Below are 71,258 nucleotides of genomic sequence, written 5' to 3'. Positions count from 1 at the left end.
GGAAGATGAGACTGTCCACTTCAGTAAAGATTTACAGTCTTAGAAACCCGACAGAGCAGTTCTAGTCCGCTTCCCGAGTCTGCATCGACACGACGGCAGTGAGGTCAGTTGAGCAAGTTGAAAAAGAAGCCAGGTTTTGCTGTAGTTACGTGCTCAGCTTCTGCTAACTGCAGGGACCGAAGTTTCAACCCATCAGTGGCCCCATAGGAGAAAGACATCATGATCCGCTCCCATGACACGCTAGCTTTGGGAGCTGTAGGGGCAGTTCTGCCCTGGCCGACAGGGCTGCTTGGCGTTGGGATTAACTCTGCAGCACACAGCCACTAACAGGGCCAGTACGTTGGGACCGGTTTGCTCTGCAGAACTAAAGTTGGTTTCCTCATTTCCAAAACCCTGTGGGGAAAGGGCCAGCCCCACAACTAATTGCTGGCTCAATAGGTGCAATTGTACAGTTAAGATATATATATAGATATATATAATAAAGTCATGGAGAATGAGAGAGATAGGAGAGAGAGTCAAATAAAGAAGTCAGACACATTTCATGGTAGCGTGCTCACCTCCTGAACGGCCATGATCTTAACAGCCAGGTCCGAGAACAGGGAACAGCGTGGGCCGAGGGCAGGAGAGTGAGCAGAAGAGAGCCAGAGAGAGTGCCGTTTATTGCTAACCAAGGCTTATATCTCTTGAGGGGTGTGATTTCAGGTAACCACACATGTTACAGGAAGAGGCTGTACAATAGGCAATACAAGCAAGCGGAGGGAGATATAAGCATAGCAGGAAGGGGATGAGCTAGGGGTGTATACATGGAAGGGGAGGGACTAAGGGTACACATGTGACAAGGTGGGCAGACCCTAGACTCATGATGGTGGTCAAACCTTGGTCACACTTAAGTGGGCTTGACCTCCCTGGGCTCTCCTTCAGGGAAACAATCTACTGTCCTTATCAGAAGTGAGTGGGCCGTACTTATTGTGGGATCAACAGTGGTGTCTGCTTGCTCTGGATGGCTGATAACCCTCAGGGAGAATAACCCCTGATCTACTTTTCGTTGACCTCCAAGAGTATAGTCATTTACCACGTGTAGCAATCAGCTAAATTTGGGGGAGACAACTTGGGAGAAATCTTTGTTTCCCACAAAACCCAACCTTTCTCCTTGGGCAGTTTCTTGGCCCTCATTCTTCTGAGGCTAAAACATGACATTTTGACTTCCAGTCACACCTCACTGTGTTGCTGTCAGGTGCTGTGAGCCTTTCCAACCGATGCATGGAGACCCGTGCACAAGGGAACAGAACACTGCTCTGCCCACCCCCTCCCTATCGTTGCTCTGCAGTCACGCACATATGAGGTGATTGAAAATGCCATCTAGCGTGTCCTCAGAATGACATCTTTGCTTTCTGACACTTTAATGAGGTCCTGTGGAGCAACATGTGCCCAATGCAGAAAGTCTTTGACTTCTGGTTTCTTCCACGAGTTTTGACTAGGGATCCAAGGAAGATGAGATCCGGACAACTTACATCTTTTCTCTTTCATCATCATGTTGCTGGTGGGTCCAGTTGTGAAGATTTTTGTTTTTTTATATTGCGGTGTACTCAGTGCCAAAGGTGGTCATACTATATCTCCATCAGTTAAGTTCTTCAAGTCCTCTGTGGTGTCAGCACACAAGTTGTGGCATCTTCATATTGCTGGTTAGAGGCTTCTTTCAATCCTGAGTTTGCATTCTTCATACAACTCTAGTTAGTAACGATTCTGCCCATTTTTATTGGACACTTTCCACTTATACCAGGATCTGAGCTGGGTCTTCCATGCACATTGGCTGATGGACTCATCACTCTAACTCTAGTGAGTAGGCGTCACCCTCTACTTCCCCAGAACGGAATTTCAGAGCTGGCACAAGTGAGTCACTCCGTGAACGGTGGCTTTTGTTTTCATCTTCATGATGACTTTATGAACAGCTCCCATATGAAGTGGTCTGGAAAATGTCAGGCTTCAACTTGGATCTTAGAAAATCGGGTCAGTTTGGGTAGCTGGAACTAGGGAGGTGGCAAATAATCACTCAGGGAAAGAGGTGATAAGGTATAAGTGTAAGAGGCAATTAAGAGTAAACTACCTTGACTGAATTGGAGAAATTGTATAGCATGTATTCAGAGCTATGCCTGAAAAGATAGCTTGGAATCTAATTTTGGAGTTTGGGCATGGATGGGATGGCAGTAGAGGCTCACCAACGGTGGGAAGCTGTTCTGCAGTATTCAGGAAGGATTGGGGGAAGATAAAGGTATGACATGGCTGGTTTACAAGCTAGTGTGTGTGTTCGCAAAGACAAGACAAAAAGATTGGAAGGGGGAAGTGAATCCTTCAGTATGAAAGGGCCACTGGCGAGAAGACCCAGGGGGTGGTCTGCAGGAGCGGTGACCTATTGAATGTGTCCCTTCTAGCCAAGATCTCTAATTCCCACCCAACGACCTTCGTCTGCACGCATCTGCTAAGAAAGTTGGGGAAGATACTAATGGGACTCACCGGCCCAGCGAACCACCTGAATCCAGATGACAGCCGCCGAACCAGGAGCCGGCACACGGAACAGGTCCTCCTTTTGAGAAGGCCACACCCCATGGACAGAGCATCAGACTGTGACCTGATGGACAGGTTTGGCTCCACCCCTTGCTAGGAGTGTCTAACTGCCATAAAGTCATCTACCGCAGCCCCTCCTGGTGAGTTTGAACCGCCAGCCCCCTGATTAGTAGTTGAGTACTTACTTACCCAGAAATAGCAAATAGAGAGCAAGTGGTTGTGGTTATTGAGTCAGTCCCAACATACAGCAGCCCTGTGTGACAGGGAGGAACTGCCTCGTACAATTTCCTGGACTACAATTCTTAGGGAGAGCAAAGTACCCAGGTTTTTTCTCCTGAGGAGTAGCTGGTAGATTGGAACTGCCAACCTTTCAGTTAACAGCCTAGCTACTGCACCACTGTGCTACCAGGGATCCAGTGCTTAAGGAAGGTATAAGGCAAAGAGGAAATGATTTCATGACCTGTTTTGCAGCAGGTTTGCTGCCAGGACGCTAGTGTTGGTGCACACTAAGGCAAAACGGGAATGGGAAAGCCCCACGTCAACATCCTCTGCATTGGACTTGGACACAGGTTTGGGCAAGCCCACCACTACTGAGCTACATATTTGGGATCGGCGACAGAATTCCTGGGATACCTGCGGAGGACGCTGCTGAGATGGGAAAGGGTTCCTTCACGGCGCTGCGTCTTGGACGAACAGAAAGCTGAGCGGGAGTGTGGTATCTCCCCCGGGAACTTTGAGTCCAGGAGGTACGAACTACATGGTCATGACTGAAGCCCGGCACGCAGAACCTTTATCAGAAGCATGATGCCGGGACCACCACCACAGGCTGGCTGTGTGGTCCGGATTGTTGCAGCCGGTCTTGGTATATTTGAAACTGGCATCTCTGATATAAAGAGCCTCTGTCGGCTAAGCTCCCTTCTAAATTTCAACTTATAAGGTGAGTTGTTCAAACCCACTAGCTGGCCTGGCCAGATAGATGAGCCTGTCTGTTCTCCTAAAGGAGTAAAGTCTTGGAAATCCTATAGGCGATCACTGTGAGTCAGAATTGACTGTGGCAGCGGGTTTGGGGGTGTCTCCAAGAATGGACGGGTACATGAGTATGCCCTCTAGGCTTATGAACTGGTTGTGAAATGCCTCAAATGCATTCCACCCAGCCACACCACAGCCAGAAGAGAGATGAGATGGTGAAGGCAGCCTCCGCTGACATTGAGAAAATCGACCACACCCCCGACGGCGTCGCATTTGTGCCAATTTCTCCTTGGAATGCAGGCAAGTGCTGGAGCCAAGTGCGTAACGCGCTTTGGCTCGAGGGATGAAAAGTCACTCGGGAGGAGGGAAATGCCAACAGTATAACGGTGCTTGAAGATCTGCATTGCGCTCTGCCATCCATGTGGTCAATTGACTGACAAGCCCTTGCCCTGCGTCTGCCTCTCTAGATTATCCGCGACACTGGGGCTGACCCTGTCCCAAGGACAGAGCAGAGACTGGTGCTCTAAGCCTGGGCCCAGTGGCCTCCTTGGCTTCTGCCAGCTTTACCCCTGAAGTCAACTCTCCTGAAATGCACCCTGGTGCTCCGAGTGAAGCTCTGCCCGGAGACAGTGTGTGCTCAGTGTCAAGAACATCTCTGTCCAAGATGTTTGTCGAGGCAACGTGTGGTCATTATAGACTCTGGTACCAACTTGAGGCGATTAAGGGTGAAGGGGTAGCGTTTAGCCTGTCAATCAGGGCGCTGCCTGATGACCTCATTTGGAGGCTCTATGGAGATAAACAGCTCTCTGGAGGTGGGGCACAGACACACTCCCTGCAAGACATTCCTGTTGACAAGCCACATGGAGACACACTGATGGAGCCAGAGACAGGAGGCGGACGAACCACAGGGAGATCCAGACCAGCACTGAGATTCTTCCATCGCCACTGGATCCACAAGATTTTGGCCTGTGATCTTCCTGCATTTTGGCATTATTGCATGGCTCTGTGAGTCTAAAGAGGAATTTATGGACTGGTATCAGACATATGGGTGAATATTGGACTTAGGGACTTGATCTGGGATGTTTCTCAATATACAATTGCTCTTTTATGAAAAGCTTTCTTATACACATATGAGTAGCTATGAATTTGCTTCTCAAGTCAAACCCAGACTAACACACAAAGTGTCTGGTGACAGCAATAATGACCCACTGATGGAAGCAGCCAGCTTCGCTGCTCAGGACATCACCCTATACCCGAACCTTCTAGGCTCAACATTACAATGCACCCGTGTTGGATTGCCATGCAGCTCATATTGCTTGACATTTTTCAGACTGACTGAAAAAAAAAAAAAGAGAAGATTGACTGCCAGCTTGGGAAGAAGCTCCAAGATAGGCCCAAATTCTTGAAGTCTGGGGATGCTGCTATCTCTGACATGGTTCCTGGCAAGCTCATGTGTGTCGAGAATTACTCTCACTGGCGTCCTCTGGGCTGTGTTGTTGGGAGGCAGACAGCTACTGAGGGGGTCACCAAGGCAATGGACAAAACAGCTGGTGGACCTGGCACCTGCCTGGCCAGGAGGCTTAGTGTTTATTACACAGGACATCTGTCACCCAGTCACAGTCATCAGTGATGGAGAGCAGTCTGAGTTTACCCGTCTCAACCAGCCATGAAAAGTAACAGACTGGATGATGGTAAGACTACCTCAAGAACCTCCTGCAGAAAAAGACTGTTCTGTGGGCCATTTGGTTCTTGTTTTGGGTGGCAGTTTAAAGTTAATTTTTTTTGAATGAGTACTTTTAAAATGGAAACAACTTGACTGAAAATGTGTCATAGAATTTTGAGACCCATGCAAGCAAAGTTTAATGAGAGAAAAAAAAAATTCTCTTAACAAATCATCCAAGAACTAGCTATCTACCTTCTAATATTTGTTTAGTGGTTGCTAGGATGCATGAAACAATATTTTATAATTCTTATCAAGAAGAAAACCATATGTCCAAAGGGCATTTATTGTGCAGTGTTCCCTGGACCTGAAGTTGTGGACAGATGGAGGGGAAAATGGGCTTTGTCCTAACAATTAAGCAGTGTTTTAAAGTTTAAAAGTATTTGTTTTATTTTACAATGTATTCAGGTTCTAATTTTCAAGTTGCTTTCTGATAAACGAATGGAAACATTTACTCACATCTATCTTTCTCCAATACCAGTTCCTCCCCCAATTTCTTTTTAATAAGGATCTCTGATAGCACAATGGGTAAAGCCTTTAGCAGCTGACTGGAAGGTCGAAGGTTCAAACCCACCACCTGCTCCACAGGGGAAAGATATGTCCTGAGAAACGTAAGGATGTAGAAGTAGATTTTTAGTTCCTCTCTGATTGGACTCGGATGCCTGGACAAGCAGTAGAATGCATTACAGGAAATAAGCCTACGCTTGTGTCATTGTTTGTTGTTGTTGTTAAGTGCCCTTGAGTTGATTCCAACTCACAGCGACCCCATGTACATCTGAAGGAAAGCACTGCTGGGCCCGGTGCCATCCTCACAGTTGTTCCTAGGGTTGAGCCCATCAGGGTAAACATTGTGTCAATGCATCTTGTTGCAGGTCTCCTTTCTCACTGCCCCCTACGCTACCATGTCGGAGGCCCTTCTCCATGGACTGGTTGCTCCTGACAACATGTCCAAAGAAGGTGAGGTGACGTCTCTCATCCTCGCCTCGAAGGGGCATCCTGGGTGCCCTTCTGCCAAGAAGGATCTGGGGGTTCTCTACGCAGTCGAGGGCCCTTCCGGTATTCTTCGCCAGCACCGTCATTCGGAGGCATCGCTCTTCCCACCTCCTTGTCCAGGAATCTCAGGCAACCCAACCTAAGCTGGGCAACTGAATCTTTTCGATGGGAAAGCATAAAAGCTTACCCAGGCAGCTAAGGCTGCGGAGACTGGGTGCAGAGCGGCGAGGGAGACTCCCTGTGCTGCACTGCCTTTTTTTCAACATATAGCTAAATTAATTTAAAAATAACATGTCGATATCTTTTTAAAAGCTTACCCTACCTTTGCTCTGGAGGTAGACACTATACCTTCCAAACGTGTCTGTCACACAAACATTTTTGAAAAGAGAGTTCTGTACAAAAGCAGTCAGTGCCTGGGCTGACAAGCCATGTAGAAATGCAAGTAACAGTCCTCCAACTATACTTACCCCTTTCTACACTGTCGTCTTTTTTTATTTTCTGGTGAATTTTCCCACAAAGAAGCCAGGTCACTGACCACCCTTGTCAGCCTACCTGACAGAGGCTGAGGCCAGGTCTCATGAAGGCCATAATCGACAGGAACCCAAGCAGCATGAGACCATACTGCCATATTAACCCTAACCACACCTCTGCCCACCCCAGGGTCTCCCAATCAACCTGTTGAGCAAACCCCGTAAGCCACCAGGGTCTAACTTCAGAAAAATCAGAGCTCTCTCAAGTGTGTGCATTGATATTTTCCCATGGTCCAAGCCATTCATGGAGATCAAAACAGGGCATCTTAGTAATTGCACAGACTCACCCTTGCCTTCAAGGAGGAGCCCCAAGCAATTCTGTCATCTCTAACAACCCTGGGCAGCAAATTGAGACGGACTTGAATGCCATCCAGGGCCAAGGGCTAAAGTCAGGGACAAATTTAATGCCGTCTTTTCTAATTGCAGGACTTCCTTTCCTTTTTTAAAATTTAAATTGGGTGACTTTCAGTGTAGCACAACTGACCACAGATTGTGCAGACGTCATGAGTCAGCCCCTGGGGAGGCTCTGCTGCAAGTCAACGGATGTCTCCTTTTGGAGAGAGCTCCACGGTGGTCTGAAGGCCACATACGCTGTTGTTGATATTCCTGCAGACACTTGAAAAGCCTCTTACAACCACTCTTACAAGTCAGCATGCTCTGGGGACGGAGTAAAGATAGTACCTGGATTACATACAAGGAACACCCATGATGTCCCTAAACAGAAGGTTGGTTACCAGTATTGCTTCCCTGCCCCCTACGGTAGCTATGCCATGCCATGGGCACAGCTTGACAGTACTTCTGATATGGGCTCCTGGCTGGCTGGTCAACTTTGAATAATTAAGCCCAGTCCTTGTGTGTTGGAGGTCCGTCGGAGGTCAGTTAGCATAACCTTTCCTGTTTGTCCATGCCACCTGCCAGGTGGCGTTTACCTCTCCCACATGATGATTGGGCAACGTCTATGGAAATAGGGCTGGGGAAGACTTGTGGACAGAGATGCTGACAGATATTTGGCATGCCGAGTGCAGGAGGCGGGGCCATTCCTGCTGTTTCAGAGAGACTTCTTGGTGAAATGAAGAGGAATAGGGATCCAACTATGGCCAGGGTCACCTGGCAGGAGATGGCAGACCCAGCACCATCGTGTTGGCATCAGTTTAGAGAGCCAGGCCAGGATGTTTCCCTCATAAGGAAGGCTCCCTGGGTGACTCTGATAGGCAAAGATCAAGAAAGTCCTTCCTTCCCACACTCCTGCTGAGGTCTAAGTGTTACTTCCTGAGGTTCTTCCTCTACTGTCACCAAATCTATGTGTCCTCTTCCAGTGCCACTTTACCTCCCCCTCATCCAATCATGTCCTCCTCACAACTTTCATCTAAGGTAGGATGACAATTCCTACCCAGCTTCTTTATCTAAGAGCAGCCTCCTAGAGGAAGCCGTGTTTTTCAGATCTCAGTCTTTCGTCTCTCATTTGACCTGTATAAGGGGACTTGTGAGACTTGTAGATGAGCCCTAGTGGTTACTCATTGGGCCGCAAACTGCAAGGTCAGCAGTTTGAAACCACCATTCGCCCTGTGGGAGACAGACAGGGCTTTCTACTCCCATTAAGAGCGACAGTCTCCGAAACCCTCAGAGGCAGTTCTGCCCTGTCCAGTAGGGTTTCCGTGACTTGGCATCAACTCAGGGACAGTGAGTTTGGTTTGGCTTGGGTAAAGGGACTTGCGGGCACCTCTGTAGGGGATTTGATGAGTTGTGTGCTCAACCAAGAGGCTCACGACCTCTGGTTCAGTTGTTAGATCGGGGGTGGGAAGTTCTGCCTATCCAGGACAGTGCTGGTGGTAGGTATTACAGTGGGCCAGACCTAGGCAGACTGCCAGAGTGGTGACCAAGTGCCTCTGCCCAGGGCAGAGTTCGCAATAGCCAACAACCCACACACGATTTGGGTAGCTGTCCTGGAAGTATTACTAATAGATGGTCTGCAACCGTCTTTCCTCTTCTTTCTTATCAAGAGCAATAAAATGGAGGGTCGTTTATTGCTCAGGTCATACAGTTTGGCCTAACCCCAAATCCCAAAGACTATACAGTTTGGCTAGCTACTTAATTCCATGGGCTTCTTCAAATTCCATTAATTGGCACGTGAGGTCCCTATCACTCCTCTTCCAGAAAGTTGTGTTTCTGATCTGTCTCCTCCTTGACACTAACAGTGGTGAGACTGTGAAGGGTCTGAGATTTTACTCCAGCCCGGCTTATAACAAATTTCATAGGTGCTGGCAGGAGATATTAGGATTCGGGGTGGTGTACCTTGGTTCCTGCTTCGCAATGCTGAAAGAATTCACGTGGCAGAAGCACGTTTGTAATCCAAGTGACTTTTAAGAGGGAAAGGGAAGTTTCAGGTATTCAGAGGAAATCCCTGGGGGCAAGAGCTGGAAACTCCCAAGAGTTCCCTAAGAGGGAGGACTGAAAGGGAGCCTGACAGAAGAGTAAAAGAGAAAGAGTGGAGTTAGAGAGGAGAAAAAAGAGCCAGAGGCATAAAAGAGACTTGGCCTTCCTGTGGCAGGCTCTTATCTCCTCCGGTTGGGGAGGTGTGGTTGAAGGCATTGGCTGACCTCATTGGCTGAGTTTAAGCACATCTGGGTGATGTTATTTATGTGGCTGGGCCTACTCTGTGCACCCAGGTGGACCTAGGGAGCTTGTGTCTGAGCATGCTCAGTTTGGATCTTTCCATAGGTGTCTACTGAATGTGCCTGATTTCTTTCCAACCCCCTTGTTTTGGCCCAGTGCAGAAAGTGGGGAGACAACCTCCCTTAGTCCCTATTCTGCCTACCTAACAAAGACACCGAGACAGACATTATTTACCACACAACAAGAGAGACGCAACATGATTACAACAAGTCCCCTTGTTTTCTCTTCCCACCAGGAAGGCGTGGATGGGCACAGGTGATGGCTCAGACCAGAGGTTCTCAACCTGTGGGTCGCAACCCCTTTGGGGGTTGAACAACCCTTTCACAGGGGTTGCCTGATTCATAACAGTAGCAAAATTACAGTTATGAAATAGCAACGAAATAATTTTATGGTGGGGGGCGTGGCCACAACTTGAGGAACTGTATTAAAGGATCGTGACATTAGGAAGTTGAGAACCACTGGCTAGACACACCTAGCTCTTTCACAGCACAGACTAAGCGTGACTTCCCATTATTCTAGTGGAGACCCTGCCTCTATCTGCCGATGCTGTTTGCTATTGGAAACATGGTCTAGACGAGAACAAAGGCAGTCTGTGCTTCTATTCTGAAGATAGGCAGAAATGGGAAAGTACCATGAAAAATGGTTTTCCCTTGGGAGTCACAGAAATGAACCTCTAAAAGAATTCAAAGACATCCAATCCTGACATCGGTCTGCTTGATAGCTCTTGGCAAGTTTGGCTGGCCACCCAGTCAATTCCCCTATGGACTAGTAAGCATTTTGAAGGGCATTTGTAATTTTAGAAAATTCAGGAATTAGGGGACTAGTGAGAACCTGCTTAAAATTTATTAAGCATTATAAGTTTTTATTAAACTGACAGGTATATTAGATCTACGAAATTCTAACTTTCTGGGCTGCAATTTTAAGGCTTTAAGTGGAAATGGGACGAGAAATGGATTTACTACATAGAAATTATTCTTTTGGACGGAACAGTAACTGAAATCCTTCCCACTGTGTCATTGAGGGTCAGATTGAACTAGTAGTAATTAATAAAGAGAACAGAATCTTTAAACAAAAGATGGTCATTTCTATTAGTTTCAACAAGAACAACAATTTATTGCCACTGAGTCAATGCTGGCTCATAGCGACCATTAGTTTAGGGACCGAAAATTCAGGGACTAGAAGCTCGGAGAAGATATCATCACGTCTCTGGCCTTTCCGTTGGCTATGAAATCGAGTCTGCTGTTATCTATTCAACACTTACTGCACACAAGGCAAATTCAAGACGCCCCAGTAATGGTGGTCTTAGTACGGTTGCTTCCAAGTAACAAATGAAATTACCTAAAGGCTCTGGGAGGGCCAGGAGGTCTCAGAATGGCACACTTTGTGTCATTTAAAGAGCATAAAAGGATTGTATCTAAGAAAGGTGGCAACAATGGGCTCAAACACACTGTGTTAGTCGGGGTAGACTAGAGAAACAAATCCAGGGAGACTCATATGTGTATAAGAAAGAGCTTTATTCAGAAGCAACAAAGCCCACATGGAAGAACACACCAGCCTGTGTGATCACGTGGTCCTGAAGGGATCAGTTATCAGGCATCAAAGAACAAAAAATCATATCATTGGTTGCACACCTCCATGATAGTATCGCCGAGGACAAACGGGTGCATAATAAGCAAATGTGGCGAAGAAAACTGATGGTGCCCGGCTAGCAAAAGAGATAGTGTCTGGGGTCTTAAAGACTTGAAGGTGAACAAGCGGCCATCTAGCTCAGAAGCAACAAAGCCCACATGGAAGAAGCGCACCAGCCTGTGCGATCACGAGGTGCCAAAGGGATCAGGTATAAGGCATCATCATAAAAAAAAAATCTTACCATAGTGAATGAAGGGGGAAGTGCAGAATGGAGACCCAAGGCCCATTTGTTGGCCACTGGAGATCCTCTCACAGAGGGGACTAGGGGAGGAGATGAGTCAGTCAGGGTGTGATGTAGCACCAATGAAAAATACAGCTTTCCCCCAGATCCTGGATGCTTCCTCCCCCCAGCTACCATGATCCGAATTCTGCCTTGCAAGTCTGGATAGAGCAGAGGATGTACACTGGTGCAGATAGGAGCTGGAGGCACAGGGAATCCAGGGCGGATGATACCTTCAGGACCAGGGGTGTGAGGGGCGATACTGGGAGAGTAGAGGGTAAGTGGGTTGGAAAGGGGGAACTGATTACAAGGATCTACATGTGACCTCCTCCCTGGGGGACGGACAACAGGAAAGGGGGTGAAGGGAGACACCGGATAGGGAAAGATATGACAAAATAACAATCTATAAATTATCGAGGGCTCATGAGGGAGGGGGTAGCGGGGAGGGAGGGGGAAAAAAAGAGGACCTGATGCAAAGGGCTTAAGTGGAGAGCAAATGCTTTGAAAATGATGAGGGCAAAGAATGTACAGATGTGCTTTATACAATTGATGTATGTATATGTATGGATTGTGATAAAAGTTGTATGAGCCCCTAATCCCCTAATAAAATGTTTTTTTTAAAGAAAGAGCTTTATATAAAGAGTAATTCTACCTTAAAAAAAAAACACAGCCCAGTACAGATCAAGTCCATAAGTCCAATTTTAACCCATATGTCTGATACCAACCTATAAAGTCCTCTTCGGACTCATGAAAGACATGCAATGACACTGAATACAGGAAGATCACAGGCCAGTGGGTGGGAAGTCTAGTGGATCCAGTGGTGGTGTAAGCATCTCAGCGCTGACAGGGGTCTCCACGTGGCTCCTCCTGCTCAGGGCACTAGCCTAACTCCATGTGTCTTGTCAAGGAGTGAAGACAGGAGTTCCCAGAATCCTCAGGAGAAGGTCATGCCTACACGGAAGCCTCATTGGCCATGACCTGATTGACCGGCTAGACTCCACCCCTTCACTCTTAATCCTCAAAAATGTCAAACGATTACATAACTACCACACACACTCACAATTGTGAGGATGCTGCAGACACAGGCGGTGTTTCTGTTGTACAGCCGTCTCTCTGAGTCGGAACAGACTCAGCACCCAGCCACAACAAGCACACCAAAGAAAGGCAGTCTGGGGCTTTGTGCTGCCCAGGGGGAGAGCACGGCCGGAGACCAGCGGCCTGGGTTCAGGACTCAGATTTGCATTTACTCGCTGGCTCAGTGACATCGCCCTGCTTCAGTTTCCTCGTATGTAAAATGGAGATCATTGCAGTCTCACAGGGTTGTGTGAGGATGAAATGGGTGAATCTTTGTCAGACAAGTAGAGCAGAGCTGGCACCGAGCTACGTGCTACAGAGATTGCAGCTGTGATTGCTGTTCTATTGTATTACAGGGGTCATCACAGGCTGCGAGGACAAGGAAGCGTTAGGGGCGACCCTGGCCTTGAGCCTGGAATGCAGTGGAGATGCCTCCTATCTGACAGTCCTGATGAGCCACCAGGAGGATGGAGGTCAGGAGGGAATGCTCTAGGGAAGGGCAGATGCACACTCCCCACTGTTGCCTGGAGCCTGTCCTTGGGGTCACATGCAGATGAATAGAAGTCTTCTCAAAGGGTGCCCCACGTGGCTTTGCCAGGATAATAAAGAGCCTGGTAGCCCTGGTGGTGTGGTGGCATGTGCAATGAGCAGCTAGCTCTAAGGTCAGCTGTTTGAAACCACAGGGCACTACAAAGGAGAAAGAAGAGACTGCCTATTCCTGAAAAGATTCAGTCTTGGGAAGATAAAGGGAGAGTTATACTCTATCCTATAGAGTCATTATGAGTTAGGATCGACTCAGTGGCGGTGAGATTTTGGTAGTGCAGTAGCTAACCAGCTCATTGGCTAACCAAAGGTAGACAGTTCGAAGCCAACAGCTGCTTTGTGGGAGAAATATGTGGCAGTCTTGCTTCTGCCACATTACCTTGTGTGTTACATGTTACAGGAAGAGATGAAAAACACGTTCTAAAAAGGACAAACAAACCAGTCTGAAAAGAAGTACAGCCAAAGTGTTCCACAGAGGCACAGCTGGTGATACTAAGGATAGACTTTGGCCGTGTCGTCATGAGAGACCAGTCCCTGGAGAAGGATATGTTTACTAGAGTAGAGGGGCATGAACGAGAGGAAGGCCCTCCGAGAGATGGATTGACATAGGGGTTGCTACATGGGCTCAATCATGGGAACAATTGTGAGGATGCACAGGATAGTGTGTTGTTGCTGTGCGTTGAAACTGCATGGATGGCACCTGACAATTCATTAAATATTTAGGGTTTATAGACATAAGAGTTGTGTACGTTCTCCCCAAGCAAGGGCTCATGACCTGTAAAAGTCTGTGACTGGGCTGACCTAGGAAGTCATGATGAGGCTGAGCCAGAAGCTCAGCTAGTGAGTGAGCCTAACTGATGGCCTGACATTCACATCTCAGAGTGGCAATGTCACTGTCACTTAGTCCATGATTCCACATAATTTCCTCAACACTAGAGGCATATAGCCTTGACTCCATTGTACCAATTGAAAAAGAGAGGCTCCAGCGTGCGATGCGGGTCCTCTGAAAACACCGTGGTTCTAATCTGGGACTTCTTAGCCTCAGCACTGCTGACGTTTTGGATTGGCTATTTCTTTGTCATGGGGACCGTTCTGTGCATTGAAGCTGTTGAACAGTGTCCCTGGTCTCTAGCCACTAGATGCTGGGAGCACCCAACTCCTAGTTCGCTGTGACCAGTAAAAGTATCTGCAGACATTGCTAAATGTTCTCCAGGAACAAAATCATCCCTGCCCAAGTACCATGGGTTTAATGCGTTCTATTTCTTAAAGAGTCCTGGTGATGCTGTGGGTTAGATATTAGCCTGTTAACCTCAGTGCTGGTGGTTCCAACCCACGAGCCACTCTGCAGAAGAAAGATGAGGCTTCCTGTTTCTGCAAAGATTTGCAGTCTGGGAAACCCCGCGGAGCAGTTCACTCTGTCCCAGTACACTCTGTTGGAATTGACTCCAGGGCTGTGGGTTGTGCTGTGGTTTACTCACGAGACCTGAACATTCCCCAATGCAAGCACACGGCTACGGATCTGATTCAGACTCAGAGTGACCCCATAGGACAGAGAACAACCACCTCTGTGGATTTCCAAGGCTGTCACGCTTGGTGGCCGCAGAAAGCTTCATCTTTCCCCCATGGAGCGATTGGCATATTTGAACTGCTGGCTCACTCTACCACCAAGATGCACTAGCCTCTGAAAATTCAAGATACTAACCTGCCATTTCTTTATTTTTCTAAAAAATCATTTTTTAGAGGCTCATACAACTCTTATCACAATCCATATATATATCTATTGTGTCAAGCACATTTGTATATTTATTGCCATCATCATTCTCAAAGAATTTTCTTTCTACTTGTGCCCTTGGTATTAGCGTCTTGTTTTTCCCCTCCCCCTCCCTCCTTAACCTTTGATTATTTATAAATTATTGTTTTTTCATGTCTTATACTGACCGATATTAACCTTCACCCACTTTTCTGTTGTCCGTCCCCTTGGGAGCGGGCTATATTTGGATCATAGTGATCGGTTTCCCCTTTCTCCCCCACCTTCCCCTTCCCCTCCTGGTATTACTACTCTCATTATTGGTTCTGAGGGGTTTATCTGTCCTGGCTTCCTTATGTTTCCAGCTCTTATCTGTACCCATGTACATGCTCGGGTCTAGCCATATTTTTAAGGTAGAATTGGGGTCATGATAGTGTGGGGAAGGGAGAGGAAGCATTAAAGAACTAGAAGAAAGTTCTATGCTTCATCAGTGCTACACTGCACCCTGACTGACTTGTCTCCTCCCCATGACCTTTCTGTAAGGAGATGTCCAAATGCCTACAGATGGGCTTTGTGTCTCCACTTTGCACTCCCCCTTATTTACATTGTTATGATTTTTTGTTCTGGGTTTTTGATGCCTGATACCTGATCGCTTTAACACCTCATGATCACACAGGCTGTTGTGCTTCTTCCATGTGGACTTTGTTGATTCTGAGCTAGATGGCCGCTTGTTTGTCTTTAAGCCTTTAAGGCCTCAGACACCATCTCTTTTGGTATCTGGGCATCATCAGCTTTCTTCACCACATTTGCTTATGCACCCTCTTTGTCTTCAGCAATACTGTCAGGAAGGTGAGCATCATGGAATGCCAGGTCATTAGAACAAAGTGTTCTTGTGTTGAGGGAGTACTTGAGTAGAGGCCCAATGTCCATCTGTTGTCTTAATACTAAACCTATAAACATATGTACATAGATTTCCCTATCATCATATATCAATATATTTACATATTTGCATGCCCGTATTTATATCTCTATAAATGTCCTTTGCCTCCTAGTTCTTTTCTCTATTTCCTTTTAGTTTCCTCTTTTCCCACTATCATGTTCAGCCTTCATTTGGGTTTCAATATTTCCTCTTGGTTACATTGCCCTTGATCAAGCCCTACCAGACCTCCTATACCCTCCTTGCCATCGATTTTAGATCACTTGTTGTTCCCTTTTTCCTGGGTTTGTTAACACCCATTTCCTTTCCTCCCTGCCTCTCCCTTTCCTGTGTCCCCCAGGGAACCGTTGGTCCCCTTGTTTTCTCCTATGGATAGTTTATCCTGCCTATCTCATCTAGATAGACCTGCAGAGATAATAATATGTACAAAAATAAGACAGAGCAAAAAGAACAACAACAAAAGAAAACACAACAACAATATCAAAAAAACCAATAACAACAAAAAAAGAGAAGCCTATCATTAGTTGAAAGTCTGATTTTTGACCTTTAGGATTGTTTTCCAGTTGGGTCTGATGGGGCGCATGCCCTGGCCCCAAAGTCTATTTTTGGCATTCCCTTGGGACTTCCTGGCTCTGTTCCCCTTGCTGTTCTGTTGCAAGCCTTTAGTGTTTTGCCTTGGAGTGGTGGCGTCAGATAGGTGCAATTCCCACACTGTATCTCTAGTGTTGTCCTCTGTTGGGCTATGGGTCAGTAAGGGATGTTGTGTTTCATAGTGGGCTGACCATATGGTCCTCTCTCTGCATTGGCTGCTCTGAGCAGGGATATCACCCTCAAGGCTTGGTGGGCCAGGATGTGCTCCACTCTCTCTTCCTCACCCGTCATTTGCTGCTGTGTGCTCTAATCAGATGTGCCCGTCTCCCTAAGTTGTAGCTTCAGTTTTGTCCTTTGAAGTGAATTCTTCTGAGGTCAGGGGTCCACGTAGTTGGGATTGGGGCTGGTCCTCAGAACCTCTCTACTGGTTCCCTGCTTCATGCTAGTATGTTGCATTTACATCTTGGTGCACTGGGTCAAAGACTGGTCCCTCTTTCCCTGTGGAGATATAAACAACACCCTCCCCTTGGGTGGGTTAGTGCCCTGGTCCCCTGCTACCCATGCCATGTCTTTTTCCCCACCTCCTTTTTAGTTGGCTACCATATGTATCCCTTGATTTGGTCTGGTCCCTGCCATAATACATGGTCCTCACCCCAGGAATGTATGTATACAGTAACTTTTCCCCTAAGCGCCATTTGCATTTTTAAGCTTACCCATGGAGGATGCAGGTTGGGAGGGTGATCTCGGGCGGCAGCCAGTCAGCTCACTGGGTGCTTAGGACTACTGGCTTGGGTTCCAGTGTGTTTGGCTTACTTCGCTTAGCATAATTTCCTCCAGTTTCCCATGCAGCGAAGTGCTTCATGCACTAACCTGCCATTTCGACAGCTCACTTTCAACAGAATGTTTAGTTTTTCAACTACGTATTTAATATATTCTGTTGATGATGTAAAAAGATACAAATAATGATATAATGAAATATTTACATATGTCCCACCTTTTCTTTTATTTCCATCACAGTATGGATCAAATGAATAACCATTTTATTTTTCAATAAACATTTTAAAGACTCCTCATCCATTCTGTCAAATTGCTGTCCAAATATTCTGCATGAAAATTTACATGCTCATTTGCAAGGAAGTGTATCTATTTTATCATACCCTCCCCATCACTGACGATTGCATTTTTTATCTTCACTAGTATAATGGTGTGGCAGCTATATAATCTGACAACTTGTAAAGGGGTGGAGTCCAGTCTGTCAATCCGGTCACAGCAATGAGGCCTCTGTGTGGGCATGGCCTTCTCCTGAGGAGTCTGGGAACTTCCTCCCTGGAGGAGGAATACATACTTGCTACGAAGCATTCCTGTTTACAAGCCACATGGAGCTACACTGATGGAGCCAGAGACCTGGAGTTGGAGGAACCATTTGGAGACCCTCACCAACACGGAGATGCTTCCACTGCCACTGGATCCACAAGACTTTCCACCCACTGACCCATGATTTTCCTGCATTTGGCATCATTGCATGTGTTTCCTGAGTCTGAAGAGGAATTTATAAACTGGTGTTGGACATATGAGCTAATATCAGATGCATGGACTTGATCTGGGTGAGGCTGGGATGTTTTCTTAATATACAAGTGCTCTTTATCTAAAGTTCTGTATGCACATATATAAGTGTCTCTGGATTTGCTTCTCTAGTCAACCCAGACTCACCCAGATGGTTGCCATGAGTCAGAACTGACTGGATGGCAGTGAGTCTGGTTTGGTTAGTATAATGATGGTTTATATTTTTGCACAAATCTTTTTGCATATGTCTTAGCCAATGGTATTTTCTAATTGTTTCTGTTCTTTGCTCATCTGTCTGCCAGAGGCTTAATATTTTTTTATTATCAATTTCCCTATATATATCATACACATACCTAATGTAACATATGCATTAGATATATTATAACTGGGATATCATTCATTTCTACATAAAAAATAGCTCAGAGAAAACATTTGAGTTTAGACTTTATTACATATTTGGTCAAAGGGCCAAGGATTTTTCCCTTAAGCTGATGGAAGCAGTCTCAAGTGGAATTCTAAACAAGGTCTTTGTCATTTGCTCATTTCTTCCTCTTTCCCCTCCCCACTTCCCTATAGCTCTTCTCCTTTCAAACGTCGATTCCTTTCCAGCAGAGCTAGCTTAGTGATCTATCCTTTTACTCAAGCTCTTACTTCATCTCTCACTCCAGTGGTGTAACGAGGTATTTTCCTAAGCAAGAACACATCTATCTTACGGGGAACACAGCGTCAACTTTCAACATACCTTTAATATTATTAAAAAAAGCAAAACAATGTAGAAAAAGAATGTTTGGAAACTGATTGTGGTACCAATTGTACAGTTCTACTTAATGTGATTGAAATATGGAATTAAATGATTTATGTGTTAAATCCCAGCTTTAAAAAAGGCCAAATAAACAACCTCCTGGGTCTTAAAGGCTTGAAGTTAAACAAGTGACCCTCCAGCTGAGAAGCAACAAAACCCACATGGAAGAAGCACACCAGCCTGTGTGATCAAAGACCCAGAACAAAAAATCATCAATGTGAATGAGAGGGAATGCAGAGTGGAGACCCAACACCCATCTGTAGACAATTGGCCATCCTCTTACAGAAGGGTCACAGGAAGAGATGAGCCAATCAGGGTGCAGTATAGCACCGATGAAATGAAACATACAACTTCCTCTAGTTCTTTAATGTTTCCTCCCCCCACAGACTATCATGACCTCAATTCTACCTTACAAATCCGGCTAGACCAGAGCATGTACACTGGTACAGTTAAGAGTTCACAACACAGGGAATCCAGGACAGACAAACCCCTCAGGACCAATAATGAGAATAGAGATACCAGGAGGGGAAGGGGAAAGTTGTGGGGGGGGGAAGGGGGAACCGATCACAATGATTTACATATAATCCCATCCCAGGGGGCATGGACAATAGAAAAGTGGGTGAAGGGAGACAGTGGTTGGTGTAAGACATGAAAAAAAAAAAAACCACATAAATTATCTAGGGTTCATAGGGGAGGAGGTGTGGGGGAGAGGGAAATGAGCTGATACCAAGGGCTCAAGTAGAAAGAAAATGTTTTGAAAATGATGATGGCAACATATGTACAAATGTACTTGACACAATGGATGGATGTATGGATTGTGATAAGAGCTGTACAAGCCCCCAATAAAATGATTAAAGAAACAAAAACCCCAAACCACTTCCTGCCACTGAGTGACATCAGGGCGCCTTCATATCATAGGAGGGTGAAAAAAAGGTTATGAGTCTTTTTTCCCTATTTGTGTCAAATATTTCCTCTTCTTTGTTTAATTGTATTTTTCCCCTCAAAGAAGTTATAAGAAAAACAAATCTGCCCCAAGCTTGCTGTCAATGCTTTCAGCTCGGAAGGATTTTCAGATGGTGTGTTAATCTGGGTAGACTAGAGAAAAAAATACATGGACACACATATGTATATAAGAAAGAGTTTTATATACAAGAGGAATTGAACACTGAGAAAACATCGCAACCCAGTCCAGTCCAAGGCCATAAGTCTGATATTAGCCCATATGTCCGATACCAATCTATAAAATCCTCTTCAGACTCATGAAACACATGCAATGAAGCCAAATGCAGGATGATCACAAGCCAGGGGTGTAAAGTCTTTGGGCCCAGTGGAGTTGTAAGCATCTCAGTGCTGGCAGGGGTCTCTCTGTGGCTCCTCCAGCTTCTGAGGTCTGGTTCTGTCCATGTGGCTTGTCTTCTGCAATGTCTCCCAAGGAGTGGCCGAGAGAGAGGGAGAGAAAGAGAGAGCGAGAGAGAGAGGTCTTCTACCTGCCAGGAGGAAGTCCCAAATTTCCCAGAATTCTCAGGAGAAGGCCATGCCCACAGAAGTCTCATTGGCTATCTCCAGATTGACAGCCTAGACTCCATCCCTACACTCTTAATCCTTAAATTGACACCAGATTAGGTGACAAGACCACCCCTTGTCAATTTAACACTTTCACATAACTCTTTAGCCATGTATAATTTTCAAATAATAAAGTCATATCTATGCCTAATCAGATAAAACCAATGTGCCACATTCATTTAAACATAACTTTCTATAAGTTACATAACATTCTATAAGTAAACAAAACAAAAAATATCCTATGCCTAACAATTGCAGTTAAGTAATACCTACACCTTGATCCTGTAATCCTATGAATATATTCCCCCACCTATGAAAGTTTGTAAGCCAACCACTTCATGCCCTATTTCCCCATTTTGGGTATCCAATTTCTATATTGCTCCTAAAACAATCATATTCTTTGACGTGAAGAATCTTCATTCCAGTTGGAACCTTGTAAAATCCGCATCCATAAGCAAAGTCAAGTCAGGACAAGCCATCCATAAAGTCAACAGCAATATGCACCAGTTCCCAGGCTCAGAAATCTCTTCATCTGGTCAGGTTCTGGTCAACTCAATGTGGGCTGCCTCTCTCAGTCACCAGGGTGTCCAATGGTCGTCTTCCCTTTAGACCATGGCCCCATCACAAATACTCAACAACCCTAGCCCCCTTGGGCTAGTTCATGAACTTCAGACCAGTCACCCTGCTCTTGTCTTCTCCTCTAGTTCCTGTGAACCAAGTCCACGGGTGTCAGTGGCCAGACTCACCCCATCTCTTTATTTTGTTATTAATTATTTTTTCAAATTAAAGCAATAACTTCCCTTTATTTTGGCATTTGGAGTTGGGTCAGAAGCTGTACAATTCCATCTACGACACGGTTTGTTGGTGAGTGACAGCTCCTCAGTGGGTGGAGAGAGTGATGTCTGAGGGGTCGCTCAGGGACAAACCAGGAAGAAATGGCGCAGGCTGCATTTCCAGTCTGACGCTTCCCTACTTGGACTGACACTCATGTCGTGCCTTCTCAGGGGCGTGGGGTGGGGCGGAGGGCCTGGGAATGGAGCAACTGAGCATCACCTCTTCCTGTTGTTGCTGTCTCCTCAGCAGGCCAGGAAAGCCATCCTGTTTCTGCGGTAGGCGCTTGTGAATGGGGAGAGGGGGCCAACCTTGTGGCCATAGCGCCGAATGGCCTCTCTGATGTGGCAGGGCTGGATGGCATCGCTGGGGGTCTCCACACCGCAGGCTGTGGTACTCTTCTTCCTTTTCCTTTGTTTGCTCTGAGTGGAGTCTTGTCCAGCACTCCCGGTGCCCAGGGGTCTGGATGTCGTTTTCCCTGGCTGCTGGGATCCACTTGGAGCTGCCGGGGTGGCAGGAGGAGTGTTCTCAGGGGAATCAGGATTGGACTTCGTGTAGGAACTCCTGGCAGAGCTGTGATACTGAATGAAAGTTGCAGAATTGGTCTGGCTGAAAGGGTCCCCTGCCTCGGTTACCATGTCCTGCCGAACAAGAAGAGCCAGATCCACCAACTGTGCCACGGTTTCATATGCCAAGTACGCTAACATTTCCATCGCCACAGCATTGGGTTTTATCTCCAGGCTGCTGCAGTCCAACCAGTCTCGGAATTTGCAGGCCTTTTTGGAGAAACTTAATTGCCGACTTTCACAAAATTCTGCATAGTGCACTGAATCCATCATTCTGGTTTGTCTTTCTGCTCTCTCCATTCTCTCTTGTTTGACTTCGTCGATCTCATCACCTTCAAGCACTGCCAACAGTTCTCCTGTCTGGTCAATGGAACTGAGAAACTCGTGAGCAATTTTTTGCCTTTTATTTGAATTACTGCTGCCACTCAGTTTGTCTTCCAGTAGCTCAGCCTCATCTAAGCCTTTCACAAGCTTTGACTTGTAGTCTCGGAAGAACATGTATTTTAGCAGTCTTCGGAGTTTGTTCTTATCCTTGCGCATCAGAAACAGAAGGTCTTCAGCAGAGATCACCTTCGCTCCTCTCAGCTGGGAAATGTCTGCAGCTTGCTGTAACAGATTAATTAGCTGAGTGTGCACCACATCTTCCACCAAAACTGCTGTTTCATGAAGAGGCCTCCTGGCATCTCCTAAAGAAAACATCATGCTCTGTAATTCAACTGCATAGCTTATGGACTTCCCAGTACTTCTTCCAGTACTTGATGTCCCAGTGGGCACTGGGCTAGCTGCAATATTCATCTCTGCTTTAAGAACACCTGGAGCGTGGCTGCGGGTCCCATGTGGACAACGTGCCGGCAGAGAAGGTGCAGTGGCTGCGGTGGCCCAGGAGATGCTTCGAAAGGGGCCAACCCGGCTCCTTATTGTTGCATTTCTCCCACTTCCACTCAACAAGTAGATCCAGGTCGTCACCTAGCAAGCATCTCAGCCTGCCCACAGGCTCCCTTTAATATTCAGACCCAGAGAAGAGTTTTCTTCATGGGTCCAGATTTTTTCCAACTTTTGACAAAGACCACTAGAGTTCAAACTTCAAATCCAAAGGATTCCTTTGTTTTTATCTTCAATCTGGCAAGCTTGCCCCTAGGCAGGTCTTTTAGAATGCAAATATCAGCTCTGCTCCAAAGTTCTGGGTGGGGCTTATCTTCTCAGAGACTTCTTTCCAGGCGTGGCCTAAACCCAAGAAAGATCAAATTACTGCCTTGAGGCAAGTGGGCTTACAAGCTCTATTTTCATACTTTCCCAAATCATTTCTAGACGTATGTATATATATATATATATAATATGCATAAGAAATCAGTATAAACAACATAGAATCAGATACTAAACTCAATTCTTAAAACAGCCAAGCCTTATTTTTCTTTTCTAAATCCTTATCTAAGCTATCCTATTTATACGAAAATATGAGAAGAGGGCTCTGAAGGCATTAAAACAGATCTATGCTTTCTGTCAACCATTTTCCTTAAGCAGCATGGTTTCTGAGAAATTCAAATGGTGATTTCTACCACTGAGCTCAAAATATACATTAACAACATCCATTTTTACCATTTCACACAGGAACAACCAAACAAAGTAATCAAAGCTTTAACTTCCCATATTGTTTCCAGAAAACAACCCAGTAAACTGCAAGGATATATCTGACTTCTGGCTAGCCAAAGAAGAAACACTACCACGAGGCAAGTTTCTCCAGTACCCCATTCCCAAGGTACCATAATGTGTTAGTCCAGGTTGACTGGAGAAACAAATTCATAGACACACATAGGTGTATGAGAAAGAGTTTTATATAAAGAGGAATTGAACATTGAGAAACCATCCCAACCCAGTCCAGTATAAGACCATAGTCTAATATTAGCCCATATGTCCAATACCAATCTATAAAGTCCTCTTCAGACTCACAAAACACATGCAATGAAGTCAAATGCAGGCGATCACAAGCCAGTGGGTAGAAAGTCTTTGGGTCCAGTGGAGTTGTAAGCATCTCAGTGCTTCTCCAGCTTCTGAGGTCTGGTTGCGTCCATGTGGCTTGTCTTCTGCAGTGTCTCCCAGGGAGTGAGCAGAGTGTGTGTGTGTCTCCTGCTTCCAAGGAGGAAGTACCAGGTTTCCCAGAATTCTCAGCAGAAGGCCATGCCCACAGAAGTCTCATTGGCTGTCTCCAGATTGACAGCCTAGACTCCACCCCTACACTCTTAATCCTTAAATTGACACCAGATTAGGTGACTCCCACAGATGGCCAACATTTAGATAGTTGGAGATAGTTTGATGGTCATTAAATTTTGAATATTGAATCTCTAAGAAATCCTGTGGAGACTTTTTATGAACTGCAGCAGCAGAACAGGGATAGGCGAGGTCAGAACATCTGGGCCTAATAGTCTTACAATGAAAACCATCTACAGACTGGTCCTGGGGTGCCAAAGGCATACTTCATTTAATCCTCACAGTGCCTGAATAAGAGAGTGAGGATTACCTCCATTACACAGGGGAAGGGGAAGTTTAGAGACACCTACGATCACACAGCCAGTAAATAGTGGCTCTAGAATTTTAAACCAGGCCTGCCTACTTCCTTAGGCTCAACAGCGCCAAGACATGTTTCTTCCTTTTCCTCAAATCCGAAATGACTACATTAGAAAATTTCAAAGGTCTTTATCATTTCTAAAAGTTTATGTTCTAAATTAGAGTAATTCAATTTTCTTACATTAAAAAAAAATTCTGAATGAAGTGACAGTTTACAGAGCAGACTGACCATCTGCTTTACTTTCAATCATTCACACACATTTTAACTCCTCCTTTGCAAACTCCTCAATGTAGCGTCACTTATTCCACTCTCTTCCTGATCCCTGTTTCCCTCTCCCCTCCTCTGCAAACTCTCGGAGCTTTGTCCTTGGATAAATGCTACCCTTTTTATCTTAAATGGCTGATTGTTCTAACAGGAGCGATGACTAGGTGCTATAGTCTCAGGGACTCCTGCTCTTCCTGATCAGTAAGCCTGGTCTGATTTATGATTTTGAGCTGTTTCACATTCCTCTCGCACTCTCTCCAGGGCCGTCTAATGGGATTCTTTTCAGAGCAGTTGGCAGTGGTAGTCGGGCATCATCTACTTCGTCTGGCATCAGCGTTGTGGAAATTGATGTTTATCTGGAGGATTACTCCATTCTCTCATTGCTTCCATATGCCTTTCAGTTTTTACCACTCTTCTTTCTTTTAGATGTTGTGTTAGGGTGGACTAGAGAAACAAATTCATAGACCCTCATATGAGTATAAGAAAAAGCTTTATATACAAGAGCAATTGAACATTGAAAAGACATCCCAGCCCCGTCCAGATCAAGTCCATAAGTCCTATATTAGCCCATATGTCTGATATCAGTCTATAAGTTCCTTGTCAGACTCTCACAACACATGTAATTACGCCAAATGCAGGAAGATCACAGGCCGGTGGGTCGGTCGTCTTGTGGATCCAGTGGCAGTGGAAGAATCTTAGTGCTGGCAGATGTCTCCACGTTGTTCCTTCAGCTCCAGAGCTCTTGCTGCATCAGCATAGCTCCATCAGGCTCCTGTCAGTAATGTCTCCAAGGGAGTGACCTAGTGTCTCGCCTCCAGCGAGCATTATCTCCTTTGCGGCTCCAAATGAGGTCATTAAGCTGCAACCTGACTGACAGGCTAAACTCCACCCCTTCATTCTTAAGTCTAAAATTGACAACAGATTATGTAACTACCACAGATGTGGAGAAACCAATAGTCACACCTTAGATAGCTTCCCATTGCTAGGCACTGAAGTAGGATGTAGGATGCAGACCTTGTCTTGTGAATAGGTGTGTCAGTTGACCTTGATATCCCCCGAGACTGTGGTCCTGATGCCCAGGCCCAATGGCTCATTCCCTGAAAGTGTTTAGTTCAGTCTAAGAAAATTTCATAATGTTGCCCTTACATTCATGAATATATTTGCAGCAAAGATAACTACACATATACAAATATCCTCTGTCAAACCTATAGATATTCATGGCAATACTCCCCCCCCTCCCTCCCACACCTGTTAAGCCTTCATGTCTATCCAAACATCTCATCACAGATCACTACTGTTGCAAGATAATGCACACAATAGTATTAGCCTCTGCTGCCTTTCGTTCTTATAAAGGTCCCAGTGTCTTCCACTGCCATGATCATTTATTGCCAACATTCCTCTTATTGTGTACTGCCTGCCCTTTTACGCAAGTTGTAGGAGCCCTGGTGGTGTAGTGGTTATGTGTTGGGCTTGATCCACATGGTTGGCAGTTTGAAACCACCAGCAGCTCCTCGGGAGAAAGATTGGGCTTTCTACTCCCGTAAAGTTACAGTCTCAGAGACCCACAGGGATCATTATGTCTCACCATAGACTTGATGGTAGCGAGTCTGGTCTTGGTTTGGATTTCCCAAGTTAAACCTTGTCTACTCTCTAGTCCGAGAATATTCTTACCCCTTCTTTTGTCCCACCCCTGGTCACCATTAGAGAGTCTTTAGTATAAAAACATTAAAAAAACTTTTTATAATAGTCTTATACAATATTTGCCCTTTTATAATTGACCAATTTCACTCAGCATAATGTCCTCCTGGTTCGTCCATGTCAGAAGGTGTTTTGCAGATTTGTAATCCGTGTAACATTTTGTGGCATTCCACTGTGTGGATGTCCCAAAGTTTATATATCCACCCTTGCACTAGTGACCGTTTGGGTTGTTTCCATGTTTTTTTGCTGTTTTGAGTGGGGGCAGGATGAACATGGGTGTGCATGTGTGTTACAGCATATGTCTCCAGGATGCATACCAAGAAGAGGAACTGCTGGGACATATGCTACTTCTATCCTGAGCGTTTTGAGGACGCGTCACACCACTTTCCCAGGTCTTTCACCTGTGATGGTACCACCAGAAGTGCATGTGGGTTCCAACCGCTCTGCAGTTGTCTTCTGTTTGTTTTTAACTTTGCTGTTAATGATGAGATGAGAGAGCTCACTGTTGTTTTGGTTTGTATCTCTGTAATGGCTAAATATTGTGAACATTTTTTTCACGTTTGTTGGCCGCCTGAATGTCTTACTTGGTGAAAGTGTCGGTTCCTGTCCTCGGCCCACTTTTTCGTATGTTGTTTTCTTGTTGAAATGTTGAGGATTTCTTAAATGGGAGAGATTAGTCTCTTGTCTGATGTTATTGGATGTTTTGCTCCAATCTGTGGCTTCTTTTGGCTTTAGTTGAAATCAATTTTTTGGAGGCCTCAGTCATGTAGTTTGTATTCTGGTTTGTGTTTTTCATCTTGTTTCATTGTAAATTTGTGCCATGTATTAGGCCTTAAGTTTGTTCCTGGTTTTTTTTTTTTCATGGATGATTTTCATAGTTCTAGGCTTCATATTTAGGTCTTTGATCCATCTTGAGTTTGTTTTTATAGTTTGAGATCTAGCTCCTGTTAATTAATTCTTCTGTTAATGGATCTCCAGTGTTGCAGGACATTTGTTAGACTATCTCTTCCCTAGTAATGATTTATGGCCCTTTTTTGAAAGTCAGTTGGCCTCAGGTGTATGGATTTACTTCTGAGTTTTCAGTTTTGTTCATTGGTCTATGCACGAATCTTTTGTTGTAGCAGCACCACACTGTTTCCACTACTGTAACTTTGTAGTAGGTTTTGAGATTGGGCAGTGAGAGGCCTCCCACTTGTTCCTTTTTAGCAGTGCTTTGCTTATCTGGGGTTCTCTTTCCTTTTCATGTAAAGTTGGTGATTCGTTTTCCATCTTTTTAAAGTGCGTTGCTGGAATTCGGGCCAGGCTTGCATTGTACATGTACATCATTCTGGGTGGTTTGAACAGTTTGGTAACCCTAAGTCTTCCTATCCATCAGTGTGGTTTATTCCTCCCTTTTTGCAGGCCTCTTATAGTTTCTTGTAATAGTGTTTTCTTTGTGCAGGTCTTTTGTTACTCTGGTTAGATTCATTTTTATATTTAATCTTTTAGGTGGCTCTAGAGATGGCATTGTTTTCCTGATTTTCTTTCAGAGCTGTCTTTGTTAAAGGAATCCAACTGATGTTTGTATGTTGATTTTGTACCTGGCCACATTGCTGAATCTTTCAAATAGCTGCCACAATTTTCCTGCAGTCTTTGGGATATGCTATGTCTAAGATCATGCCAATTGTGAGTAGAGAGGTTAAATTCTTTTTTGCCAAGTTGGATGCCTTTAATTTCTCTTTGTTGCCTTAGAGCTCTAAGACCAGCACAATGGTGAACAGGAGTGGTGGTAAAGTCATGCTGGAAGGGGAATGCTTCAGTTTCTCTGAGTTGAGCACCATGTTGGCTGTTGGTTTTGTATAAACCGCAACCAAATTTACTGCCATTGAGTTAATGATGACTCTTAGTGACCCTCTCCCCACCCCCACCAGGTTTTTGACACTGTAACTGTTTACCGTTGTAGAAAGCCTAGTCTTTCTCCCATGGAGCTGCTGATGGTTTCGAACAGCCAATTATGTAAATTGCAGTCCAAAGTATAACCATGACACCACTATAGATACTGCAGGGTAGATAGATTTAGGGTTGCCCTCCCAGGCAACCATTAGACACCTATGAAAACCCCAAACTGAGCATGCTCCTACTAAGCCCTTGAGCCAGGTGGGAGGTACCAATGGGCCATCCAAACTAGGCCCAGGTTCATGACATCATTCAGGTGGGCTCAACGCAGCCAATGGGGTCAACCAATATTTTCAACCAAGCCTTCCCCCAGCCAGGGCCTGGACTAGAATCAAAGCAGGAGCATGCTCTGGCACTCTTGCTGTCTTACCTGGTTCTTGGTGGCAAGGGAGGGTGAGGATCTCCTTCCCCTATGCCGGTGCAGTGTACCCGCTCCAGGCCACTTGGCCTACATGCTTTTAACCTCTAGGGTTCTTGGGCTACTGGTCTCTCGGATCACCCGGCAGTTCTGCAGGCATGGGTGCTCTTTTCTGTGAGGTTGTTTGTGCCCAGTTGGGAACCCTTTTGAGACTCTAAAAGCTGAAACATGTCATGTCCTTCATAAAAAACCACTTTGATCACAAAACGGGCTTATGAATTCTTTCATCATGTAAAGCCCAGAATCGAGGTATCACCCGCTCAAGAAACCTTACAATACCCTTACTGTGTTGAGGAATTTCCCTTCCATTTCTATTTTGTTGAGTGTTTTTATTAAGAATAGACATTGGATTTTATCTATCTCCCTTTGTAATAAAACATGCAGGGTTCAGAAGGGCTCGCTCCATGCTTCTGTCTTGAAATCGTCGGTGGTTTCCATGACCTAATGCAATTTCAGCTATTTATGATACGTATCATATATGCCACACACACCACCGTTAACAAGAAAAAGTGCGTTCAAGGGCACGTAATCCTACAAGAACGGCCCACAGGAAATATTTCCTGAACAGTCATTGAAGTATGCTGAAGGGGAAAACTGGAAGGAAAATGTGAAGCAGCTCAAGTGAACTGTCAAGGACGTTACTCAGAAAATGGGGTGCCCAAGAAAAGCCCCGATTGCAGAAGGAGCCCGAGTCTAAGGGGCTGGAGACACGTTCTGAGTTGCACGTGGATGCTATTAGGGCTGGTGGCGGCCACATTCATCTGCGGAGAAAGAGGCGGCGTTCGAGAACCTGGCAGAGCCGACGACCCCACCTTCCGCGGGCCTCCAGCTGCCGGCCCCTTCCCGCTCCCGAGCCCGCTCCGCAGCCGGAGCTTCCCGGGAGGCCCGGGCGGCGGCGGGGGCGGCGGCTGCGCAGTGGCGCGCGGGAGGCGGGGCGGCGCGCGCCGCGGTCAGCTGACTGCTCGCCGGCACGTGACTTTCGCCGTGGGCGCTGGGGTCGAGGAAGCCGGGAGGCCGGAGTTGAGGTCGGGGAGCGATGGCGCGCTGAGCCGTTAACGCCTGCCAGGCTGCCCGCCTCTGTACCTGTCACTGCCGCCACCTCCTCGGTGGACACCTGCCTGGGTCCGTGAGTGGCAGCGCCCCCGGACGGGGCGTCCCGGTGCGGCGGCCGAACCCTGCGCTGCGGTTTTCGCCGGGGAGGGACGGGGGCGGGAGTGGGGCCCAGGCCGCGGCGTGGGAGCTGGAGCCGACGGGGTGGCTGGGTCTGCTTTCCCGGAGCCGGCTTGTCGCCACCTCGGGCCTGGCTTTTGGCCCTAAGGAAGAGGAAGCAGGCAAAGAGGGGGCCCTGGGAGGGTATTCAATGGCAGGGCCCCCAAAGAGGTGAGGCCCAGCGGGTCCGGGTTCGCCTGGTGTCACAGCGAATCCACACCCCCTGGTTAAGGGAGATGAAAGGGGACACAGGTGAGCATCGGGGACGGTGAGCTCACCATCAGGTGAGCATCAGGGACGGCGGTGGCGTCCCAGCAAGAGCCTTTCCTGGGTGTGTGCTCGTGTGTGAAAAGGGGAGTGGTAGCCAGTCAACCCTGGCTGCAGCCTGAGACCCTGGAAGAGGCTCGGAGTTGCTGTAGGCCGCTGAAAAATAGGGGTTCAGTGAACATGCATTTAAAAAAAAGAAAAGAGAAAAAGCAGAATGGGGGAAGGGATGGCAAGGAACTTCGGAAAAGGAACTTGGGCGAAGAATACAGAAGACATTGAATCACCTGAGAAACGGGAATAAGGGGAAAGCCAGTATTTTCTTTTCAGAGGAATAATCTGGAACGGTAGGGGAATTCTGACACTTCCATGAGAGCTCAGCACCTTGGATTGCACTGAGTGGAGGGGTGGGATGTACACAGCCCTGGGATAGGAGTTTGCATTTACACGGCACATTTCAGTGCTACGAGACTGTCTAATAAAAGAATGCCAAGTGCTTTGGAAGTATGGCAATGATGTCTCAACTGGGCGTCTCAGGATCAGCATCCTGGAGGGGGGAAAATGAGTCTTGGCAAACAGGCAGAGAAAAATAGAATGTACTTTCCAGGCTGGGGAAGACATAGGAAGTGAAGGTGAGAAGAGCTAAAATGAAGGAGATGAGGGGTGTCAGAATGTTCTGGTTTGTAGTGGATTTGAATTGTGAAATGGGAAAGGTGGAGTCAAGTAATAAAGGTAATGGCTGATTTTTGAATGATAACTCATTTACCTACACATTCAACCAATATTTATTGAATGCAAGCTATATGCCAGTTACCTGTGTGGTGGAAATAGTCACTATACTCCACTGCTAACAGAAAGGTTGGAGGTTCAAGTCCACCCGGAGGCACCTGGAAGAAAAACCTGCTGGTCTACTTCCAAAACCTTAGCCACTGAAAACCCTGTGGGGAGCAGGTCTCTTCTGACCCCCTCCCCCCAAGGCCATCATGAGTGCGGACAGACCTGTGGGCACCTGGTTCCTGGGCTAGTGTTGGTGTTACGGCTGCGTGGTTTAGTAAACCGAGTTCTCATTCTCTTGGAGCTTACTGGTGGGGATGGAGTGTATTAAGTAATCGTGGCAGTGGGGAGTATGTATGGAAGTGACACACAGGATGCTGTGGGGGAGTTCTTACCAAGGACATGGCTTCTATGGATGTGTCAGTGAAGGCTTTGCCTTTTGACCCTAGATACTGAAAAGAGGGGTGGAAGTTAAACGGGCAAGTTAGGGGTGAGGACATGAATGGAAAAGGGTATCCTAGGCGGCGGGAACAGCATAGGCCAAGAAGTTTAATGCGGGAGGGCCAACCTGGTGGGAACTTTCAGGAGCAGCCCTGTGAGAAAGGCCACGGGCAAGGGTCGGGAGACCCAAGCCAACCTCAAGTCCAGCCTGGCGGAGTGACCTTGGATTGGGTTTTCCGGACTTACCAATCTATGGGAGCAGATAGTCTCAGTGCTCTCCCTGAACAGCTGGTACTTAGCACTCCAGTGCTTAACCGACAGCGCCACCAGCGCTCCTTGCAGTACGCCCAGCCGGGCTTTTATCATGACCTAAGCAGTGGGGTGGATCAGATGTGGCTTTTGAAAAGATAACTTTGTGGAGCATGTGAGGGTGGCGAAGTGAATGAAGCCTGACTGCTTAGGGGGCACCTAGTTGTAATTCAGCCAAGAGGTGGCACAGCAGTTTAAACCGTTTCCTGTAAGAAGTGGAGAACCGGAAGGATCTGAAGGTTGGGTTCCCTCTAAGGATGTAAGGAGATGGTGTTAGCTTTAATCACTTTTAGAGGGACTAAGGAGTTTGGGAAGGGCAGAAGCGATTAGATTTTATTTTCCCCATTCACTAAGCCGGGGGGAAATGTGTGTAGAGTTATTGCCGTCGTTCCATGCCATTGAATCAGTTCTGCCTCAGCAATGGAGAAGGAAGCACTACCGGGTCCTGCTCCAGCCTCCCCGTTGTTCCTGTGCTTGAGCCCGTGCTTGCAGCCACAGTGTCAGTCCATCTCGTGGAAGGCCTTCCTCTTTTTGTTTGTTTGTGTTTTTTGTTTTTTTTTGCTGCCCTTCTCCTTTACCACGCAACAAGCTCTGAGAAGTACGACGTGGCAGAGGCTTGGCCACTTTGGGATTGGTGGGAGAGCCCTTTGCAAACACTGGTTTTGACTTTAAAATTTTACAGTAGTATCTATCACTGAAGGCTTTTTGTTGAAATAAAGTTAGTCATGGGGAGGACTTGGTTCCCATATGCCCGCATTTGATCTTTCACCCTTAAGGAAAGATGGATGACAGCATACAGATTGACACCAGGGACCCACTACACTCCTGGAACTAAAGTAGAGATGAAGTGATATGTCCCCCTCAGACGAACACCCACTGTCCTGTGACTTTCTGGAGTGCTGTCCCTGTTGATGCCCACCCAGCATTTACTAGTCCGATCTAGAGTGCAGGCAGAATTCTCTGAGGTGCATTGAGATCTTTGACTTGGCACTTTGGGGGATTTTTCTAGTAGAATCACCTCTAGGGATTTAGCGGTGGTGGTGAGTTCTTAGCTGGGTTAAGGCTGATCCATTTGCAGCATAAGGTGAAGCTGAAAGCTCTCAGGTTGTCAGTCACGACTCTGGCAACAAGGAAGCCTCAAGTGGTGCTGAAAGGCTGTGCTTATGAACTCGATCATCTTGTCTCTTGGCGGACCCCAATGCCATCTAAAGAAATAGCACTCGGGATCTCACCCAAGTAAGTGCCTGGAGCTGTGTCGTTACAGATATTCTGCTGCTCATACTGGACAACAACTCTTTTTCACACACCCTCCCCCGTATATATGAATCCAATCTTAATGGTGACAAATAAAGCCTAAGAAAAATTTGTCTGGCCCTTTGGTTCCAGGCTTACACAGCTTTATTGACTTAACAACTCATTTTTATTATTTTTGTCTTAGTCTCAGGTTTTTGCCAGTTTACCTAATGTACCACCCCAGCCTTCCCACCCCCTGAAGTTGCCTTTCCCATTCAGATAAGAACCTGCATTTAAAAAAAACATTTTATTAGGGACTCATACAACTCTTATCACACTCCATACATATATCAATTGTGTAAAGCACATCCGTACATTCTTTGCCCTCATCATCTTCAAAGTATTTACTCTCCACTTAAGCCCTTGCATCAGGTCCTCTTTTTTTCCCCCTTCCTCCCCGCGCCCCCCCCCTCCCTCATGAACCTGCATTTTAACAAGATCCCTAAAACCAACCTTTGTGAAAGAGTTCTGTAGACCCATCAGGCCCCAGACACTTGGTCTCCTTTTTAAATTTGAATCTGCTTAAAACCTGTCAGCTCTGCCCCATAGCACCCCTGTATAGCGCTCTGAGATGAAATCTCTACTGGGCAGGTGGTCTCACCTCCTTGCTCCTTGAAGAGACTGGTGGGCTTGAATTGCCAAGCACGCGGGAAGTAGCCCAATGCCAACCCCACGTTGCCCCCAGGACTCCTTGGGGTAACAAAGCAGTCGTGTGGACTCAAACTCCCAGCCTTTCAGTTAGCAGCCAAGGGTATTAACCAATTTGTTCTGCACGTGTCCTATCTTCTCTTTGGGTGTGGTGTTGCATTTCCCCGTTGCTGGGGCCTAGTACAGTTGTCAGTACACCAGCTGACAGCACACGCCTCACTGCAGAAAAGCCAGTTGGCCATCACATTAGGGGTGAGTTAATTAAATGACCAGTATGACCTAAGAATGTTGTTATAAATATCCAGTGGCAGAAAAAGGTTCCCCATTCTTGGCATAGTAGGTTATGCGTTGGGCTGCTAACGGAAAGGTTAGCAGTTCAAAACCACCATCCGCTCTGTAGGAGGGGGGCGAAGTTTTAGATTCCTTAGAGATGTAGGGTCACAGAGACCCACAGGGGCAGTTCTCTGACCTATAGGGGCAGTATGAGTCAGAATCGACTTCATGGCCGCGAGTTTGATTTTGAGTCTGAATTTTTATCTGTCAGTTGATTCCTAGGGTTCTATTTCGTTGATGTTTTTAAGATATAATAGAAGCCCTTAGCATAGCCCTCCTATTGATACACATGGCCTTTGGAATTAGTAAGGTCCAACATTTTTCTTGATAAGGAAATGAGCATTCTTTTGGAGTAGGAAGTCTGCTTTGAACATTACCGCTGTGTCAATGTGTGGCTATCCACCTGTTGAGTGAAAAAGGTGGGGAGGGCACTGTCATGACCCCTGTTTCACCCTACAGACCAGAGCATGTACACGGGTACAGATATGAGCTGGAACACGGGGAATCCAGGAGTGATACCCCCTCAGGACCAATATGGAGAGTAGCCACACCATGAGGGTAAGGGGGAGGTGCAGGGAGAAAGGGGGAACCTATCACAACGATCTACCTGTAGCCCCCTCTCAGGAAGATGGACAACAGAAAAGTGGGTAAAAGGGAGACATCTGTCAGTGTAAGACATGAAAAAATAATAATTTATAAATTATCAAGTGTTCATGAGGGAGGGGAAAATGAGCTGATAACAAGGGTTCAAGTAGAAAGAAAATGTTTTGAGAATGATGATGGCAACAAATGCACGAATGTGCTTGACACAATGGATGGCTGTATGGATTGTGATGAGTTGTACGAACCCCAATAAAATGATTTATTAAAAAAATTTTAAAGATGGGGAGGGAGGCAATGGAGAAAAAGTGTTTTGAGGATATCCGGGAGTAAAAGATTAAAGTCTTGACTATATCTGACAAGGTTGTGTGTATGTGTGAGTGTGTGTGTGTGTGTATTGTAAAATCTCAGAGAACTTTAAACAAACTATTAATGAATAGGAAGTTATTTGTAAGATATACAGATTCCCCTGGGGCTAGGGTGCTGGAAGAGGAGGGCTACATGCTTTATCCCTGATTATGGGCCATAGTACAGAAGTTTTTAATTGCCACTGGGGTGCTGAGTAATTTTATTTTTCTATAAAGTCAGTTTGGGAACCTGTGGTTTAGTGTTTCTGCATGGGTGCTATTGGCATTTTGGGCAAGATTATTCTATGTTTAACCCCCATCCACTGAATGCTGGTAGTGACCAAGACAACCTTGGAGTGCTCCCATCCTTGCCTAAATCCCTGCCCCCTCCCCTCCAGCCCTGAAGTGCCACTGGGATGAGAGCTATCTTGGGTGCCGCGGGCATTTATTGGTTGGGTGAGCTTCCAAAAGCCTGTTAAAATGACAAACATTCTAGGTGCTTGGGATGCAGCAGTTCATGTAAATCACTGTATAATCGCTTTCAAATAACTCAAATTTAAATTTTGACATTTCAGTGTTTTAATGCCTTTCATGTGGTGCAGCACGACTTTATTCAGGCATCTCTCGGAGGAGCTTATCTGTGGTGAAAACTGCACCGGGGACTCGGGCTCCTTTCAGTCCTGATGGAAAATCCATAATCACTTGGGCAAGTGCTTTTCTGGACTGGTCCTTCATCTGCAGATGGGGATGGGGATAACATCTGCAGGGAAGGAATTAAGCATGTTGCTTGGCATATCTGGATGCTCATCACTGGGCAGAGCACAGCGTAATCATAGCAAATACAAAGTTGTCCTGACCAGTGAGCTGAATTCCAAGCTTACAGAGGGATGAATTGGGGAAAACTGACTTGAGTTTTAACTCGATGAACTTCAGACTGGAATACATGTGTTAGGTATTATACCTCTTATGCAGCGTGGGATTTATGAGGGTTCCGTTCCAGCTCAAGAAAAGGGAAGTAGAGTTTGGGGTTCCAAGAGTGTAGATTCCGGGAATCCCCTGGTGTGGAAGGAATTGTCTGCTTCTTGGCCCACTGATGAGTTACGTGTGGCAGAGGGGAAGGTCTGGGAGTTAGACAGGTTCTTTCTTTCATTGGTGTGGAGAAAGAAGAGGCTTTCCACTCACATAAAGAGTTAACAGTCTTGGATTCGCAGAGGGGCAGTTCTACCCTGTCTTACAGGGTTGCTTTGAGTCCGAATTGGTTGGAAGGCAGGGAGTTTTGAGTGAGTAATAAGGTGTACTATATGAAGTGCCGTGGAGTCTGTACCGCAGAACAAACGCTGTCTGAACCTTCCTCCGGCCGTTGCTGGCTTGGAGCCCATTGTCGCAGTCACTGCATCAGTTCATCTCTTTGAGGAGCTTTCTGTCGGTGCTGGCTCTCTGCTTTCCCACGTGTGAGGTCCTTCTCCAGGGACTGGCCTCTGCTGACAACATGTTCGAAGTATGTGAGACAAAGTCTCTCTGTCCTCCCTTCCAAAGAGCATTCTGGCTGTACTCCTTCCTACAAAAATGTGTTTGATCTTTTGACAGTCCCTGGGATAGTTAACATTCTTCACCAACACCATAGTGCCAAGGCATCTGCTCTTTGGTTTTCTTTATTCATGTCCCAGCTTTCGTCTGCATGCGAGGTGACTAGAAATACCTTGGCTTGGGCCAGGGGCACCTGAGAAGCCCTCTTTTTCCTTCCGCCCCCTTCAGCTGGATTGAGCAGACACGTCCTAGCTCAAGAACAAAAAGAAGGCATGTCTCAAATATCTGTGAAATCCCAACATGACTTTCCAGCGAGGCGCGTCTGCTTTTACCAGAGCTGCTCTGCAGGATACACGAGGCATCGCTTTTGAAAATTGCCATCTTCTGGCTAGAAATGATTACTTCCCTGGCCCAAGCACATTCCCAATTTTTGTCATAGACTTCTATGAAGAAGTGTGTGAAAGTATATCTGAAAATTTATTTCTAAGCAACTGGAATAGAGATGATAGTTAATAAAATATGTCTTTGAAGATGAGTTTTTCTTTGTATCATGGTGTACATGGTATACAACTCTTGAATAGTAGAGTATAAAGACTGATTTGGTTGGAAACACAACGCACATCTGGTATGAATTCTTGAGATGAAAACCTTCATTGTAGCTATTGGAAACATTTTGACAAGGTGTATTATGAGCAAGCCTCTTCCCGGTTTCAATTTGGTGGGTCCTCTGGAAGCGTAGGAGCCCCCAGTGGTGCAGTGCACTGGTGCTAATTGAGAGGCTGGCTGTTGGGTCCCCGCAGAGGCCCCTTGGAAGACTTCACAGAGGTGCCTTGTATCTCTTGGTGAACAAAAGCAGACGTTGACAACCTGACGGGTCTAGGTCTGCTCTGACCCACTCGGGGTCCCCAGGAATCGGCGTTGACTTCCGGAGCCATGGTTTGGGGTTTGCAAGGAAGCAATTATTCTTGTGCGTTCTTTGTGTGGTGTTACCGATGTCTGGTGCAGACGATCCGTGGTACCCTTACTTCTCTCTTGCTTAACCTTTCTGTGCATGTCAGTTCTGTTACCAGTGGATGTGTGCCGCCCTGGACGGCAGTGGGAAACGATTTCACTATGATTCAGAAACTCTTTCTTTCTTGCTGAAGTCCGCTGCTCTTGTAAATTCAACCCGATATTTTCAGTACTTGAAGATAACAGTTTCCAAAATGTTTTTAACTTACTGTAGAAGATGATTGCACCCAGAGACTAAAGTATTGGCCACTCAAATGCCTTACGATCAGTTAAGTAGTAGGCGTGCTTATTTTTTTGAGGTCAGGATGATACCTTTCAGGCACAGGATGCTAGCCCCTCCCCTGTTGGGGTTGATTATAGTTTGTGGTGGTGTGGTTATTATTGTTTATGTTTTTTATATTTAAGTTGGTTCTGGTAGGTTGTTGATCCAAAGCCTTCAGCCTGCTAGACATGGGTAATAGAAGAAATGAAGTAAATTTCCCCACACTTTGGACTCAAGGTTCCCTGCTTTGCTTCCCCCCCCTGCCCCCGCCCCAGCTTCCTTCCATTTCCAAAGAGATTTTCGGCTGCTTTCTAAAATAGCAGTGTGTTTAGTGCAGAATCAGACAAGTGGAAGTGTTTCCTGATTTGGCCAGTGACTCCTTTGTGCTTCCCCTCTTTTCTGAGCAGAGCTTTCTTGTCTTGGAATTTGCACTGAGGTCCTATCTTTCTTTCCTCCCTAGGCCAGCCAGCCAACCCACACCCCTATACAGACCTGTGTGCTCGCACGTGGACACGCTCAGACACACAGACATGTGATGGGAAGCTCCTTGAGGACAGGGCTTCGTTTTGTTTACTTTGCCTCTGTGAGCCTACCTAGTTCCGGGCACTTAATCTCACAGAACTTCTGTGAAATGGGTTGGATGCCTCTATCTCGGAAACCAGTAGAGGCAAACAGGAGAAAGTGCTACCAAACACCAGAGCCGGGCTCAGGCGGACATAGGGGTTGCAGGGCGAGAAGCCATTTGGGGATATACCAATGGGTTTGGTGCGTGGGGGGATTTAATTGGAAAATCTTTTGGCTAAAGAGAACCTAAATTGGTTTAGAGAAAGACGTTAGGTTGGACAGAGTGGAGGCCGAGGTAGGAAAGAGAAGCCGGGCAGGACGAGCTGAGCTCTCGAGGGGGGAATTGCTCAGGAAGGGGGTATGGAAAGCAGAGGAGTGTAGACAAGGGCAGTAGTGGTGACAGGCAAGAGGGGCAGGTGTGAGTTTTATTCTAAAAAGGAAGCAGGAGTAGGGACATAGGCTTCTGTGAGTCATTTGGCCTTCCATCATCTATAACTTTTTTAGAAGGGGACTTTTTAAATAGTCCTGGGAATAGTTTAAGGATTCTATGCTGTGGTCCCAAAGCCCGCCTGCCATCTGTATGAAGGGCTTCCAAAATTCTTGGTATATTCTGTTCTTCCTCAGTTACGTGAGCCTTGCATTCCTTGAGTAAAGCAAGGGTGTTGCCCAGATTCCATTTTGTTCTATATTTTACGTGTCATACCACTGGATTTGTTTTTTAGGTTTGCAAGCTGCCATACAAATAATTGAAAAGGTGCTTGATTGGTTTCTCAATTCGAGGGAGCAATACTAAGTTTCGTATTGTAAATATTGTAAAATCAAATAATAGCATGGAGTTGTTGGTAATGATGTGAATGACCCAGCCATCTTGCTTAAAAAGCGCCCCGTGGTCGGTTAAGCGATGCTCATTATATCGTCGTGAAAACGTTAACGCGGTTCAAGTTACCTGGAGAACTGCCCAGTGCAAGGAACAAAGTGGGCAAATCCTGCCTCCTTTGCCAACCGCAGTCAGCATCGGCATGCACTGCTTCCCACACATGCATGGAGGGTCAGATTCCCACCTCCTCACTTCCCTGTCCCCCTCACCAGCTGCCTGCGTGCCGGTACTCGGCCCTCGCCCCCTGGTCAGAGCGCAAGTGAGACAGACGTTGTCTTTCAGACCAGCTGCCTGCGCAGCCCTGCTTGACTGTCAGACTGTCCAGTACGTGGGCCCCTGTCCCTTGGGGCGTCACTGCGCCTGGGGGAGGGCCTTAATGGGCTGGAATGACTCATGGGATTCGTGCAGAGCAGACCTTAGTTAGGGCTGCAGATTTATTTCCACAGCTCTCTGGTGCGTGCGTGGTCACAAACCAGGAGGCTCAGCTTAAAGACTCACCGTGTGCCTGCGAGACACCATGCCTCCTGAGACTGAGTCACCGTTGGGCACTCAGTGGTCTGGTAAACTCCCCCTTCCCCTTTCTGTTAGCCTCCATGTGGTCTAAGACACACCGAGATTAAAGGCCATATTGCGTTCTATAAGGTGATTTCATGTCTTTCAGAAACTTTGGAGAGAAAAGAGCCCTAGACCCCATCCCGGTAGAGATGGAATCATGAAATATAGGAACAGAAAAGAATCCTGGCTATTGTTATCCAGTTGTCCTGTTTTGCAAATGAAGACATTCATGCAGAATTGGGATTAGATTTCTGTGCCTCCGTGCCGTGCCATTCCGTCTTGCTTCCTGAAGGTGGCGTTGGGGCTTCCTGTGGCTCTCCTTCTCAGGGCCCTGCGAAGGCAGTTTGTTCCCCCTGATCTGCTTCAGGCACAGCTGTGACGCCCGGCTCTGTCACTTCTCTGTCGTATCATCTCCAGGGATCTTCTGAAATTCTCAATGGAACAAGTGTGAGGTTACAGCTACTGACTCACCTTTTAAAAAGTGTTCTTTGTGATGGTTACATGTACAATTCAATATTTAAAAATTAGAAACTGAAAGGATGAAGACATCCATAATCTGCTCTCCAGAGATAATAATTAATAGAAAATTTATAATTTACTGTTTGTTTTTAACCTACATGGCTACTCCTTAAAATACCTTCTTGAGATTGGAATAGCTGAGCCTAAGAGTTTGCACATTTTCAGGGCTTTTTAGTAAGTACCCCAAGATTTCCTACTAGAAATATTCCCCTTTTTACAAAGCTGAACTTATCTTTGGCTCTCATGATATAATTAGCTTGAGAAAATATGACTGGCAGCAAGCAAATCTTTTTTGTTAATGTTTCTCCATGAATTTATATTATCAGTCATAATATCCCATCTTACACTGGTAAATTCATGGCACAGAGGTGGCTAAAATAGGAAGTTAGGTGGTGTCAGAATTGCGACCATCCATTCGAAAGTGCTGCTCGGGATAGAGTGTAGAGGCAGTGGAGGGGCCTAGAACAGATCTACACGTGTGGGGTCTCCAGCATCTAGATGGGAAATGACAGGCGCAGAGACATCACCACGCGAGAAATGACGCACATGTGCTTCTGCAGCCTCAGTCTTGGACCTCGATCTGAATTGAGGAACTTCATCACTTAAGTAGAACCCTTTCCCAGCCATTTTCTTTAGTGTGTCATTGCCTGGCTTCCAACCTAGGAGACTATGAAACAAAGGGAAATATTTGGATATAAAAGCAAGTCATTGGAAGCACACAGGAAGGAGGTGGGGGTGTCCAGGTTCTTGGGGCATTGGTAGCCCGTGGACATCAGTCTAGATGCTGTGTTTCATCGCAACTTATCTGACTACAAGAGGAAATATATATCATCATCTTCAGGGATGAATTTTTTAAAACTAAGCTTAAGTATTATAAATTCAACGAGAACACGTTAAGTGGACATTGTTACCCAAAAGTGGAAAAAATGGTTTTGCACAAAATTAATGTCATTCTCCTGGATTGTTCTTCGTGTTCCTCCTTAGCGACTGAAATCTCTTTCTTTCCTATCAGCCCCTAAGGGTTTGCTTTGACCAGGGGCCAGAAGAATTTTAGCCATGGCCTTTGCCTGAATTACCAAAAAGCCACACCCATGGCCATTGAGTCAGCTCTGGCGACCCGGTGCAGAGGAGAGCTGTTTCATAGGGTCTCTTTGCTGCCATCTCTGCGGATGGGGGTTGCCTGGCCTTTCTTCCCCAGTGCTGTGGGGGTGGGGATGGGGTGGGGGGTTGAGTCAACCAAAGTCACGTGTCTGAAGTGCAGGCTCTTTCTCAAGCTCTCATATTTTTTACTGTGTTTTCATTCTCTCAAATAAATTATTAAAAAAGGACAAAGGCTTAGAACTTGCAACTCTCTCTGTTTTTAATTTTTAAAAACTCTCAAATGAGGATTTGTCTTCTGAAGATCCAAAATACAACGTTGAAAAATGTAATTTACTGGGAGCAGGGAGCGAGGGGGAAAAAAAAAGAAATGAGCCAATTTTAGGAGCCCAAGTAGAAAGCGAGTGTTTTGAGAATGATGAGGGCAACGAATGTATAAGTGTGCTTTACACAATTGATATATGTATGGATTATGATAAAGAATTGTATGATTCCCAATAAAATGATTAAAAACAACGTCACAAGAAAAAAGAAAGAAAAATGTAATTTACACATTGTAGGGATTGCAACCAGACTATTGACTAGAAAACTAACTTAGTGAGTTTTCACATCACACACAGGGGAAAACAAAAAACAAATTCTGTATGATTTAACTGTTACCTTGGCTTTACTTTTTTTTCTTAATTGGGCTTCTTGATTGGCGATATACACTCCGTGCAGTTACTGTAGAGGTAACGAAGGGCCCGCCCTTGTCAGGAGTCATACCTTCTGGGCCATATCGTTTCATAGGGAGGAGCACACGATTCTGGTCCTTCAGGATTTCTCAGTCAGGCGGAGAGGAAACTATGCCATTGAAACGACAACAAGGAGGAGGAGGTACTAGGGAAGAGCACTGTGATTCTTGCACTTAGCATCTGTGAAGTATGAATGACTAGGTAAGGTGTCGCCCGCTTGGGGCCACACAGGCAGGGAGTTGGGATGGCAGCCCCAGGAGTGGAGGAGGCAGTGTGGCAGGGCAGGGGCTGTGCTCACTCTTTGTCCCTCCTCCTCAATTCTTAGAGCATTTTTTTATCCTTTCTATAGCTCTTTCTAGGAAGTAGCATAGTTCTGGATGCTGGAGTCTGCTGCTCTGGACATTGTGATGAGCCGGGCTGCCAAGGGCAGGGCCGAGCAGCTCAGAGCCCTCCATCTGGCGGAGGTAGCTGGGCAAGGCTGAAGAGGTGCTCTGAGCCTGGAAGGAAACGGCAAGGGGCTTCAAGGCTGCACGGAATCTCTTCACACAGGCCAACTTGGGTGCACACCATTCTCTTGAGAGTCAGCCACAAGGACATTGGAACCCACCGGTTCTATGGCCTTGCGTAATTGACCCAAACAAAGCCTCTCTCAGAGGGTCGTTAGGAGTTCAGGAAGGATGCGGGATGAGAAGGGTCTAGCACAACTGAATCTTTCCCTCCAGTCCGTTTCCCTGGAGGGGCTCCAGGTAACTGATAGAATTCGAGAGCTGGTTTATCGTTTTCCTTGGCCTTCTGGATGATATTTTGTGGAGAATGTATTTCATTTGCGCCTGAGAAAAGTTTAGCAAAGCAGGTGGAAGACAGGTATTGTTATTTTTTGCAGATGAGAAAATGATTTCTCAAAATCCTTTGAAAACCTTTTGGACCAGAAAGGTTTATGAAAACTCTAAATAGTGTGAGTGACATCTAGTGAATTGCTCAGATTATTGTAAAAGTTGCGTTTAGATCCATTTATTTTCTCTCAGTTGGAGGAGTTTAGCCACTCGATTTTATTACTGCCCATTTTAGGGAGAGAGGAACTGTCATAAATATACTGTGTTTACTAGAATTACTTGTATAAATAATTATAATAAAACCTCACTCCCCAAACTATCATCACATAGAAGACCTCTGTCTTTGTAACCTAGTGTCGCCATCAAAGAAATGCCACAAATAAGTAGCTTTGATGAGCAGAACTTCCTTTTCACATGGTTTAGTCTAACATATGTCAGTGCTAACAGATTCGCCTCCCCAAATCAACCACACTCATTGTCGTTGAGTCCATGCTGACTCAACCACCTTATTGGACAGGTTGGAGCCACTCCTGCGTGTGTCCCAGACTGACTGTTTACCGGAGTAGAATGCCCCGTCTCTCTCCTGATACTTGCCTCATACCTTTTAAAAATAAATATTATACATTCGCTTCGAGGGTCACATATGCATGCTTTTGAACTTTTTATAACGGAACGAGATATATGGCACTATGCATTTTTAAAATTGGGACATTATAAACCTTTATTCTGCTGGTAGGAACTTAAGGTGGCATAGCTTTGGAGAACAATTTGGCAATGCCCAATAGAGTTGATGGTTACTGATGCTGCTAACCGACCATCCCAACACATTAGTGATGTAACACTGTAATTGCATCTCATGCGTGTGGGTTGTTGGAGTCGTTCTGGGCATGTTGTGACTGGCAGTTGATGGCTGCCCGGCGGGGAGGTGCTGCGGTTACCCATCACGTGGCCTTCGCTCTCCCAGTAGACTAGAATGGTTTTCTTTATCTGGCTCTCTTAGGGTAGTGATCCAGGAAACAGAAGCCATACTCATAACTACAACATTACACCCAAAAGAATACGCAGGGGGATGAGGAGTGGAGACCCAAAGCCCATCTAACCATTGGCCATCCCCTTACAGAATGGTCACAAGGAAGAGATGAGCTAGTCAGGGTGCAGTATAGCAACGAGGAAACACAACTTTTCTCTAGTTCTTTAATGCTCCCCTCCCCACACCCACTATCATGACCTCATTTCTACCTTACAAGTCAGATTAGACCAGAACATGCACAATGCTACAGATAAGAGCCCACAACACAGGGAATCTGGGATAGATAAACCCCTCAGAGCCAACAATGAGAACAGAGATACCAGAAGGTTAAGGGGAAGGTGGGGGGAGAAAGGAGGAATCAATCACAAAGATCAACATATAACCCCTTCCCAGGGAGACCGAACAGAAAAGTGGGTGAAGGGTGACAGAGGACGATGTAAGATAAGAAAATAATAATTTAACTTATCAAGGGTTCATGAAGGAGGGAGGGAGGGGGGGGGAAATGAGCTGATACCAAGGGCTCAAGTAGAAAGAAAATGCTTTGAAAATGATGGCAACAGATGTACAAATGTGCTTGACACATGGATTGTGATAGATGTAAGAGCCCCCAATAAAAGTATTTAATAATAAAATTTTTTGATAAAATAAAAGGAAAAAAAGAATCCAAACAGCAGCTGCATAGTGGGCGAGGTGGGGGGAGAATCATTTCACTGTGCAGAACTTCCATGTCCCCCTCTCCCAAACTTGTCCACCGGCCAGGACGCTCACTTGGGCCTCCGGTATCAGTCTCTTATCATCCTTTCCACAAAGCCGTAATGGATTATCATGTGCATTTTGAGACTTAGCTTAGGGTTCCCAAGTGGTCCTTCTTAAGGCTTAGGTAGTATTGGGCCCCCGGTAATCCCTCTTGGACTGAACAGCTGCCTGAAAGAACCAGCAACAATGGCCAAATTCTATTGAGAACATAGGAAAGTGAAAGTAATGCGAATGTTCTGTTTTCATCTTGGCTAATTCCTTTGTGTTGCTGAGCTTTATCATGGATTCTGAATGGCGGCGCCCTCCCTCCCCCTTGCAGCCTGATGGGAAAGAGTGATGGATTGAACAAGAGGGGTTGATGTTGCCCCATTCTCTGGGCCAGCCTGGCCTTCACTGGGCTCCAGGAGCGCTGTATTAAAATCCTTAAAAAGAAAAAAAGTTTCCAGTTTAAATAACAGTGCAGATTGGAAGGAATTTTTTGTATGTTGATTTGTAAATGGCTTGGTTGCAACTAAGTATATCAGGGATTTGAGAGGATTCCGCTAGGTTGTATGGAGTCAAATTAACTGCTAATCTGACTAGTCAATGAGGCAAATTTATTTGGTGGCTGCTGTTCAAATGCACTGATTTAATTAAAATTTTCCCAAAGTTATGTGTATTTTTTATTCCCTGTTTTGGTTTTCTGTTTTATATTCCAAGTTTAACCATGAACCCATCCATTTGTGACTCCAGCGCCTTTGGTGGAGTGAAATCATGGGTGGTTGGTATCTTGCAAAGGACCCTTCACTTCCTGTAATGCTCTCATTTAGGTTGTTTTATACTTAAAAAAATTAGTTACCTGGGTATTTATGACTTTGCCATCTTTTTGTAGTATATTTAGTCACCTTTAAAATTTAATTACCACTTGAGGGGACTTTGGAAAGCTTGTGAAAAAAGTCCGCTATTTTTCCATTCCATTTTTTTCCCATGAACTTTTTGAAGCCCCCCGATAATTCCGGGTAAGTAAACTGGACTTGACCTTGGGTCCTCCCTCCTCTTGTGTTGGATTAGTTCTGTAGCAGATCATGCCGTATTACTACTTGTCTTGAGACTTTGAAGCACTATAGACACAAATGGTATTAAGTGTCAGGTGTTTTTGTTTTTTTTTTTGTCTTACACGCAAAGTCACGCTTGATTCTGGAAGAACTACTTGGTAACAAGCATGACTGAGTTCTGGCTTATCTCGGCCCCTGGCGAGAAGACATGTCAACAAACGTGGGAGAAATTGCACGCTGCAACCACCAAGAGCAATAATCTGGCTAGTACTTCAAAGTTCAACATTCCAGACTTAAAGGTAAACGTGTGCTTTCCAAAATCGTGCACAGATTGGTCATCAGGAGGAGGACCGGTGTGCTTGCTTACTAGCTTTTGAGGACCGTGAGGGGCCAAGGCACCCAGAGAGAGGAACCTTCTCACCCAGCCATGAGCGTGCTTTCAGATGTGTACAGCTTTCCCGTCGGCACATTTTAGACAATAGGCATTTGAGAGTTTAGAGGAAACTGCCCAAAGAAAATCATCCTTTCCCCCTACTTAAAAACATCTTTGTGTTTTTCCCCTAAATTACAATTTAAATTGTTCTAAGAAATCTTATGAAAGGACTTGCTATTGGACATTCAAAATAGCATTTCACAGAAGTTAAAAACGGCAGTCTGTATTCTCATAATAACAAGACAATTTTTCTGTTAAATGTATGTGCTCACTCATGTTACGTTTTACAGTAGCAATCAGTCGGCACATCTAATGTAGTTATTCAATCTAATGTAGCTGTTCAGTCAGTAACCTAGCAGCACTGAGGAGAAAGAAGCAGGCTGTTTGCCAGTCCTTGCCCAAACTGTCCTAAGGAGTGGAAATGATTTACTACGAACTGCAGCACAGACTGCTAGCGTCTAAGAAAGACTTGATTACTGGTTCTTAGTATTTTGGGGGGTGGATTCCTTTCAGACACTGATGTAAGCTGTGGACATTTCTTCCAAACCCGTACATTTTCACACCTACCGTTTTGCATACAAATTCGGTTGCGGTGACTCTGATGCCCCTTAGCGTCAGACTCTAGGTAAGAGCCGCGGTCACAAAGCCCGCCCTTTCCTGGCCCAGACCTGCCTTGGGAGAGCCTGAAAGGCTGCGTGGACCCGTGAATTAGCTCATACATGTAAATAACTTTTGAAAGGCCTGGCAGATTTGTTTTTGGTTTGTTTTTTTTCACCAGACTTGCCTGGTTTGAAAAGAGCTGAAGAGGTGTGGGCCCTTCTAATCAAAGGTTGCTTCATTTTGTTAAAGCAAAGTGCTTGACCCGCAGCTGAAAGGCGCTGTCTTTCTCTTGTAGGTGGGCACGCTAGATGTCTTGGTCGGCCTGTCGGACGAGCTGGCTAAACTGGACGCTTTTGTGGAAGGGTAATGTATCTACTCCCTCTGGTGCATAGAATAGAGACCTGCCCCGGGGCTCTGTTAGCGCAACTGGGTGATTAGAAAATGGTGACTGTTTGTTTGTTTGGTGAGCCAACTGTATGAAGGTGCCATTTACATGCAATACCTGTTGTAAGTGTGAAAATGGTTCATTTTAAAATGAAAACTGAGATACAATTTGCATATCATGCCCATCACTTGCTGAAAGTATATAGTGAGTTCTCTTACATTCACAGGAGTTAATCAACCAGTTCAAGTTTTCTAGGGTTTTTGTCACTCCCTCTCCAAGCTCCCTAAAAAAGGAATCACCTTGTCCCATGAGCAGTTACTCTGCTCCGCCCTCACTAAGCTTTCTTACTCTGGATTTGCAGATTCTGCACATTTCATGTCAATGGAATCACGAAATTCCGGGTCTTTGTGCTGGGCTTCTTTCACTTAGCATTGTGCTTTCAAGGTTCATCCACGTTGAAGCATGGGTCAGCACATTGTTTCTTTTTATTAACCATTGGATATCTGTACTTTCCTTTTTTAAGATAATTTTATTGAGGGTTCTTACAACTCCTAACAATCTGCACATCCATCGTGTCAAGCACATTTGAACATCTGTTGCTATCATCATTTTCATTTTTTAAAAATCTTTTTATTAGGGGCTCATACAACTCTTATCACAATCCATACATCGTCAGTTGTGTCAAGCACATTTGCACATTCATCGCCCTCATCATTCTCAAAGCTTTTCTTTCTACTTAAGCCCTTGGGATCAGCTCTTCTTCCCCCTCGTGAACCCTGGCTAAATTATTAGTGTTTTCGTACCTTACACCATCCACTGCCTCCCTCCACCCACGTTTCTATTGTTTGTTCCCTTGGGAGGGGGTTACAGGTTGCTCATTGCAGCTGCCCGTTTCTCTCCTTCTACCCCTCATCCCCTACCTTCATGGCATCGCTACTCCTGTGACTGTTCCTGAGGGGTTTAATCTGTCCTGGATTCTTACTGTACCAGGGTGCATGCTCTGGTCTAGCCAGGTTTGTAAGGTAGCACTGGGATCATGATAGTGGGAGGGGTGAGAAGGGGGGCATTGAAGAACCAGAGGACTGTTGTGTGTTTCATCGGTGCTATGCTACACCCTGGCTGGCTCGACCCTTCTGTGAGGGGATGTCCAATTGTCTACAGACGGGCACTGGGTCTCCACTACAACCTCCATTGTTTGCATCAATAAAATTGTTTGTTTTGGACCTTCTGAGGCCTAATATCTGAACCCTTCAACACCTCGTAATCACCCAGGCTGTGTGCTGCTTCCATGTGGGCTTGGTTGCTTCCTTACCACTTGTTCATGCTTTTAAGACCCCAGAGGCTATATCTTTTAATAGGCGGGCACCATCAGCTTTCTTCACCATATTTGCTTATGCACCATGTTTTTCTTTAGTAATTATGTTGAGAAGGTGACCATCACAGAATGCCAGGTTGTTAGAACTAAGTGTTCTTGAGTTGAGGAATGTACCAGTACTTCATTTCTTAATCCATTTAGCAGTGGGTGAATACTTTTACTGGGTCTATTTCTTAGCTGTTCTGAATAAGGTTGCTGTGGACGTTGTGTTCAGGTGCTGTATTGGGACAAGAGGGAGTGCTTAGCTGCTGTGCCACCAGGGCACCAGTGGGGTGTTACCTGGTACATCATGTTTTTAATGGACGTTTTTCCGATGGTTAATAATACTGAGCATCATTTCATGTCTTTTTTGGGCATTTATCTACCTTCTTTGGAGAAATGTCTGTTTAGATCCTTTGTCCAGTCCTTTTTGGGGTTATAAAAGTTTGTTTTTAAAATAAATTTATTGGGGGTCTTACAGCTTTTCTAACATCAATTGCATCAAGCACATTTGTACCTGTGTTGCCATCATCATTTTCAAAACATTTTCTTTTTCCTTGAGCCCTTTGTATCAGATCCTCTTTGCTCTCCTCTCTCCTCTACTCTCCCATCCTCGTGAACCCTTGTTAAAGTATTATTATTTTCATATCTGATACCATCCACTGTCTCTCTTTACCCACATTTCTGTTGTTCACCCTTGGGGGGACTTTTTTTTTTCTTAATCATTTTATTGGGGCTCATACAACTCTATCACAATCCATACATCCATCCATTGTGTCAAGCACATTTGTTGTCATCTTCATTCTCAAAACATTTGCTTTCTACTTGAGCCCTTGGTATCAGCTCCTCATTTTTGCTCCTCCCTCCCTGCCCCCTCCCATGAAGTTTCAATAATTTATAAATTATTATTATTTTGTCATGCCTTACACTGTCCGACGTCTCCCTTCACCCACTTTTCTGTTGTCTGTCCCCTAGGGAGGTGGTTATATGTAGATCCTTGTAATTGGTTCCCCTTTCTATCCCACCTTCCCTCCACCCTCCCGGGATCACCACTCTCACCATTGGTCCTGAAGGGTTCATCTGTCCTGGATTCTCTGTGTTTCCAGTTTCTATCTTTACCAGTGTACATCCACTGGTCTAGCTGGATTTGTAAGGTAGAATTGGGTTCATGATGGTGGGGGAGGAAGCGTTTAAGAACTAGAGGAAAGTTGTATGCTTCATAGTTGCTACATTGCACCCTGACTGGCTCATCTCCTCCCTGCAGCTCTTCTGTAAGGGGATGTCTAGTTGTCTACAGATAGGTTTTGGGTCCCCACTCTACACTGCCCCTCATTCTCAATGATGTGATTTTTTGTTCTTTGATGCCTGATACATGATCCCTTCAACACCTCGTCATCACACAGGCTGATGCGCTTCTTTCAAGTGGGTTTTGTTGCTTTTCAGCTAGAAGGCTGCTTGTTTATCTTCAAGCCTTTGAGACCCCAGATGCTATATCTTTTGATAGCTGGCCACTATCAGCTTTCTTCACCACATTTGCTTATGCACCCGCTTTGTCTTCAGCGATCGTGTCTGGCAGGTGAGCATCATGGAATGCCAGTTTAGTAGAACAAAGTATTCTTACATTGAGGGAGTACTTGAGTGGAGGCCGAATGTCCATCTGCAACCTTAATACTGAACCTATAAATATATGCACATAGATCTGTTTCTCCTCATCATATATAAATATATTTACATATGTACATGCCTGTATTTATACCTTTATAAATGCCCTTTGCCTCCTAGTTCTTTCCTCTTATTTCCTTTTACTTTCCTCTTGTCCCACTATCATGCTCAGCTTTCATTTGGGTTTCAGTAATTCCTCTGGGTTACATTGCCCTTGATTAAGCCCGACTAGGCCTCTTATACCCTCCTTGCCACTGATTTTTGATCTCTTGTTGTTCCCTTGTCCCTGGGTTTATTGACACCACTTCCTTTCCCCCACCTCCTCTTCTCCCATGTCCCCCCGGAACTGTTGCGCCCCATCATTTTTTCCTCCAGATTGTTTATCTAGCCTATCGTATCTAGATAGACCTGCAGAGATAATAATATGCACAAAAACAAGACAGAGCAAAACAAAGCAACAAAAGAAAACAACAACAAAAAAAAGCCTGTAACTAGTTCAAGGTCTGTTTGTTGACCTGTAGGAGTGTTTTCCAGTTGAGTCTGATGGGGTGCCACACCCCTGGCCCCAAAGTCTATTTTTGGTACTTCCTCGAGACTTCCTTTCTCTGCTCCCATTGCTGTTCTGTTTCATGCCCTTAGTGTTTTGCCTCGGTGTGGTGTGGTCAGATCAGGTACAGTTCCCACACTGTGTCTCCAGTGTTGTACCCTGTAAGGCTGTGGGTCATTGAGGGATGTCGTGTCTCATAGTGGGGCCGGCCATATGGTTCTCTCTGTGCTTTGCCTGCTCTGAGCAGAAATATCATCCTCAGCGCTTGGTGGCCCAGGATGCAGTCTGGCATCAGGCTACCTTTCCGGCCTAGCCTCCCCTGCTCCACTGTGAGGCTCTGCTCCATCTGAATTTGGTTTCCTGCAACACCCAGTACTTTTCTGCCTCTCTGAGCTCTTACTCTGTGTGATAGCAAGAAGCTTTCTTCTTGTCTATTCATCCTACTAAATCATTCCATCCTCCCTTGCCCTGCTGAAGACTGATTCTGCTCTCTTGCCTACTGTAGCGGGAAGTGATCTGTTTCCTTGATGCAGCTCAGTAACAGCTGGCTTTTAATCACACATTGATTTATAAGAAAGCAATTTCTTATCAATTTAGCAATTTCTTCCAAAAATCGCATGAGAAAATTCTGATCTTTTAATAACCATTTTCCCCATGAACTTTTTGAAGCCCCCTTACATTTAGTTTTAGTTTAGCTTGTTTTTAATCTCTCTCCAGTTACATTTTATGTAATGTAAAGGTTGTGGTTATATCTCCTACAGTTTTTAACCCACCCAGGGCAGACATACAGTGGGAGAAAGGACCCTGGACACCAGCATCTAAACACCGTGTCGTGCCCCGAGCTCGGGCATGAACTGATACTGTGACTTTGGATACGTCACTTAATCTTTGTGTGCCTTGGTGCCATTGATGCCTGTTCCTTTGGTACTTATGGTAGCATGACTCCCTCTGTAACTCGGTTCCTTGCAAGTAGGAGATGCCGAGTATGACTTCAGACAAACGACCTGCACTGCCCTCAAGTGCTTTTTGATGCACAGTGACCTGTAAGACAAAGCAGCACTGCCTCTGGGTCCCCGGATTTTAAATCTTCACAGGAGTAGAAATCCTTATTTTTGTCTCTTGGAGGGGCAGGTGATTTTGAACTGACGATCTTGTGGTTAGCAGTCTAGTGTGTAACCCACTGTGCCACCAGGGCCCCTGCTCAGTAAACTGTGAGTGAAGGTCTGAAGATGGATGTCCTCCTTTCTCTTCACTGTGGTGCTCGGCTGCCTGTCAGAGCCCCTTGTGTTAGGGGAAGCCCGGTCGGCCATATGCGAGTAGGGACTTGGTAAATGCTCACTCCCTGCCTCCTCTTTTGTCCTGGGCTGTGCAGTCAGATACATTGTCCAGCGTCGCCTTGTGTGACGTAAGCACGTTCACAGACTAACACTCACAGTGCACGCACTCTCCTTAACACCCAGCAGTTTTTCACTTTTTTTGTACAACAAAATAATAGCTCTTATGATGTTTTATAGAAGGCAGAACAAATTAATTTTGTAAATATGTAAATACAATATATAGGATCAGTAGAACAGGGACATAAATAGTCAAGTTCATGTCTTACTGTAATCATTGAGAAGCATGTAATTTATGTCTTTTTTTCTGAAAAGTGTTGTTGGTTTTTCTCTTTCCAGGGCGGTTAAGAAAGTGGCCCAGTACATGGCTGATGTCCTGGAGGACAGCAAGGACAAAGTTCAGGAGAATCTGTTGGCCAATGGAGGTAAGCTAATCATGGGCTCAAATACAGTGAAAGACTTAATTCTGCAAACAAAATCATGTCAGAGCAAAACACACCAAGAAGGTCTGTGGGTAGGTGTGTACATGCACTAAGAAGCCATTCTCATTCTTCTGTTGCTACTGAACTTGGTGATCTGCCAGTTCATGTCTCATCTCCAGAAATACAATCTCACCTCAGACCATCTTACGTAACATATTCATCTCTTCCCCGAATGCAATGCTACACATATCAGCCTTACTGTGAGATGTCGTTATTAACTCACAAGCATGTTTTACTACACTTGGTCTTAGCCAGAAGGCTGAGAAGTGATTCACAAGTACGTTGCGAGCCTTGTTCCAGGTGAATATTTGCTGCTTTCCCAAGCTTTTTATAATTAACATCCAACTACTGTAGCCATAGATTTTGTTAATAAAATTATTATATAAGTAATCCCCAACTCAGGACTGGATTCCTTCCCATGATTGCGAGTTTGTGCTAATGTGAGTCGGATGCTCATGTACTTATTTTTCATTATTACTGCCTTTTATTATTAGTATCATCATAAATCTGATCTTCATTAGTCTTTGGGGGTTGCAGCCAGTGAATGTAAGCTTCATAGGCAGGAACGCGAAGACCTCGGCAAGGCATGCCCAGGGTTTGGAGTCTATGCTTTCATTAAGCAGACGTAGGGAAAGCAAAATCCGGTTGGTGTATGCTGACTCCAGTCCGGGGCTGCCTGTCACGTTATTGCAGGTAACACCTCCTCTGCTCAGATTTGAAGATGACAGTGTGGCGGCACTCAGACGGAGCCCTGGTGGTGCCATGCTAACGTGGGAGAGGGCGGAGGCAATCTGCTTCATAGGATTTACAGCCTGGGGAACACCAAAGGGGGCGGTGCTCCACTGCCCTTTGCAGTAGCTGCACCGCGTGGCACCAGGTCTGGGAACCATAAAACATTACACTGACGTTTCTGCCACCAGAAACTAATATTTGCCGAGTTCTAGTAATAATGGCTTTGTCAACATCGCTGTGACTTTGTTGTTGTACTTTCACTCATGTTTGGTCTCTCCTTATGAAGTGTAAGCATCTGCTTAACTTCAGATCAGGTCCTTTAGGGTCCGGCTCCAGAGACAGGGCTTTCTACTCCTGTAGACACGTACAGTCCCGGAGCGCACGGGATCGTTCTCCTCTGCCCTGTAGGGTCCCGAGGAGTCACACTGGACCTGAGTGCGTTTGCTCTTCTGGGTTTTCAGGCTTAGGCATTGGGCTATTAGCCACGGTGCTGGTGGTTCAAACTCACCAGCCGCTCTGAGGGCGAAAGGGGACGCCGCTCCCGCGAAGATGCGCTGTCTCGGAAACCCCACAGAGGGTGGCGATGAGCTGAATCGACTTCATGGGGATGAATATGATTTTTTAATTAAAAGAGCATTTTATTGGGGACTCTTACAGCTTTTTTAACAATCCATACATCCATTGTGTCAAGCCCATTTGTACATATGTTCCCTTAATTATTTTCTAAACATTTACTTTCTATTGAGCCCTTAGTATCAGCTCCTCTTTTTACCCCTCCCTCCCCCAAACTCTCATGACCCCTTTATAAATTATGAATTATTGTTATTTTCATAGCTTATACCAACCATTGTCTCCCTTCCCCAAGGTTTCTCTTCTTCGTCTCTCTGGGGGTGGGGAGTGGGAGGGTAGTTCTGTGTCGATCATCACAATCGGTTCCCTCTTCCTCCCCTTCTCTCCCCACTGTCCCCCTACCCTTCTGGTATCGCTATTCCCAGTCCTGTTCTGGATTCGGTGACTTTTGTTTTTGAGAGCTGTAAGTCATGGAAGTAAGAAGTAACTTTCTTTTCATTGCACACTGTCTTTCTGGAAGAGAGTAGATACTATTTTGAATTCAGCATTTCTCTTGTCCCTACTCTTGCAGAGTAGATGTTCAGTGAGTATTTAATCAGTAAGGAAAGACAGTAACTTACTCTGTTACTGGTTGGCATACTGCTCCTCACCAGACGGTTCAGTTTCCATTGGTTCGTGTTTTGAGACATTAGAACAGAAGGGAGATACATTGATTGCGGTGTCTTTGTTGAACTGTGTCATCTGATGAAGCAGGACAGTCAGTCGGTGGGTGAGAGAGAGCAGGGTAGCAGTGTGTGGGCAGTGCATCTGGAGCGGGGTTTGGAACCTCGTGTATATGGTGCGGGTGTGGTGGGTGCTATGAGCGGAGAAGCTGACGGGGAGCGATTGAGATACGAATTCCACTGTGTGTCTGCTCAGAGAGACTAAATGTCAAGTCTGATTTGAGGGTAAAGTGACGTTGAATCCTCAGTTTCCCAGTAGTGGAAGTATCTCTTTGCCTCCCCTTCCCTGTGCCCCTTTGGAGATGATGGATGTATTCGTTGATGACTGTTGTTGTTAGTGACATCAAATCAATGACAACTCTTGGCAAAGTAGAACTGCTGCGTGGGGTTGGCAAGGCTGAGTGACCTTTTGGATGCAGCCCCGCTGGTCTGCATTCTGGATTCAAACCACCAGCCTCCCAGCTACGAGTCGTCGAGTGTTCAATGCTGCACCACCCAGGGGTGACGCTGCCTGTGCACGGTTTCCAGGACAAGTGTCTAGAATCAGTCACCACACACTTTACACAGGCAGCTGTGTTCTCAGGTTCCGTAGGTAAGAAGGCAAAGACGGAACATACTTTTACCAAATTCTACTCTCTCAGGAAATAGCATGAAGTAGCTTCTTCCGCTCTCCTGTGTGTGAGGCCTAAGACACGGGTGCCATGCCTGTTCTACCCATTACGTTGTGGAAACAGAGTTAAGTGTCTTAAAACTCAGTTTTGAGTCAAGAAATAAGATCTGACTAGAAATGAGATGTTTGCTGATTTTCCCTCCTAGACCTTTTCCAGCATTAAAATGTTTTTCTTTTTAAATGTGCTGCAAGAAATTCTGTTCCTTTACCTTCCGTAATTAACTTATTCCCTCATTTCAGTTGACTTGGTTACATATATAACAAGATTCCAGTGGGACATGGCCAAGTACCCAATCAAGCAGTCCCTGAAAAATATATCTGAAATAATTGCCAAGGTAAGCCCGAGGGGATGCGTTCGTTTGCAGTGGATTGATTTTCTAAGTCTATAGCTGTTAAAGACTGTAGGTTTTTGCCAAAGCCCCTTAATATCTGTCACAGATACAATGTTCCTGAAGAAAGATGTTCCGAAACACAGCCCAGGCTGCTAAAGAGTAGTTGAGGACTCTGTACTTGTGTATTTTTTCTGGAAATGTAAAACTACACTTTAAAAAGTCTAGTAATACATGTATTCAACCCTTCAATAGGTAGATCACCTAAGTTATATTGTTGACTTACAAGCCTCATTAACTTAAATATGGCCATTAAGATTTTTCAAACAAGAAAAGTAACCTTTAAGTTCCATAATTACTATTTATACATGTTTTCATGGTAACAGGTCACATAGACTAGAAAATTGGAATCTATGAAAGGTTTATGAGTCATTCAGGTAGATGGTAATAGTTATTTTAAAGCACATCCCAAACTTGATGTCATCGTGTCCAGTCCTATCCTATAGCAACCTGTCTTTAATAAGACCAAAAAGAATGGGCCCGTTTGCCTTCTCAGGGTGCAGTCTATATGGAAGCAGACTGCCATGACTTTCCACCCAGCACAGAACCACTGTGCCCCCAGGTTCCTGTAAGTTAAAGACTGTCAGTGGAATCTCGACCGCCGGGTTTGGAGATTACTAATTAAAGTAAGACCTTCTGTTCACATGCTGAAGGACCAATTTCTGAAAGGAATGAATTCCCTGGGAGAATGTCTTTGTTCACAATTCTGCTGTCTGCCATTACATATTTTCCCTACGAAGGTCAATTTATTATAAATGTTACCAAAGATGATTTTTTAAATAATCAACTTAGAAAACACAAAGTAGTAGGTTAAAATATTTAAGGGCAGGCTTCACCCTTGGTCTTATCTTAAAGAGTGTCATGTCACTGGCATGTGCCACTTTCTCTCAAGTCTGTTTCCACATCTGTACTGGGGTACCGCTAGTGGCGGAGATGGGAAACACTCAAAGCCTTTCTAAGTACAGCCAGACCTTCCATATGAAAGTGCTTTTCATCTGATACAAGAATTTTTCCGACTTACAGCCATAATTTACTAATCGTTAGTTCTGTTTTAGTCAGATAAACTAATATAATGGGTTGTTTAAAATTCTCCCCAAACCTCCAAACTTGCCGGCATCTTGTCGATGCCAACTCAGAGTGAACGCGATAGACCTGTCGCCCAGTCTAGTTTCCTAATCTATGCGATCTCAGTGAACATGAAAACTTCTATAAAATCGAGTCTCTTCTGTCCTGTAGGGTTCTCTCAGTCAGAATTGCCTCGGCAGCAACAGGTTTGGCATACTACCAGTAATGAAAACACACATGAACCAAAACAAGATGATTCAAAATGAAGCAGCTTATTGTAAAGGTGGCCTTTCATTTGAACATAATAACTAAATATTCTTAGATCAGGACCTCGTGGTGTTTGGGGTAAAAGTTGTAGCTAAAGCGCAGCCACTTAGTTATCCCAGCAGGGGCAGATGCAGGGGAGTTTTGCCCATTTTTAATTTTCGGTTCTTTTCTTTAAAGGGAGTGACTCAGATCGACAATGATCTGAAATCCCGAGCATCTGCGTACAATAACCTGAAAGGGAACCTTCAGAATTTGGAGCGAAAGAATGCGTAAGCTTACCAAATAGATGGGCATATGAAAGCTCTGGGGAAAAGCACTCTAGCTTGTAATCAGTTAGATCATGTTGGGATTTAGTAAGGCCCACTTGATAATGTTTCTGTCACCCACATGCCATATGTTTTCAAGCCATGGAGAACACTTCTTTCAGGTAAGTTTACAGAGTCCAGGCTGAATATTGATGTAAATTTCATTGCTTTAAAGCCAACTTGCCGAAAACAGTTTGTAGGAACAGTCGAACAGATAACCTGACTGCCGTGAAGCAGTTTTGCCTGTTAGTGAACCTCTAGGATCAAGTAGAAATGCCCCACGGGGTGCCCACAGCCGTAGTATAGGAAAGCAGACCTGCCACATTTCTCCCACGGCGTCGCAGGCGGCTTCTCGCTTCCCCACTGCTCCTCCAGGGCTCTTTAACGTAGTTCTTTGGGAGAATTCCCCTTGTATGATGTAAGTAATCATCTCTGCCGATTTCCCAAATGTAGATTTTCACACAGGTTTTCTTAAAATGGGGCACACAGGCTTTGGCTCTCCTCCTCCTCTTGGTCTGACCTCAGTGTGGCTTTGAGAGTGGACTGCCCAGCTTAGGCCTTCTTCTGGGAGGTGGGGGAGGTTGGTGGGACACTCCACTCGGAGACCAAATGACAACTTGTTTGGAAGAACTAACAACTGAAACTGCCTGGTACCAAATGAGGCCCTGAGAGAGGGAGGACCAAAACCTGTGCTTCGATGATGTCACTTCCTAATTACCCTGAAGGAGACTTGTAATTGATGTCTCATATGATGTCTCATATCTTTCCAAGTCCAGACATCATGCATGGAGTCGCGAATAGCGGAGTTGAAACATACCTATTCCTCACTATCGTGTTAGCCAGCAGTTTGCATGGACAACAGTCATAAAGATGATACCATCTGGCTGTTGTTCACATTAACAGTGAACACTGGGCAGTCATGAATGCTGAGGCATGAGGCCAGAGTGACACTGGCTGTAATGATGGTTAGTTGGCAACTTGGTGAGGCCATGATTTACAGAGTGATGTCATTTGGCAGTTATGTAATGAATGATGTACTCATCCATTTTTTTAAAAAAGAAATCCGATGGGGATCATCCTCCATTTTTTCATCATGCTGGTTTTTGCATAACAACTTGATCTTTGGACTCTAGCCGTGTCTGTAAGTGGCGAATGGGTCTAAACTAGACATGACAAAGGGTGGTGGAAGTTTCATGCCTTTGGCTGTAGGACTGGGAAATAGCTAAATTTTGACTTCTTGTGATGAAAGTATTAACACAGCCTGGTCTCACTGAAGTAGCCTGTGTGAATATGGCTAGCTTCCTGTTTTCTTACACTAGACTATAACTGTCTTTATACCTACAATAATTACAAAATCATTGGCCTAATGATTTTCTCATTTTCATATTGTCCAGGGGCAGTTTGCTAACCAGAAGTCTAGCGGAAATCGTGAAGAAAGATGACTTTGTTCTTGACTCAGAGTATCTTATCACTTTACTGGTGGTCGTTCCAAAGTACGTCTCTCGGTTATCCTGTTGAGGTACAAGGACAATGTTAGCCTCCGATGTTATAATTTGAGAATATCTATCAAACTTCCACGTAAAGACGACATTTATTTGTTCTGTCAGCCAACATGTATTCATGTGACACATTATGATTGAGTTTAGAAATCGGGAATGGGGATAACAATTAGAAACTGAGAATCCACATCAAGTTCAGTAAGAGAGTAACATTAACTCATTACAAAATTAAATACTGTTGCTAAATGATTAAATTTTTTCAAATTAGTCAGGAAGGTCTCTGTCCTCCGCTTTTCTGGAAAGTCTCTGACTGATTAGGACGAATTAGGAGCCTGGGTGCAAGGTAGTTAGAGCTCTACTCCTCACCAGAAGGTCAGTCTTCTGAACCCCACGTCCTGTCTAGGACAAAGACGGGACAGTCTGCCTTCTGAAGATTGCGGTCTTGGAAATGCTGCGGGTCCGGTCTGCCCTGTCCTATCGGGTCGCTGTGATGAGCTGCAATGAGCTCAACAGCAGTGGCTTTAGTATAAAATAAAACCTGTAAGAGCAAGAGATGCATTAGATGAGAAGTTAGCTACATTTTTTCTGTGAAAGGCCAGGCATTAAATATTTCAGTGTGTAGGCTGGGTGGCTATGGTACAGCTACACAGCTCTGGAGCTGAGAGCAGTCATGGGTAACATGTAAATGAATGGCTGTGGCAGTGTTTCAGCAAACTTGATTTTCAGAAACCGGTATGGGCTATGGGCACATAGTGTGCCAACCCTGGAGTTAGATAACCCTTGATGTCTCATTTAGAGGGAGCCTCTATTTTAATGACTGTTTTATCGTTGTTATTTTGGTGAAGTGAAACCTTTGCACACTCATGGGAAGATTGGAAGTCTTTCTCTGTGTGGTTAAATAATGCTGTCATTACTTTACACTTAAAACTTGCTATTTGGGACTTGGGATCCAGTATGTGCGAGCTCTGGGCCGCCCGAGAGCTACATTGCCCGAGCCTTCCCTTGCCGCATGTTCATGTGATTAGGAAGGAGGGTGTTGGGAAATGTCAGGATGCATGTGGAGAGGGCCCAGAACACCAGCACCAATGAATGGACCAAGCCAAACCAAACTGCTTGTCCTCGAGTCAGTGCCGACCCAGAGTGACTCTGTGAGGCAGGGTAGAACTGCACCCGTGGGCTCCCGAGACAGAAACTCTTTGCAAGAGTTTTTCTGTCTCCGAGGGAATGGACAGTGGCTGCAGTATTAACATTTGCTTTGTGTCTCAGTTACATAACTCCTCCTACTATATGGGGACACTGATTATTATAGTAAACATCCTCTGTATCTGTGTTTTCAATATGATGTAGAGAAATGACCTTTGTTTAAACAATAAACCTTTGTTTAAATAAAGGTCTCATACAACCTTTATTTAAAATGTCTTTTGAAGACCAGAAATGTTGGCAGTTTTCTGTCCACAGTGATGGCGTCACAGGACCGGGTCCGCTTCGGTAACACGTTAGTCCTTGTCCTGGCCTGTAAGCCTCTATGCCGATGGTCCCGTCACCAGCAGGGCGGCTTCTCCTCAGACCGCTCCAAGCCAGCCTCCAGAGAAGGCTGTTGCTCAATGTTTCTTGGCAACGTTGTGTGCTGTCACTTTACTTACGTAACAGTTCCTGGTACTCTGGACTTTGAGTAAATACAGACTTCCCCAACCCTTCATTGTGGCCACTCAGTAGAGATGGCAGGGGTTTCAGCGTTGACTTTTTCTTTGTCCACTTGAGGTCACATGTGTCAGCCATAGCTTTTGAAAGTAATTGAGGCCCTAAATGTTTGTTACTTTGTCCGTTGCCAAGCTTAGTTCTAGGATGACCTGTCTTGCAGTGGTTACTAGGTCGGCGGGGTGGTGGTGTGTGAGCTACAGTCCCTGCTTCCCTCAGCTTATTTGTAATTCATTCTCAGCAGGAAGCAAGACGCATGTTTCAGGTGGATTTGCTGTACTCTTGGTGCAGTTGACTCTCCTGTGTGTCCCTTTCCCCACCCCGCGACCCTCTCTGAAGATAGCAAGAAGGAGGCTTATTTACCCCTCTGCAGTGCTGCTTGTATTCTTTCTGCAGGTTGAACCACAATGACTGGATCAAGCAGTATGAGACACTAGCTGAAATGGTCGTCCCAAGGTCTAGCAAGTAAGTAGCAATGCCTGTCAAACTGCCCATCTCCAACAGCTCTCCGAGTTTGGGTGAGCAAATAGCTCTTTCTTTTACAGTGAATTTACAGCACCAGAACCACTATTTCCCCCTGGCAAACAGGGAGCTACGTGAGTTCTAGTGAGCTTACGCTAGACCTGGAGGGAACTATGCAGTCATCGGTCCCACTCGTGTTTTCATAGATGCAGCAGTGGGAGGCCACAGAGTTGAAGGTGTTTGCCCAGAGTCACACACGTCACCAGTGGCAGGGTGGGACTGAATCCCGGGTCCTCTGCAGCACTGTGCTGCTTGCCGAAATCTCCATTCGTTGCACACCTCCTTAGTGGTCTGACTCTTTATTTTACCTTGGAAAGGAAGTATACAAATGGCCACTGGAATATCCCACCTCCAGATCTTCACCAGCACTTTCCAGCGAGCCCGCGCTTGCCTTATAAAAGCAGACATTCGTAGGAAGCACGTTTTCACTAATGGTTTGCCCTGTGTCATCTGATTTGATGTTGCTGATAATTCTGTGAAGCGGTAGGCAGCTTCCGCATTCTGGATGAGGACGTCAGAATGCACAGGTTCATCATCGTTGCCGGAGAGCCATGACTGTGTGTGTGTGTGTGTGTGTGTGTGTGTGTGTGTGTGTGTGTGTGTGTGTGTGTGTCCAGTGGCATAAAGCCTCAGTTCTTTAGCTCGAGATCCTGCCCTCTTTTGACGATGTTGCTCTTCTTTCCTATATTCTGCCTTTGGGAAAAGATCTCACCCAACGTTTATGCCCTACAAAGGACTTTTCTATATGTGTAGGCCTGTTGAGGAGGCAGCCTGGAGAAAGGCAGGCAGAGAGAGGCGATAGGAAAGAGATGGTATTCGTGAGGCCAGGCCCATGAAATATTTTCTTTTCCAGTGCCATTGTGTCAATCAGTATGGGAGGTAGCTTAGTGTAATGGGAAGAGGCCTGCACCCAGGGATCTGCGTTCTAATGCTGGCTCTGCTACCAACCTGCTGGGTGACCTGGGGTAAGGCTTTTAACTCCTCTGGGCCTCATTTTCTTAACCTGTGAAGCGAGCATCGCACCTTCCCTCTGACTCCCAGGAAGCTATTGTAAGGTATGGTAGGTACGCAGACCCCAATCTAGGACAGTTGTTATTGTAGGGAAACAAATGCAGGTGCTGTAAAAGTAAACAAAGACCTGTGCTCACCGTGGGGTCCCCCGCCTGGGGGACGTACTTTGGGTGCACAGCGGCCCTTCCTGTGGTCAACTGAAGATCAAGGTTGCACCTTGGTAGATTTCTGCCTAACGCATTGTCACCTCTCACCTGTGGTGTATAAGGCATTAACGCCAAGAGGGTGACGCTATGTCTAGGTGGCTGGTGAAGGAGCAGAGGAAGGGCCCCACACAGAATGTCCTTCCTAATTGTGCATATGCCAAGTCATAGTTCCAGGTGGTGGAGTGCTCAGAAGGAGCTTGGAAATTGGGTGTAGGAGTGAGCAGAGGCGGTGGCAGCTCTTAGACAGTTAGCAGTGGGGTCTGCTAATGAATGTTCATTGCCTGTGGGCCTAGTGGGGTCTACTAGAAGGTGGGCCACAGTAGAACTGAAGGGCAAGGGAGTTTGGCTTATGTATTTGAACCTAGTGGAACCATTGCATGGCAGTTAAACTGCACAGAGTCCTTTCCAGCGTAACTCTTGGCCAGCATCCAAGAGTTAACATTTGGTTGGTCCTTAAGAGATGTCCATGTGGTGGCTGCCTTTGGGGGTTGGTGAGGCACTAGGGACATGGCCTCGAGCAGGGCACAGTTTGAAAGAAGCCTTACAGGGTCAGTCCAGATTAGTTAACGTCTCTGTGTGACCACGAATGCAGGGAAGAGCTCTCCGGAAGGTGCCTGCAGGGTGCTGTGTTGGGTAGGGGGGTGGTCTGTGCCTGGCTGGGAAGAGCCAGGGTGGGTTCTGTTTTAGAGGCCTTCTGAGGCTAAGCCTTGTCATTGCCTCTTCAGTGTGCTTCGGCTCACCAGACAGGCCCGGCTTCCTGGGGAAATGAACCTTGCCTGTTCTTCTTTTCAGTGTATTAGCAAAACGCGCCCCTGATTCCACACCCTCTCAGTCTTGTAAAAAGTTGTTGCTTTTTGTTTGTGGAAGTAACACCTTGCAACTAAAAACAAAGCATCATATTTTTAAAAAACCCAAAGACTGAACAATAAAAGGAAGAGCCCTCACCCCCCAGGTAACACTCCCACCCCTGGTCATTACAGGTGCCCACAGTGGGCACGTGTGGCCTTGCTGACAGGTTTCCATGTGTGAATAGCTGTGAGTAAGTTTTGGACCCATATTGGGATCGCGCTCTATGTGGGTTCCCCAAAGCATTGTAGATTTACATGGCAGTGCCAATGTCCCCGCAGCTTTGTCATGCGAGCCCGTTGAGGTGCTGCCCCTGTGCTGTGAATGCCCAGAAGTTCAGGCACCGCGAGGACTCCCTGCGGCCCAGCAAAGTGTGTGCGCTCAGAGGGTATTTAGGTAGTTGCGTTGAAAGGGTTGAGTAGGGGCTAAATGGGAGAAAGGACAGATGGACAGTGCAGAGAAGATAGGCCAGTCTCTCTGAGGCTGGGCTGCAGAGATGAGAAGTCACCTTTCAGGAGAGAAGACGGTACTTAAAAAGGGACAAGACATTAGAAGGAAGCCACCTACACAGCCCTGGGGCCAGGCCAGGCCAATGCCGAAGGAGGTTGAAATCGTTGTGCTCCGGCTCTGGGTTGTACAGGCCTGCAGTGTGGGAGGCAGTGCTGATAAGCCAATGATGAACAGGCATGAGGTGGTTAGACTTCTGTTTCTCCTCTTGCTCATTTCTGAATTCTGCCTTTATTTTAAGATTTCAAATTGCTTTTATTTTTTTAAAAAAGTTTTATTGGCATATAATTCAATATACAGTTCAGTAGTTTAGTCACATCAAGAAAGAGTTGTATAACTGGTACAGATAAGAGCTCTCAACATGACACACAGAATCCAGGACAGATAAACTCCTCAGGAACAGTAATGGGAGTAGCCATACCATGAAGGTGGGGGGACAGGGGAAACCCATCACAATGATTGATGTATAACAAACACGCTCCCACCCCCTGGAGTGGGGCAGGGGGAATGACAACTAACAACTGAAACGTGAGTGAATGGAGACAGCGGACAGTGTAAGATATAAAAATAATAATAATTTATATTGTATCAAGGGTTCACGGGGGTGGGAGGGTGGGTGAAGAAGGGGAAAAAGGGGAGTTGATACCAGGGGCTTAAGTAGAAAGAAAATGTTTTGAAAATGATGATGGCAATATATGTACAAATGTGCTTGACACAATTGATGTGTATGGATTGTTTAAAGAGCTGTAAGAGCCTCTAATAAAATGACTTCTTTAAAAAGAAGTTGCACAATTATCCCCATAGTCAAGCTCAGAACGTTTTCTTCTTTCTTGCACTCTCCTGTTATTAGGTCCCATTTCCCCAACCTCCCCTGCTATTCCCGCACAGCACCGTCAATCCAGTCACTGTCTCTAGATTTATCTATCCTGGATTTCCTACGCAGAAAAACATTAAAAACTTACAGTAACAAAACAGATCAAAAGCTCAACTGAAAAGAAAGCTGACAGTATTAACAGGTAAAACAGATTTTAAAATGGATGGGAAAGGAAATGGAATGGCAAGGTGTTACGTTTGACCTAACTGCATCTGCGGTGGTCCACGCTCCGTGCTCACAGCCCTGGTCTGCGCTCAGAGGGCGCTCACCCGGGGCTCCCTCCGTCTGTATTTCCTCCTCACTTGGGACGATGCCTTCTGAGCGGAGAAGAGCAATAGACACTTTCCAATGGGCTGCTGCTTTGTCTCTTAGTGTTCTCTCAGAGGACCAGGACAGCTACCTTTGCAGTGTCACCTTGTTCAGGAAGGCTGTCGATGACTTCAGACACAAAGCCCGGGAAAACAAGTAAGTCTGTTTTGTTGTTGTTTTTGAATTTGTTATCCCAGCTCTACACAGCTTGGCCAATTTTGTTTTTTCCTCCCAAATTTAGATTCATTGTTCGCGACTTCCAGTACAATGAAGAGGAGATGAAAGCAGATCGAGAAGAAATGACCAGGCTGTCGACCGACAAGAAGAAGCAGTTTGTATGTGTCCTTAAAACTTAGTTTCAGACACATTGGTGTTTCAGTCTTTTTTTTTTTGTCTGTTGAATAATGAGAACGAATTTCCTCTAAGCTTAGCTTTGCGTGTAATTTTTTAATCTCTTTAAAAGGCAGACCTTAGAGTTAACGATTCCTTCAAAATCTTCATCCAAGTCCAGTGTTAGGTGCAGTGTTTTAGTTGGTGCTCCTGTCGTGCAAGGCATTGTTTGAGCTAAACCAGAGCCGCCTTCTCAGTAAGCATTGTTATTTTCGTGAGGCGAACTTGTGTAATGTTTCAGTCTTGCATCGAAGCTGTTTGCATTTATGTCATTGAAGAATGTGTGATTGGTTTTTCCCTCTCCTTTTCCCAGGGCCCACTGGTGCGGTGGCTGAAAGTGAATTTCAGCGAGGCGTTTATTGCCTGGATTCATGTGAAAGCATTACGGGTTTTTGTTGAGTCTGTTTTAAGGTAAAGACTGTCCGTTGAGAAACTTGGGACTAGAGAGCTCGTGGCCCCCTTTCCCTCGGTCCACCTCTAGCGCAGTCAGTAACGGGAAATGGACCTGAGCAGCCAGCGGGCTAATCATGAGCAAGAACGCATCCATGTCGTACGGCTTCCCTGGGGCCGAGTCCTGTCCGGTAGCCTAGGGGTTCCTTCTTGCATGATACTTGTTAAAAGTAGATTCTAAAGTGTTAGCCATTGTTTGGCTTAAGAAGCAGGAGCTCTGGCGGCACAGTGGTTTAAACATTTGACTGCTTACCAAAAGGTCAGCAGTTCGGATCCAGCAGCTACTCTGGAGGAGAACGAGGTGGTGGCAATCCGCTTGCGTGAAGATTCTCGCCTGGGGGACCCCGTGGGGCAGGCAGGCAGTTCCACGCTGTTCCACAGTCGTACTTTGTCAGAATTCACTCAGGGAGGTTTTAAGAGGATTCTCTTTAAAACAACGTGGCATGCAGTTTTGGTACATTCACCAAAAAGTTTTCACATTTGGGGACACGTAAATCAAGTAGTAAAAGAACTTGCCCCAGCAGTGCTTGTTAGTTTCAATCTCCTCAGATTGTCAAAGTAGAGGTGGACACCCTCGTGTCCTTTATTACATTAATATAAAGGCAGGCCCTGAGCTTACATCGGATCCCCGTTGCCCAAGGGTTCTCATAGAGCACCTTAACAATTCGGTTGTTTTAACAGGCATTCCTGTAAGAGAACTGGTCTCGTTTGAGAGAGACTTTTCTAGTGGACAGCGAGGACTGGGCAGGTTTGAACGTCAGTGTGCGTTAGTTGAACTTGTCAGTAAAATGAGATTTCCTCTTAACTTTGACTTAAAAATCATTTGAGAATATCCGCTTTAGAAAGACCATCTGTGCGTGTCTTTGCTGCTGATGTGTACGGTTCGATGTCTTTGCTTGTACGGTGGACACGGGACGCGTGCCTCCGTAACAGGTATGGCTTGCCGGTGAACTTTCAAGCAATGCTGCTTCAGCCCCACAAGAAAACAGTCAGGAAGCTGAGGGACGTGCTGTACGGGCTGTATAAGCACCTGGACAGCAGCGCAGCCGCTGTCATCGAGGTGAGTGCGAACTTGTCGACTCGGGACCAGGTACTGGGAGAAGGCTGAAAAGGGGACAGTCGGGATTGTTTGTGATCCTTAATCGCTCGTAATGCGGCATCTTCGGTGAGTTCTGAGTTTGTGAGGAAAGGGAGCAGGCCGTTTGCCTGCAGCGCCGCGTCCCTGGCTGCCATTGTGAGGCTTCAGCTGGTGTGAGGTCATCCTAGACGCTGCCCTCACTGAGATCGCCGTCATCACCATCACTGCTGTCATTTTCATACAAAGCGCAGTCTTCACTGCCATCCATAGCATTACTAATACTACATTTCTGGAAGGCACGTCGCACCATGTCTTCTGGAATGTCTTCCCATGCATCTCGAACCCACTTTGCTATTAACTCTACGTCAGGCTTCATGAGAGTTTCTCTTTTTGTTAGTCGGGCTTGACCAGTTGACATCCATTCATGCCACATCCTTCACACACGGTCTTTAAAGGGCTTATTCAAAGATACATCCAGAGGCTGCAGTACAGATGTAAGCTCACCTGGAATAACGGCTAAAGTAACTTTACTAGATTTTGCCAATTTTTGTGTGTCATCTGATAGGTGGGCTCTGAACATATCCCAAACAAGTAATGATGGCTTTTTCTTTAAGGCTGCTCCTGTTCGTCGCTTCCAAATTTCTTCCAGCCATTTTTTGTTCCATTTTCATCCATCCAGCCTTTAACATGTGCACGCACAGTAATTCTTGGTGGGAAATTGATCTTTTTAGGCAAGGTCTCTCTTTTAAAAATAATCACAGGACGCAGCTTAGTTCCATTAGCCAAACATGATAGAACAACTGTAAAGTGTTTTTTTTTCATTTCCTGTGGTTTTGAGAAAAATGTTTTTTTTCCTAAACTTGCCACAGTTCTGTTGCTTGGAAGATCAAAAGTCAAGGCAGTTTCATCCATATTCCCAATATCTGCCAGGTCATAATTATAAATCCTTCTTTGTTTATAATAAATGACTAGAATGACATAATTTTTTCTTTAAGGTCTTGTGGCAATTTCTGGGAAATCTTTGTTCTCTGTCTCAAACATAGTAGGCCAAACCTATTCACGAAGCGGGTACACCATCCTGCTGACGCAGCACATTTTTCAATGCCTGGTGCTTTTTATTTGTCATCCTTAGCCATTTATAGAGCACGTATGTAGATTCCCATGCACGTTACACAATAACCATTTTGATGACACTCCATAACCCATTTATGCAATTCACGCTCTAGAGCCCCATAAAAAATGTTAAAACACAATGAGCTTTTTTAGCTTTTGGAATCTGTTCCAAGACAGCCTTCATTTTCTGCCACTCCCTCACTTGCTTTTCGTCAACACAGAATTCCCTCTTTGCAATATTGTTATTGCTCTCTTCTGCTCTTGACACAACCTTCATTTTGAAACCAGCCTCATATGACTGGCGTTTTTGTTTTTGTTCAAGAGTATCCATTTCTAATAGGATAAAAAAACAAGACTTTGAAAAAGAACTTTCATGGTAATGCCCCCCCCCCCCCACACACACAGGACATGTTAGCCGGGAGGAGGGGGGAGTCCATGCAGGCAGGAGATGCAGGATGTGAATTAACACGAGACCAGAGGGGAGATAGGGAGCAGCCACAGACACATCCTTACCAGTTCAGCTGCCGGTGTAAGTGAATCACTACGGATGCTTCTGCGAATTGGAGCTGTCCATGTCATTGGACGGCTCTGATTGGGTAGATGTGAGTAAACAAACATTCAAAGCCCTGCAGTGTCAGCTGGGCTTTGAATGAACAGCGGAGAAACGGCAATCACCCGCGGGATAACAGGCGCTTGTCCTGTTACCTTGAGTAACACCTCGCTGGGGTACCACTTGTTACGCTTCGCTGGGGTACCACTGACCTGTGTATAAGCCGAACCCCAGTTTTTTGTGCTGAAAAACTCGGCTTATACACGTGTATATGCGATAATTTATGCTGTTAGCGCGGTGCTTTGCTGCTTAGTGAAAGACCGTCATCAGCTCACTGTAGATAAAGATGTTCAAAGCTTCACATGTGACAGCCAGGGATACTAGCTGTTCCCACGCAGCGCAAATTGCGAGGAGCATGGAAATGAAAACGTAATTTTAATTTCCTTCGATTAAGTCAAGTCAGATGAGGACTTTAAAGGGAACCAGTACATTTCCAGAAGTAATAGGATCTCACTTGTACATGAAATTATACCCATGGGGGGGGGGGGAGACCTTTCTAATTTAGTTTTGTTTTTTTTTAAACCAGATAGAAGAAATGGAAAGAAATGAGTTTTGACTTTTTTTTCAAATTTGTGGTTAAAATATGAGTTCTACTGGTTACATAATTTTCTACCAGTAAGATCGTAAAATACATGTACAATAAGTGATACCTTTAAAACCACACTTAATTTAATGCCATCCAACATTTTATAAGCCTTGTATCCTAAAAATTCGATACTAAATTAAATATCCTAAGCCAGAAGTTAATGAAGTAGTTACCCGCAGTGTATGTGACAACAAGTCAGGGTTGGGTTAGCACACAGGCTTTGAGTCAGAGAAGGTGAATCCGGCTTCAGTGGGCACTGTCTACCTGGACTCTGTTTCTACCTTGGGAAATGATAATACCTAAGATGGATTAAATCAGCTTAAGTGTAGAGTACTTATGAAAAAAAGGTAAGTGGTGATAGTTTTTTCTTTTTTTAGCTCTGTAAGTACTTAATTGAATAATTGTCTGATTTCCTCCCATAGGCTCCTATGGATATTCCAGGCTTAAACCTGAGCCAACAGGAATACTACCCTTATGTGTATTACAAGATTGATTGCAACTTGCTGGAATTCAAGTAAAATCGACTCCTCGCAAGACAACCTTGTCCTTGTGTTGGTGTGTGCTAACAGCTAGGATGCAGTATGATAGTGCTTCTAACTCCAACCCCCTCTGCCTGCTTCCTGCCCCCCTTCCTAGGTGAGGTCTCCCATAGTGATCTATTTCTCAGTGTTGTTGTTTTTTTCCAAGGAAAATATATGTATTGTTTCTATTGATCAGGTCTGTAAATGTGTACTAAGCAAAAAACAAAAACTTTAAAAAAAAATCAAGAGTTTATTTATAAACAGAATAGTTTATTTAAAGCGAAGGTCTTTCCTCATTGGTACTGTGGTATGCATTCATTCCATTTGTTACTGTGCGTGCACAGAGACCTTGTTTACAAGGCAGTGGTGTAAGCACTGATCTCATGCTGTTCACTGTACTTAGTAGACCCACCTGTGGCGTAGCTACTGAATCGTGATGTAAAGCAGTGTGACCCTGTTCAGGGATGTGCTTTCGAAATGTTTCTCATCACACCCTGCAGCGAGCACTGTCACTGCCCACAGGAGAGAATAAAGTGCCCTGTGCAAAGGTGTCGTGTGGTGTGCATACCTTCAGGAGAGCCCAGTTTGGGGAGCTGTGCACATGAGGTCGTACGTAGCTGACTTGTGTTCCTTTCAGGAGTGTGTTTATGTGCGAGGGCGGACGTTTGTACCCTAATGTGAATGATTGAATTGTGCCAAATTTGGGTCGGAGCTAGATTTATTTTTTCAGCAAATAATGGGTTTTGCCTCTGATCACAAGACGTGTAGCTCTCTTAAATAACTAGGCAGTGCAGGGTCAATTTTGAATAAAGTATAGCAAACCTGTGTAGCGCAGTCATTTTTTCGAAGTCTTTATTTCATTTGCTTCCTTTAAAGGTCTGTCATTGGGAAGGCCTGCACGTGTCACCCAGTCTGACAGTAGACCCTCCAAGCTTTCAGAAGAGGATGCCCAGTGGCCTCTGCCCCCATGCTGGACTCAGAGGCTGGTGACTGGGAGGAAGGCACTCACATTTCACTTCCTCTATTTAGGAAGTGACAGCGCCTCTAAATTGCATTCACCTCAAATCCAAAATATAGCCAAGGCTTTTATTAATTCCAAACAGATACGCTGATTCCTAGTCCACGTATCACTGTGTAGTCAGCCTTTCCCTGATACAAACTGTAGCTCACACACGCATACGCTGTTTACTTTGAAATTTAAAAAGGATTATACTACAAATGGTCACGCACATGCACCCCTTTTATTTTTTTTTGCTTAACCCCATACCCAGAGCGACCTCACTCTTTGACATGGCTCCATGGCGTGCCATCCTGTGTCCGTGCCACCATCCAGTCTAGTTAGCCATTCGCCTACTGGCGGAGACTTGGGCGGTCTAATTTTTGTCACGACGAGCACTGCTGGGGAGAACATCTTTGTACAGAGCGTTTGTACAGTCACAGAGTGTATGAGACAGGGAGCCCTGGTGGTGCAGGGGTTCCTAGTTCAGCTGCTACCCACAAGGTCAGCAGTTCAAAACCACGAGCTGTGTCAGGGGAGAAAGATGAGGCTACTTACTCCCCTTGAAGGAGTTATGGTCTCCGAAACCCACAGGCCAGGCCTACCCTGTCCTGCGGGGTCTGTGTGTGTCGGCATTGACTCCGTGACAGCGAGTGTGTGAGCGTCTATGAGGGGCTTCAAAATTTTGTGGAAAATTTCCATTATCTTCTTTCAACCATTTTATTAGCATAATCCGCATATCATACGATTCAGTAGTTCCGTCACACGGAGAAGAGTTGTATAATCATTACCACAATCAGTTTTAGGACATTTTCTTTGTTAGCTCCCCACTTCTCCTGCCATACTCTCAAAATTTCATTACCTTTTAATTCCATTTCTGCCGTGAACTTTTGAATCTTCCTTGTGTACATTAAAATTTTACGCACACGCTCACACACACAGAGCCAAGTTATAATGTGTAATTAGGCTTTGAAATTGAGGCTATGTGTGGGATTCAGATTTGGGGTACAGTTTCCCTTTGGACAAGTAGAAGCTGCCCATTTCTAGATTTTGTG

General features: G+C 45.5%; 2 protein-coding genes across 2 annotated transcripts; one reads left to right on the top strand and one right to left on the bottom strand.

Annotated features, from left to right (window-relative positions):
* Positions 1-20,359: 20,359 nt before the first annotated feature.
* Positions 20,360-22,790, bottom strand: LOC142448684 (transcription initiation protein SPT3 homolog). Its single transcript, XM_075550598.1, has 2 exons — positions 21,557-22,790; positions 20,360-21,403 (listed from the first exon to the last, which is right to left on the bottom strand). Exons 1-2 carry the CDS (start codon positions 22,366-22,368, stop codon positions 21,253-21,255), a joined length of 963 nt encoding a protein of 320 aa, XP_075406713.1. The 5' UTR covers positions 22,369-22,790; the 3' UTR covers positions 20,360-21,252.
* Positions 22,791-29,423: 6,633 nt separating this feature from the next.
* Positions 29,424-70,031, top strand: ATP6V1C1 (ATPase H+ transporting V1 subunit C1). Its single transcript, XM_075549417.1, has 13 exons — positions 29,424-29,573; positions 45,600-45,768; positions 46,798-46,865; positions 52,124-52,209; positions 55,201-55,295; positions 56,859-56,950; positions 58,381-58,479; positions 60,580-60,648; positions 64,522-64,614; positions 64,700-64,793; positions 65,162-65,259; positions 66,232-66,358; positions 69,108-70,031. The coding sequence occupies exons 2-13, from the start codon at positions 45,637-45,639 to the stop codon at positions 69,201-69,203; spliced, it is 1,149 nt and encodes a 382-aa protein (XP_075405532.1). The 5' UTR covers positions 29,424-29,573; positions 45,600-45,636; the 3' UTR covers positions 69,204-70,031.
* Positions 70,032-71,258: the final 1,227 nt, after the last annotated feature.

This window comes from Tenrec ecaudatus, chromosome 5 (assembly GCF_050624435.1).
Source record: "Tenrec ecaudatus isolate mTenEca1 chromosome 5, mTenEca1.hap1, whole genome shotgun sequence".
NCBI lineage: Eukaryota > Metazoa > Chordata > Mammalia > Afrosoricida > Tenrecidae > Tenrec > Tenrec ecaudatus.
The sequence above is the reverse complement of the archived record's forward strand: the minus strand, read 5'-3'. Positions and strand labels throughout refer to the sequence as shown.

Bases quoted from the DNA above. Each gene is read 5' to 3' on its own strand.
- LOC142448684 (XM_075550598.1), bottom strand. From the start codon at position 22,368: ATGAATATTGCAGCTAGCCCAGTGCCCACTGGGACATCAAGTACTGGA. The intron at 21,404-21,556 runs GTCCAATCCTGA...AAGGAAGAAGAG, and splicing joins GCCAGGAGTTCCTACACGAA to TACCACAGCCTGCGGTGTGG.
- ATP6V1C1 (XM_075549417.1), top strand. From the start codon at position 45,637: ATGACTGAGTTCTGGCTTATCTCGGCCCCTGGCGAGAAGACATGTCAA. The intron at 45,769-46,797 runs GTAAACGTGTGC...TTTCTCTTGTAG, and splicing joins TCAACATTCCAGACTTAAAG to GTGGGCACGCTAGATGTCTT. The intron at 65,260-66,231 runs GTAAAGACTGTC...CCTCCGTAACAG, and splicing joins TTTGTTGAGTCTGTTTTAAG to GTATGGCTTGCCGGTGAACT.